Source organism: Quercus lobata, chromosome 4 (genome assembly GCF_001633185.2).
Source record: "Quercus lobata isolate SW786 chromosome 4, ValleyOak3.0 Primary Assembly, whole genome shotgun sequence".
NCBI classification, from domain to species: Eukaryota; Viridiplantae; Streptophyta; class Magnoliopsida; order Fagales; family Fagaceae; genus Quercus; species Quercus lobata.
The window spans coordinates 71277353-71339242 of NC_044907.1; the positions used below are offsets into that span (position 1 = coordinate 71277353).

Genomic DNA, 61890 nt, shown 5'->3' on the forward strand with positions numbered 1-61890 from the left:
TCTTCCTCTCTTCTTTCTTTTCCTTCGCAGGCCTTTTTAAATAGTGGACTCCTCCTCATATATATATATATATATATATATATATTTTTTTTCTTTTCCTACCGTGAACAGTGTTGTCTCTTCGAATTTCCCAATTTGGCAGTTATTTTTAAGCATAGCCGCCGCTTCATTAATTTTATCCCATTCTGATGGCTGACCCGTCGCCTTCCTTCGTGTCATTATTAATGACTTGGGTATTTAAAGAGAAGTCCCTCTGCACTTTAAACACAAACTTCTTCTTTTCCAAAAACACATTCTCTCTGTCTCCCTTTCTTCACCGTCCTTTTCTTCTCAAACACTCATACCCATCTACTCCGATCAAGCCCTCTTACCATGGCGCCGATGAAAAGTCAAGGCTTTTCCCACCATAAAGGGAAAGATGTCACTTTTGACCCTCCCGCTGTACCTGCCGTAGGCGAGGAGGCAGAGTATTCTGAGTTAGAGCATTCCGTTGGGGAAGAGACACAGCGCGACCCCGATAGTGAATGCGCCCCTCTGATCGATCCATGGTACAAAGTCCACCCTCATTTCCCAAAGATTCCCGGCGACTATGCATCGTCGCTGCCAAGTCACATGTGGCTCGCCCTTTGCCGGCGAAACCCCGATGTCTCTTGGGCCCCGTTGGCCTCCTTAATCCCCAATCTAGCCATTCGCCAAGGCATTTCACTCCCTATGCCCACCCATTTCGAATTTGGGTCGGGTACTGCTTTGGATTGGAGAGAATGGGTAGATAATGAGTTATCTAATGTGGGTTTCATGGGGTTGTTGCAATGAGCCGGTGTCCTGAAAGCTCGTTTCATCTCGCTGCCTGTCCAACTTCTGGGACCTCTACAACCTTCGCCACTTAGTCTAACGATGGTGTACCACCACCCATACCTTCTTTTTCTCCTGCGGCGAACTCAATGTTATCCTCGAAGACGTGGCCAATCAGTTACTCTTGCCTATCCTTGGTGATGCCGATCCTGCCACTCTAGAATTTTCTCTGGAAGAAGAGGCTATTGAGACCGAATTGAAGAAGAGGATGGCCGGGAATGCCAAACTGTCATACTGGGTTAGTTCTTCTTCTAAATTTTCTATAGCTGCCCGCCGCGTGGCTTTTGTTGCGTTTTGGCTTTGTAAATTTGTTTTTGGGTCCCACCCCCACTATGCCATAAAGCCCTTATACTTTTGTTTAGCCATCAAAATATCTGCCGGGGTGAGCCTGCCGTTGGCCCCTATGTTCTTGGGGCATCTATATGTCTAGTTAGACATCCTGCGGAGTGACGAGAGTCAGGCGGGATCCTGTTACATAGTTACCTCCTCCGTCCACTGTACTATTTTGCAGCAGTTGTTATTCGAGCATTGTGCCCATTATTTGGCAAAGTGTAGACCTGCTTGCTTTGCTAGAGAGAAGTACCACTCATATCCGAGGGTAATTACTGATTTCTGAGGCAGATTTGAGTCTGATTTTCTGCTGGCTTTCCGTTGGTTTGGCTTGAAGCCTATTGGTTATTTTGTTGTTGAGTCTTTTGATGAAGGTGTTGGTTTTTCTTGGAGGGCTTATAGAAATTTGGGTGCAAATTACACATGCATAGATTCTGCCATGGGTTTGTTTGTTAATACTGTTGGGACTACTACTCCCTTGGCTGGTTTTGACGAGACAGGGACCACTTATTTGGCAGCCACTAACGCCGGATGGTTGCCTTACTTAGCCGATGAAGGCATCAGGTTCATTCATTATCTTGCTAACCGAGTAAGAAGACAATTTGAGTTAGATCAGGACATTCCCGATGATATTTCCTTCCTTATGGAGTCTCTTACTTTGGTTCGTCCCTTTCTACGACATACTGCCTTTGAATTCTAGAGACAGCGTTTCAGTGCAGTTACAGTTCCTGGTTCATTGAGGGAGGGCCTTTGCACTCCTTCCATGCACGGGTATTGGCAAGTGGTGATGACTTCATTCAAGAAAGAGCTGGTGGGTAGCCGCGGTTTCTCTCTTATTCCTTCTGATGGGCTCAGTATGGTCATTTCAGTTAACCCTCGCTTGCTCCTACCTTCCAAGTCTGTGTTGGCATATGCCAGGAAACAGAACCGGTCAACCATCTTCGAATGGGATGAGGAGAAAGAGGGGTGGTATTGGCATGATGGCAATTATCCTCTAGGTTCGGAGAAGAAGGTTAAAGTGACAAACGTTTTTGCACCAAGTAAGAAAGCCCCTGCCAAGCTTAAATCTACTTGTAAATCCAAGCATGCTACTCCACTGCCACCTACAGGTGCTCCCCTTGCCAGTAGAACTCGAGGCAGCAAAAGGAAGACAACTCCTCATCTCATGCTTGCTGTTGAGTAGAGGGTAAGTTATCTTTTAAAATACCTTTTAACTTTTTTGTGGCTAACCTTGCTAACTCCTTCTTTTTTTTTTTTTTTTTTTTTTTTTTTTTTTTTTTTTTTTGTCTAAGCACAAGGAGGACTCGTTAGTCACCCGTCCCATTCTACTTGATGAGCCCGGGTCTGAGGTACATCTCTTTTCTTCTCTTCCTTTTCTTTTCTTCGCACATGCTTCCTCTGCCACATGTCTTTTTTCTGCCTCATGTAGTTAACAGTTCCTTTGGTCTTCACATCCGTATTTATATTCTTTTTTTTTTAGGAGGAGCCCAAACCTCTCTCCGTATATCGTCCTACTGCCGAGGAGATCTTTGCCTTCATGGGTGTACCCATGAAGGGCTTTTTTGATGGGGCCAATGTGGCATTTGCAACACCTATTCCTTCTACCGCTGCGCATGAGGTTCCTGCCAAAGCTCCTACCCCTCCCACCGAGCCGGTACCTAGAGAAGAGGGTACTCATACTGAGGGGGTTAGTGAGACCACACCTCTTTTCGCCGAGACACCTGCTCCTCTAGAGAGAGCCATTTCTCCTGCTGCCGTTCAGACCAAGACTACTTCCCCTGTTTTGCCACTTGTTATTTCCACCAGTGACCCCTTCGCAGCTTTGTCCCAAGCTGCAAAGGACAGTTCTTTTCTAGTTATTACTCCTTCCTCCATTCCCAATTCCGCTACACGTGGTCCTGACACAGACTTATCCTTTAAGGGGTCCGATGACATTCTTGAGAATCCTGATGATGCGCCTATCCTAAAGAAGAGGATTTCTGATTCTGACGAAGATGAGAGTGCTCTACTCGAGCCTGAGTTTATGGGTATGTGTCTTTTCTTCTTTTCTGCTAAGTTCACTTTTTTGTTTCTTCTTTTGTTTTCTTCTTATATGCATTTGCGTTGCTCGTTGCTCCCTTTTATCTGTATGCCTATCTCCCCTTTTGCAGAGACTTTTGAAGGGCTAGGAGTTGCAACAGACGTAGGGATGCCTGCTCCTGCCATACCTGTAGCGCCCATTCTTTCCGCACCTTTTGCACCTGTTTCTGCTGCACCCACTCACCTGTTTCTGCCGTACCTACAGTGCTTGTTTTTGCCGTACCCATAGCCCCTATTCCTGCTGGCCCTGGTAAGTTTCCTTTCCCCTTTCCCTTCTCCTTCATTTTTATTTGTGAGTCTTTTCTTCCTAGATCATGTCTTCTCATTTTGCCTTGTGTTTTCTTAATAGGTCCACTTCCCACTGCCCCTTTCCAGTTTGAAGTGGGCAGCAGTTCTGCCATCATCCCAGACCCTGCGAATGAAGCTGCAGCCTTCTTCGCCCGCTTTGATCAGCCTAAGGTTAATGACCTTGGCCCTGCAGACTTCTGGGCTTCTGGGCCTCCTTACGTGGATTTTCATGGCTTCCGAGTCCCCAAGGATTGTGTTTCCCACTTGGTGATGGTCTACAGCAGCCATGGTGATTTTATGCAGGGATTCCGTCTTGGCTGTTCTGCCAGGGAGCACTTCTTAAAGATGTTAAGGAGCGTGATGAACAACATTGAGCACAGCTTCGTTGACACCGTCTCCACCAAGAGGATCCTGCAGTGGAGAGCCGTGATTTAGGAGCTTATCAATGTGGGTTTCATTGTGGGGTTTGTTCTGGATCATCTTCGTGAGGTTGCCCGAGCCTTTTTACGAGGAAAGTTCAGCCAGCTGTTGATGCTATTGATACCCGAATTGAGATTCTAAAGAAAAAGGTGGCAAACTTGGAGGGCCATCGTGAGTGCCTTCTTTCTAGCATTGGTGGGCCTAACCGTTTTGGAGATCAGACTCTCACTTTCGGACTCCGTTGATGATGATGTAGTTCCATTCTTTTTTGTTTTCCTTCTTTTATTACTTCATTTAGAACACTTATATGTTTCCTATAGCACTTATTTGGCATGTGTTTGCCACAGTTTGGGTTTGTAATTATGATGCTACACTCTACTACTACTTTTACTATTGTTATGACATATAGTGCTAATACTTCGTACTTTTTCATTTCATATTCATGAAAGCACGTTACAATTTTGTCTTGTGACATAGTCACTTGAAGGGAAGGAAAGAAAAGGTAAAGGAAACATAAAAGCATTTAGCAAGACAAAAGAAAGGGACAACCACATAACTCTTTTCCTTAGGCATAATAACGTTTCAGCCACTTCCCATTGATGGGGTCCATTAAGTCTCTGCCATCCATTTGAGTCAGACGGTAATATCCACTTTGATGCGCTTCCCTTATCACAAGGGATCCTTCCCACTTCGTGCAAACTTAGATGGTCCTGCCATGCCTCGCCTGACATAGTCTGCTACCTTTAACATAAGTTATCCTTCTGCGAACACTCTCTCTTTGGTCATCCTGCCATAGGCTTCAGTCATCTTTTGTTTATATCTACGATTGTGCTCCTGGACTTTTTCTCTCTTTTCATCAAGTCCTTCTAAATCTTCGCACATTTCTGCCGCAAAGACTTCTCCTTCCTTTTCTTTTTCTTGCATCTGCATGACTCTCAGGGACGGAGTCATTATTTTTGCTGGGCTTACTAACTCAGTTTCGTAGACTAAGGAAAAAGGTGAGAAGCCTGTGGCTGACTTTGGTGAATTTCTATAAGCCCAAAGAGTGTCTGTCAGGTGCATCACCCATCCTCCCGTATACTCTTGGCTCATCTTAATGATAATATATATGAGAATTTTGTTTGTTACTTCTACTTGCCCATTCCCTTGAGGGTAATAAGGCGATGACCGATTGTGCTTGACTTGGTAGAACTCTAGCATCTTCTTTACATCACTGTTGACAAATGGTGTGACATTGTCACTGATGATCCTGTGGGGCACCCCAAACCTTACAATTATATTTTCTTTGATGAAATTTGTCACTGTTCCTCCTGAGGTCTTACGGAGTAGTACTGCCTCTACCCACTTAGTAAAATACTTTGTAACCATTAATATCCATATGTATCTACGTGATGATGGGTTAACTAGTCCCACTAAATCTAGCCCCCAAGTGTGGAAGGGTCATGGGGTGACCATGCTATGTAAATTCTGCGGATAGATGTGAATCAAGTTGGCTTGTACTTGACAACTGTGACACGTTTTCACAAATTCTGCCGTATCTCTTTTCATGGTAGGCCAGTAGTAGCCCATCTGCGGCAGGCATCTGTAGAGCTTTTTCTTCCCCTGGTGTTCCCCACATTCTCCTAAATGTACTTCTTTTATCATTTCTTTTGCTTCTTTAGGGCCCAAACACCTCAAAGGGTCCCTATCGTACCCTTTTTTGAAAATGACCATATTATGCAAAAAGTAACGTGTTGCCAACCTCTTAAGCTTGTATCTTTCACTATGCTTTTGTGGCAGGATGCCTTCTGTTAGGTACTGTATGAAAGGGCTTCTCCAGTCTTCGCTGATGAACACAGCGAAACTTTCATCTCTGTCTGCTGCAAGCTGGCAGGTCCCACACTGGGTTTGGACTTGATTTGCATCTTTACCCATACTTGGCCAGTAGAAGCTTGCACTTTGAAGTCTGCGGTAAAGGCTGACCTCCTCGCAAGATCCGCAAGTCTTGTCGTGTACTTCTTTCAATTTTCTCTGGGCCTCCTCCTACCCCACGCATCTGAACAAGACCCCACCTAGCATCCTGCGATACAACTCTTCTCTCACCAGGGCGTAGTCTTTTAGTATTTTTAATTCTGCAGCATCTTCTCCCCTCATCAAGACTTCCCTTATGGGGATCCGCCAATCCCTTTCGCATTGTTCCTCTCGGAACCTTTCCTTCAACACCTCAATGATGGATTCTTCCCTTTTGCTGACTTCTATCCTGGTGCTATCCCCTTCGAAAATTATTTGTGACCCCAGTCCGGCTAATGCGTCCACAAACCGGTTTTCATTCCTTGGAGCATGCTCTATTTCGAAAGTTGAAAATTTTTCTTCCATCCTCTGGGCCATTGCTCTATATGGGGCTAGACTGAGCTCTTTTAAGGAGAAGCTTCCCTTGGTCTGGCAGACGACTAGGTTTGAATCTCCTAATACTCTCAAATGTTTGATTCCCATTTCGAGAGCCGTGGCTAGCCCGGTTAGGTAGGCTTCGTATTCTGCCGTATTGTTTGAACATGAGAATTCTAGTTTGAACGATAGCGCCACTGCCTTGTTTTCTTCATGGTACAAAACTACTCCCACCCCTCTAAACTGTGTAGTAGAAGACCCATCAAATTTCATTACCCATTGTTCTCTGACCTCTTCTGCCATGGCTACTTCCCCTAGAACTTCATCATCCAGCGGGAATTCTTCTTCTCTTGGAAACTATGCCAATAGATCCGCTATAGCCTGACTTTTCACCGCCCTAGGTGTCCCCATTCTCAAGTCGTGCTGTGGCAATTGCAACAACCACTGTGATATTTTTCCAGAGAGGATCTATTGTTGTAACAAAGCTTTGATAGTATGGGACTTAGTCATCAACCATACTTCATAGGCTAAGAAATAATGACGCAACCTTTGCGAAGCATATACAATGGCCAGGCATGCCCTCTCCGCCCTTGGATAACGAGTTTCTGCATCTTTTAAGGCACAACTGATGTAGTACACTGGCTGCTCAACGCCACCTCCATCCTCTTGGGCGATTAATGGACCAATGACATACGAGTTGGTGGCCAAGTAAAGTAGCAATGGTTTTTTATGGATAGGGGCCTGCACCGTGGGGAGGTTTATCATTATCTGCTGTAGCCTCTTGAAGGCTGTATGCTGTGCTTCCTCCCACTCAAAACTTTGCCCCTTCTTGAACAACTTGGTGAAAGTAGAAGTGATTGATGCCAACCCAGGGATGAATCTCCGGATATATGAGACTTTTCCTAACAAACTCTTAAATTCTTTTACCGTGACTGGAGGTCTCATAGTTGCTATAGCTGTGGCTTTGGCCAGGTCCACATCTATCCCCCTGCTGTGAACCAGGAAACCCAAGAATTTCCCAGAAGACACCCCAAATGCGCACTTGAGGGGGTTCATTCTTAACTTAAAGGATCTGCATTTTTCGAATACCCTTTTCAACACGTAGAAGTGCTCTTCTCTCCTCTTTGATTTAACCATTATGTCATCTACATAGTCCTCTAGTTCCTGGTGCATCATGTCGTGAAATATGGCCGTCATTACTCGTTAATAAGTTGCGCTTGCGTTTTTTAACCCGAAGGGCATCACAGTGTAGTAGAAATTGCCCATAAGTGTTCTGAAAGTAGTTTTCTCCACATCCTTTGGTGCCATCTTGATTTGATTGTATCCGCTGAACCCATCCATGAACGAAAACATGGCGCTTCTTGCTGTAGAATCTATTAGTAAATTCATGTTTAGCAATGGGAACTCGTCCTTTGGACAGGCTTTGTTGAGATTTCTAAAATCTACACAACATCTTATCTGGCCGTTCTTCTTCTTTACTAGTACTATGTTGGATAGCTAGCAAGGATATTGAATAGGCTTGATGAATCCTGCAACTAGCAATTTTTGTACTTCTTTGACTGTCTGCCCTTCTATTTCTGCGTGAAATATCCTGGCAGGCTGGGCCACTAGCTTGGCCTCTAGGTTTACATTTAATGTATGCGCAACTAGCCCAGGGTCTAATCCTGGCATTTCACTGTAGTCCCACGCGAAAACGTGTTTGAACTCTTTCAACAGTAGTACTAGTTCTGACTTCTCCTTTTTTGTCAAACTTGCACTAATTGAGATAAGCCTTGGTTCTTGTGAACCAGACCCTAGGTCAATTTCTTCCAATTCTTCTTTTGCCACAACTTGTGCATCTTTTTTTGCCACAACTTCCCCATCATTTTCTTCCTCTTTTCCTAAATTTTCTTGAGCGACATAACACGCTAAACTCCCATGCTGCCATTCTTAGGTGGGGCCCGCTTGCATCTCACTCGTGGGCCCTACGTGCCTTCATAACTTATACACAATCCTGCCATCAAGGTCTCGAACCCTGATGCATTGGGGTGTGTTATCTAATTCTACGGCAGACGCTTCTTTTCTTTTCTTCTTTCGTGCTAGCAACTCTCTTAGATCAGGTTCTGAGTCACTTTGGACGTCTTCCCACTTAGGTACAAAGGTACCTCATGGTTTTGAAACTGAGCTTTCCCCAAATGGAGCCCATTGGTCGTAAAACATAGTTTCTACTAGGTGAACTTCTGCTTGCTCGAATGGCGAGGGGTTTGCAGCTATACATATCATCTTGCCATTCAATCTCCCTTTCAAACACTGGTGATAAGTGGACAGGACCAATCGGTGTTTGTGCAACCAGGGCCTTCCCAAAAACACATGATAGGATATTTCCGTTTTGACCACATGGAAACGAGCTAAAGAAGCTATAGGGCCTACTTTCAACCACAACTGGATGTGGCCTGTGGTGTACTCGCCCTTTCCGCCGAACCCTATTACTTCCATTGGGCATCCTTGGATCTTTCTTTCTGAAATTCCTACCACTTGCAAGGTGCTCAATGGAATGAGGTTTATGGAAGCACATGTATCTATCAAGGCCCTTTTGATGGGGATTTGGTTTATGGATGCTACCAAACAAAGAGGCCTCCTGTGATCTGGTTGTCCCACCTCTATATCCTCATTGCTAAAAATGATCTCTGTCAATTCCTGTATGAGGGCTCTGTCATCTGGGATTTCGGCTAATAAGCACTCTTCTCCTACCTCAGAGGCGATACTCGCCAAAGCCTCTGTGGCTATCTTTCTTTCCTTTGCTGTGAGTCCCAACTGGTCAAACAAATTTTTGAATTTGACACTTTGCTGTAGAGTGGTAATCGCTGCGGCAGGCAGGGCCAGGTTCTCCTCCTTGTCCTCCCCTGGGTTTGCGCATATTACTACTGCTGCTACACCCTTTCCCTTGTGATTCGGGAGTGGGTTTCTTTGGACCTCCTGCTGGGTTAACTCCAGTGTCCCTTCTTTAATCCTACGGTGCACCAATCTGTGAGCGCCCAGTATTCTGCTGTGGGATGTTGTACATAGTTGTACAGGCGGCAGAAGCGAGGGTCTCTTCTTTCTTCCTCTGTGGGTTCTTTGGAAACCTGGTTGGGTTTAAAGATTCCGTCTGCTATCCATTTTTCTAGCAGCACATCCAGTTCCTTAAGAGTACATGGTATGAGTGGGGGAGTATCATATTCCCTCCCTTCGGTTTTCCTTCTCCGCTCTCCGGTGGATACCGCCATAGCCTACGGGGCGTTTCTTTTATCTGAACTTGGTTTTACGGACTGGGTCGTCTTCCTGGCTTTCTGTAACAACTGTGCAAACTGGGAAATTTCTAGATTTTCCAGGACTGCTCTGAATTCCCGAATCATGTTAGTCATACACATTTCTACTAAGTTTCTTTCTTCACAATGGTCATAGCAATCAAGTGCTATGTCTCTGAACCTCTTGATGTATTCTATCAAATCTTCGCCATTCCTTTGCTTGGTCGCTTGCAGGGTTGCAAGCGTTACTATTTCCTCTTCGTGGAAGTACTTAGTGCAAAATACATCCACCATGTCATCCCAAGTTGGGATCGATCCTGGTTTTAAGCCGATGTACCAGGTGCATGCCTGGTCACACAATGACTTTGAAAATTCTCGAAGACATAAGTCTTCGTCTGCAGCGTAAGGGCCAAGGGTATCAATAAACTTGCTCACATGCTCAACTGCACTTCCCTTCCTGCCATCGTATTGTGTAAAGGCCCTTGGCTCATACCTCTCAGGATATGGTTTGTTGAGTACCTTTAGTGGGTAAGGAGGCCTTCGTGCGTAAAACCTCTCCTTAGGTGTTCTGGCTCTCTCTTGTTCCAGGAGAGCCGCTACTTCAGCCATAGTAATGAAACGCTATTCTGCATTCCGTGGGACACCTCCTGCTAGTGTCTCTTCTCTATCTGTCGCATGCTCTGGGTCATGCTGGCTCCCTTTCTCCCTCGTCTTGTCTGCTTTTAGTTGACGGATTTCTTCCATCATTTGTTGCTGCGAGTGCTGCAGTGATTGCAATACTTCAATAAAAATACTGACATTGTCCGTGGGAATTCTTAGCTATGGCTGAAGATCAACCCCCGTTTTGTTGGCACCTTCCGTTTGGTTAGGCTGCTGTTGGTGAGGCGTTGTTGGCCTGGACTTTGCTTACGAGGGTACGACACTCATATTTCGTGTCGTTCTGGACTTTGGTGACATTGTTTGCGAAGGATTCTGTGTTTTCACCCCTATTTGTTTCCCAACTCCCCAGTGAAGTCGCCAATTGTAAAGTGGTGGGCTGTGCTAGTGGTGTTGGGCTGCTTCCTGCTGCACTAGGCCCAAGTTTTTATGGATAAGGGAGTTGGGACTAGTCCAGTTGCAACTCAATTTGGTCTAGCTTGTGCGAAAACTATGCTTGGTTTGCTAGGAACGTGCTTGCGGCAGGCAGAGCTATTTCAGACAAGTTGTGGCAAATAGACATAATAATAAAAATAAAATATCTGGCTACTTAGTAGGAAATGACCAAATGATCCCCAAACACAATCACAGTAATAATAATCAATTTTACAGAAAGAAAAGAACAGAACAAAAGGGAGTAAATAGTAATATATATGGGTTAATCAGAAGATGAAGAAATCAACTTAAATCTGGTCTGTGGGAGCAAAACCAGAGAGGAAAGAACGTTCCTTCTCAACACAATTAATCTCTCAGGAACAGTCCTACCGTGGAGATTAACTACCCTGAGGAAAACAGACCTGAATGGTTGATGCACAGAGGCCCCTTTTGGTTTTAACAGAGAGTAGGATTTTGTGAGAGAGAGAGGAAATCAATCTACCGATGTATGCCTGCTGTTCTAATTCTCACTTTATTTTCTTTCTGGTTGTTTTCTTTCTTTCCCTCCCACTCGTTTCTTTTCTATTTTCTGATCTCTCTTTTCGAATTCCTATTTCTTAGTTATGGTTTCCGTTGTTACTCCGTTTTTTGTTCACAATAAGATCCTCTTTTTATAGTGCTTGCCGTGACCAGATTTTACTGTTTTAGCTCTTAACTTTATTTGTCTGGTCTGGGTGTACTAGCCGACCACCATTGATTCGTCCGTGTGTCACCCCCCATCACTAGACAAAGAAGGGTATTTTGTTTGTTTGTCTGCCGTGGCACCCTTTCTTGCTACGGTCTAAGTTCTTTCTCTCTCACTATCCCTTATGGCATGCACCTAGTGGTTCCAACTCAGCTTGCTTCTTTTGGGTAGTAAGTTATCTCAGCAGGACACTTCCCCGAAAGAACCTAAGCCGGAACCTCAAAAATAGATTTTTCCCCTCTCCCCACCACCTAACCATGCCCTCTGAATCTCTGACCCCCGACCTCACCATGCCCTGTATTGGCTAGGTACAGGCTGGGGGTGCCTGGGCCTTGCGTGTGCCTTCCTTCCATATGTGTCCAAAATCTACCTGCTGATCATTCGTCTACCGTGGTCTAGAGGCTTGCTTGCATAGCCTGCCGTCCGTTTTCTTTGACTTTTTATGTGAGTTGCTTTTTCGATTTCCCACTCCTTTGAGGAGTTGGGTTTTATTTGATACTGGGTTTTACATTTCTTTAAGCCCATTTCTTGATTATCCTCATTTCCTGCCGTATTACTCTGTCACTCTTGCTGCAATAACTCAATCCTGCTGGGCCTTTTTGGGTCAGCCGTTTACTCTTTCTCCCAGTGGCTTGGTATGGCCATTGGTTTTCCTACTTATGGGCTCCTCTGTCCCTTTGAGCATCCTTGGCTCACTTGTTTTCTTTGGGCTTCCTTGGCCCTTTTACTAACTTTGCATTCCCATGGGCTTTTACTAACTTCATTGGGCTTCCCTGACCCAATTACCTTATTCTCATCCTTGGGGTTCATGGGCCTGCCATTAACCCCTTACTTTCTTTGTTTGCATTACTTTGAATCTACGGTGACCCTTTCTCACTTTTCTACATCATATACTGCCCATGGGTATGCTATTTCTCTTTTTCCGGGCTTCTTTAAGCCCACTTGCCTCTTCAAGGCCCATTTGTTTATTTCATGGGCCTGTTATCCATTATTTCTGCCGCTTGAACCTAATGGTTTTGCCATCTGTTTGCCAATTCTTTGTTGCCCTTGTCGTTGGGCTTTCTTCTTCCTACTTGGATTCTCACAAATGACCCTCAACAATAACTAAATGGGATGTCTCACTTACATTCCAAAATCCCCCCAAATTTTCAATAGCCAATGCAAACAAATTTGATGGAAGCATAGATCCAAAATAAAAATTTGAATAAATACATTAATTAGCTTGGTAAAGTTGAAGGGGCTAGACCGAGAGCAAGCTCATCATGCCTTCTCCTATCTAACACTTTGGTAGGTATCACACAAAAAAAAGTATCACACTGAGGATTTTGGAGACCATCAAGCAAAAAGTCCAACGAGACCTCTTCTGAATTTCTCATGAGATGGAGGGAAAAAGCCTCAAGAATAATCTCCATTAATAGTTAATACTCATTCAGCGGACTAATTTAATGAATTCATTCGGCAATTCCCTTACAACTCTTTACATAACTAATTATAAATTTTCACAACTACACTCTAAATTTTAATCAATTTTCCTCCCACTAACTAATCCCCTCTTGCTTCAGTGGTTAATATGAAAATGATTAATCGTACAAATAAATCGCATAATCCACAAAATCAGTCTAATTGTTTCAAAAAATTGAAGTTATGGAGATGTAGATGGTCGAGTAAGATCCGACAGGCCAAAAAAGTTGTCCTAATTTAGGATGGGAAATTTTAGATTGAACATATGCTTTAATATTCCTTCAATATAATACCTGTAAGATGCTTAATACCTTCTCAGAAACGCGCACACACACACACACACACACATATATATATATATAAACTCTTGAATCAATCTCTATGATTTGAAGATATTTATTACCTAATTCGTAGGATATGTACTTTGAAGTTTAAACCCTCCTAAACCTATTAAGTGACCAATCACTAATTCACTATCGAAGAACCCAATATGCGATGACAACTCTATTTTCTTTAAACGGTGTACTCACCCAAGGTCGATCCTAAGTTGGACATAACATTTAGCATCATAAAATCATAATTCATAACTTACTCTATATTCTTTGAACTACCAGTTCATAACTTGTACATCCTCCACATAATCTTCCATTCAATCCCTTGTAAACATATCTATCTTCCATTCAATCCCTTGTAACCCATATCTATAGATTAATGTCCACCAAGATAATCCAAAAGTAGTTTTGAATTGCGCAGAAAAAGTTAGATTAAAACCGAAAACGTTCCACAAATGTATATAAGCATCAAATAGTTTGCTATTTGGGAAAAACCAGCATATAATCCACAACTCATGAATTGATTCTTCATTGCATGATTAATCATTCCTTCTATTAAGTTCAGTAAATCATGAAGCTATCTAAATGATGGTTGCATCATAATCTATTACTAATTTACTCAATCAGCAGGAACTTAATTTATATTAAGAGATCATATCATTTTAACATCATATTCAAACTTGGATTGCCAGTCATGCACAAGTATATCTTCAATACTGTAAAATTATGCCAACTTAGGTCTCAAGACTTTTTCAAGCAGTTGGGTCCCTTAAACCCTACCTTGCTATACCCCTACAATTGTTACACACCCACAAAATTGGGGGGAAATTAGGTTGTCTGGTCTTCTAATGATGTTCTCTCACACTAAAAGAGACTAGGGCACCCAACTTATACAATCAAGGCTGAATAAATAAATCAAAGCTCAGGCCCAAGTACTAGTTATAGCTACAAGAAGAAATAATAAAGATTATGCCCTTAACAAAAATCAGCTTAATCTGCAAATCATAGCCTCCAAGAGCCAAGTAGCCTCCAAGAGCTATGCAGAAACATCCTGAGCCTCAACTATCCCACAGAAACCGATGAATATGGATACTTTCTGAAAATTTGACAACAAAATCTCACTTGCACAGGACTTATGCTTTGGTATGAGGTCATCTCTTTCGACATATTGTCATGCCATCTCCAATAGGTACCTAAAGCTCCAAAAAGTTTAAGGTTATAGATCAATTCAGAAGAGTCTCACAGAATTTGTCAAAACATAGGCAAAAATTACCATCCCCTACCATACTGATGCTTACGCGTTTGTCCTCCAGCAGACGTTTGTTGAAATTTCTAATGCTAACAGTCTTCACGTCATTTATCTTCTCAAGATATATTAAAAAAAAAAAAGAATCAATTTCATTTCAAATGGACAAAACATACAAATAAAGTCATTGATTTACCATTGGGTCACAAACTTTTCCATGCCAAAGGACATTATCAATCACGATGAGACCCCCAACCTTCACCTGCAAACTAAATCCTCACCAACTGCTTGCAGGATAATGAATGGGCAAATTTGTTCAAATAATCAAAAGGAACAGGAAAATGGATTTAGAACAGATTAATTGAACATGATATTTACTCTTACCAGTTGAAGTAGCAATTCAAAGTACTCTTGATTCTTCCTCTTCTCCGCATCAACAAATGCAAAATCATAGCTGATTAAAAAAAGGAAATAGGTGTAAATGTTGATTTATTATTTTTGTCCCTCATAAATTGGAGAAAAAGTCAGAAACTTCTGCACACGAGGAAAAGTTCAATTTAGGGCGCAAAGCAATAAGGTAGTAGCACTTCAAATGCAAGGATGAAAATGTTCACATTATTTGGACTCAATCCTTAGCACAAATTGCTGTATTGCGTACATGTAACACATGTAGAAGAGTTGAGAAATGAGAACTACTATTCGTTTGAACTAGAACCCCTATAATCAAAATAAACATTAACAAAAAGCTGTGTGTGAAAAATGTATAATTGTGCACTGCTACTTCATTTACCTGCAAGCTTCGCCATTCAGAATCAGTGATTTTAGGACATCAGCGGCAAGTCCATATTTTACATCCACCTGATGCAAACCAATTGTTTCAGAAGTCATTAAAAGGAGCAGGAGTATAAGAAATATTAATGAGAGAAACATCGGATACATATGCAGTCCACAAATCTAAGAGGCAAAACAATGAGGAACTATCCTAGTACACGGAGTGCACACACAAGAACAGCAAAGGAAACAAAGGGAGAAAAACTTAAACTTCTGAAAATAAGTCATCTAAAAGTCCATGAAGTAGTCATGGAGAAATTATAGGAATTGAAAGTCCAGTTGTATAACATCTTGAGAAAAAGAAACTTGAGATGTGGTAAGGGTAACTTCTTTCCCTCAAAAGTACAAAGATTCCACTCTTTCCAAAGACAACACATGAGGCATGAAAGAGCTGTTGTCCAAAGTTTCCCACTCCCATGATTGCCTAACTTCCCCTTCCAAGAAGCCAACATAGCAATTATTGAATTGGGCATTAGCCAAGTAACACCAAATAGACATAATGATAAGTCCCACAACTCCTTAGTAATAATACAATGAAGAAGAAGATGATCCATGGACTCCCCATTTAATTTATACATACAGCACCAATCCACAATTATAACTTCACTTTTTATCCAATTATCCGTTGTCAATATTTACCTTAGTGCTTCAGTTCATGTGAAGAAAGCAACTCTAGGTGGAGCTCTAACTTTTGAAATGCTCCTCAAGGAACAGGGGTAACTCTTGCAACCCCTAATATTAGCAGTCCATAATAACTTCTGACGTGAAATCCATGCTTGAGTGCTGAGGGCCACACCAATGTACCAGTTCCTGCTTGGTCAATTTGAACTGTATAGAGGTCATCTTAAAAATATTCCAAAATTTCATCCACCTAATCTTGGGCTTCTCTAATAAAATTGGATTCCAATGCAACTCACCATTAACCCACTCCATTGCTACAAGGGCATCTCTTCTCTAGCAAACTTGTACAACTCAGGGCATTTATCCTTGAAAGTTCCATTGCTAGTCCAATGATCATTGCAAAAATGTATTACTTCTTAAGAAGTATTATGAGCTTTTGCAGTGTATATGATGTGGGTTTAGTAGGCATCCATTAGCACAAGGTAGTACGCTTAGCAGATGTATAAACTTTTGAGACAAACTAAATAAGCTAAGTCCTTATAATTGCAAGAACCAAGCACTTACAGATGCTAATACTAGCAAAGATAAAAGAGATAAAAATACTACCTTGTGCAAAACACCAGCTCGTTCATAATACTTCTTTGCAACCTCAAGAGCCTTAGCATCTCTTTCGCAGGCAACCAAACGACCTGATTCTGGTAGGACTAATGCAACAGCCAATGATGAGTATCCCTGAATAAATTAAAAGAAACATATATATAATCCTAAGAAGATGGTAAGTTGCTACTTCATTAAATTCACAATAAAATAAACTTTTTACTGCATGGTAAGAGGTGAACCACACAGTAGAACAAGAAAGAAAATGTGAAATTCAAAGCCAGAATACAATAAAATTGTCAAATCACTTGAACCCGATTTGATTATTGAATCCAGATTTATTTAAACTGTCATTACTATGATTAACGTGTAAACCAAGAGAATTTGTGTTAAGATGTTTAACCACTTTAGGTGTAAATCAAAAGAATGTTACTTAGATTTTTACCTAACCAAGGTGTAAATCAAGAAAAATTTATTTAGATTTAACCAGCCAAGGTTTAAATTAAGAAAATATTTATGTTTTGATTTTTAACCAACTGCACTGTAAATCATGAGAATTGGTTATAAAAGCAAAATTCTTCTCAAGGCCCTAATTAGTCCCATTGACATAAGTAATAGCAAGGCAAGGAGATATTTGGCCCCTCTCACAGTAAACCAGTATGGCCTCCTCCAAGAGCCTACCCAACACGTTCTCAACAAGCCATCCGTTAGGTAAGATAAATTTTGAACTATTTTGGTGTTTTACAGCACAAAGATGATGTCTTGCCTTTTTTTTTTTTTTTCAATGTCATGGAGGTTGGGCATGTGAGGCAAGTGCCTTGACTGCCTTCCACCAAAAGCGACATAAGTCAGCCTCTCTAAAAAAAATTGGGGGAAAGATTGCCTACCATGAACTCTCCTAGACCTAGAAAAGTAGGAGTTTTGTGCACCGGGTAAGACCCATGTGATGTCATAATTTTTTTAGAATGGATTTTATGGGTAGGAACTTTGAATTGTGACCTTGATCTTGAAAATTACTTTATAAAATTTTTGCGTAAAAAGTGTTTGTGAAAATTCCTAGCTGAAAGTTTCCTTTGAAGTTTAGGTCTTTTGCTCGTCTCATCCTTTACCAATTTGTCTGCACTTGCCATAGGGAGTTAACCCTTTCATTGCTCATGCCCCGGAGATGGGCAGCAAGGGCCAATTTGATTCCCCTCCCTTGCCATCCTAGGTCCATTTAGGTAGGCCAAATACAACCTTTGGGTCTCACCCCACATACATTCTCTTCTTTTTCTAATACACTCATTTTCATCACTCGATAAACGTAGAACCAATTCATATCATCAAATCAACTTGCTATCATAGTGTTAGTTTGAATATGTTAAGTAGTTACTGGAGAATAGCATAGTGTAACATTGCAGTTACGCAGAGGTCAAATTGAAGAAGTAACTTCAGTATTAAGTGCAAAAGCCCCTGATCATCTTTGCTCATTGAAAGAGCTCCATACTTTTCCTCTAATTTCTAGGTTAAAGAAGGGCTTTAATGTGTGATACGAATATACATGCTAATTGAGGTTTTGGATAAGAATAGAGAATAATTTCAACCTTCTATTTCACCACACATATGCCGCATGTCAGCATATGCAACTCTGTTTCAAATTCTTGAGTGCATAAAGTGCAGATATTTCATTTCATTACTTGACATTGGAGTACCTTGATAGGTACAAGTAACAAAGTAGGCGAGAGAAATCAGAAATCAAAGGAGCTGATCTTCTGGTGCTTACTTTTTCACAAGATGAGGATGAGATATGCCAACAAAAACTTGCATAATCAGAAGAAAAACAACAAGTTGTCTGTTCAACTAAAGCAGTTAATCTTTTTTATAAGCTTTTTTTAGCTCTTTTATATATATATATATATATATATATATATATATATATTTATATATAAAAGTTAAATTTCAGTGAAAAATACATACAGTGTAAACACCAACTTCAATACACCGCTCCACCATAAGAATCTGCACAAGCATTGCAAGTAGCTGTGCCTGATCAGGAGACACCTATTAAGAGTACAATACACTGTCAACTTTCATGTACACACACATTAAGGAATGAAAACCATGACTTCAGACATTCCATACAACATTAGACTGATAAAAATTAGTTTATGCTATGAATTTGATGCCCTAAAGATCTAATCCATATATATAAATATTTATTTTACAAGTATAAATGATACGTCTATGCGTGTGTGTGTATTTATGGTGAATCACTATTGTTAAAATATTGGTTAAATGATTAAATTCACCATTTCCTATCAGCTTTAGCTTTTGGAACAATAAGTATTTATCATGGTACAAAGCAGGCCATCCTGCGTTCAAACCCCATCATATTTTTTAAATAATTAAATTCACAATTTCCTATCAGCTCAAGCTTATGGGGCAACATTTAATTTATCATTTAAGTTTCCTTGAACTAGATATTTGTAAATAATAATCAGGGATTGAGATAATGATGAAACACAACATAAATCACACCAAACTAGAGAAGGTACATCACATTCTACAATACATATGCAGTAGTTCAACATTCATCACATCCCGTAACATAGGCACATTATTGAGGCATTAGGATAAGGTACTCTTGAACAACAAATCTTCATATTGAGTATTACCATATCAGACAAGTTTTTGGAAATAAACTTGTTCTATAACAAATGGAGACTAATAATTTCCTGTCAAATTATAACAGTTGGAGAACCGTTGACTTTTTTGATCTTGATCGAGAAGACTGTGCGGGGGCCATTATTAACCCACTTGTGATTTTTTCTTTTTTTGGATAGGCATTAAGCCAATTATGAATGTTAAACCATTAACATAAAAATGTGTTTAAGAAACTTTCACATGCGCACACACACAAAAAGGAAAAGAAACTTGAAGGAAGATCTTGAAATATCAAAAAAATAGCAGTGCAAGTTATTAAAAGTAATAATCTTTGAAAGAATCACTTGGACATATGCAACACATATAATACACACAAGAAGCATAAGCACACATGCACGCGCACACACACACACACAAATGTGCCTTCTGTGCAGAAAATTGAGCAGTTGACAGGAAGTTAATGAACACAAAATCAGGCTGCTGCCCACGCCAATGAAATTAAAAAATGAAGCAATAAGAAAAGCCAGAAGCTTCTACATGCGCACAATGTACAAATAAAACATACAGAGGAAGGAAGAAATAATAAATACCTGCATCTGACTACCACGCAAAGAGGCAGTCTCTTCTCGAAGTTGCCTTAGAATCTGAAAAATAAAACATCATTCAGAATCACAAAAGGTAAACATCAAATAACTAATCAATAAATGGTTATCTACATATTTAAAATATATAATACACTATCTCTTAGTAGTAAATTTTATTGGAAAAAATAGGAAATAAGTTCACTACCTCTGGTTCTCGAACATTGCCAAGGATGTATTCATAAAGACTTGGAGTAATACTAACAACCTGCTTATTTCCATATTTTTCATCGTCGACAACAACAAATGGATTGGTGGAGCAACGTTTTATGATCCATTTCGACTTCCTGCTGCATGTCCTTATGCCAATGCGGCTGCTACTGCACCTCTCAAAGGGGGCTTTGCCTGCCAAAGAAGAAGTAGCAACAGTAGTAGTTGCAGACACTGAATTGAAGTTTAGCATTAGTCTCGGAGATCTCCATGGTAAGTCTAATCTAGACCAACAACGATGATGAAGAGTCAAGCTGCTGCAGGTTGCCATTCATGTACTAAAGACAAGGCAAGATAGCAAGCTAACAACAGAAAAAAGAAATGGTCAGAATCAATAGTTTGCATTAAATAAAACGATAAACTTAATTTACACCTAAGTTAATCATAGAGAAATGATATGTTCACGACATTTTCACAACAAATCCTAAGTGATAGATTGTTACTGGCTGTTACAAGGTGGGTTAAAAAGTAACTTAAATGATGGTTTCAAATTAAAACCGGTAAAAACTTACCATTTAAGATTTGTTCTTTTAAGTGCTGTGAAAATGTTGTGGATATAACACTTCATTATAAGAACTAAGCATTACATGAAGTATAAATATTAAAAATAAACTCACAAAATCTAGAAAATGCATATTATACCATTGTCCTAAAGCATGGACATAAGAAAATAACGAAATGGGTACAAAAAGGAAAGAAAGAAAGAAAAAACATGGAGAGGGTCTTTGTCATTGGGCTTTTTGGATAGAATACCTGTGAAGAACTGGGCTTTCTGCAGTTTATTGCTTCAGTCTTCTTTTCCTCTTAGGAAATTATACAAACACCTTAGCGGCACTAGGATAATGAAGAAAAAGAGCGTTAAAACAGTGAAATTTTATTAATAGTACAAATGAAGAAGAAGAAGCGGTTAGTTTATATGTTACAAAGCGAAGACGAAAGAGCTTAAAAACTAAATTATGAAGATGGCAGGAATAGTTGGTATTTGGTAAGCGACCACAATGCAAAGATATCGGTTTCAATTGAAGTCTATGGACACTGAACTTAAAATTTCACACATGACACACCCTCCCGTGAAGACTTGCCACCTCACGTTTACAAATTCGCTAGTAAAAAAGTAATATATATATATATATATATATATATATTTTTTTTTTTGAGAAAAGAGTAAAAAAAGTAATATTAATAGTCCAAATGATAATAAGGAAAATTTTGTAACATTAATAGTTTGTAAAAATGTTATAAAATAATTTGTAAATGTAGAATTGAAAAAAAAAATCACAGCTAATTATGTGTCAAGTTATTACATTTTTCTATAGAAAAAAATTATTACTTAGAGTATTCGCATTAATTCGTGCAAAAATTTATGTCTATTTTAGCGTAAGAACCTATTTTTTCTATTTTACGTACTTACTTTTCAAAATACCTCAAATTAGATTATCTATTTTATACTATAATTCATTAAAATATCAAATTTTCTTGATTTTTTTAATTGTTTATCTTTTTTCACACACAACAATCATCATCTATTTTTTTTTTTTATCATTTTTTATCCTTGGGGTACGTAAAGAAAGAATAAAAAATCAAATGCAAAAGATAAATAATGTAGATATAAATTTACATGTAGCAAAGTTGTAAAGTTACACAATTATATACTCATTGACGGAAGTTATTTTGAGGCAAAAATGTATAAATTTTACACTTTTTTTTTTTTATTATATACCCTCTGATGTAAGTGCTCTTATTAGTGACAAGACCATTTCCTGCAAATGTGCAGATACATTACAAATTCATTTGAAATAATTTTTATTTTTTTTAAGACGTATTTATAATACTCAGTTTTCTTAATTCATATTATATATATATATATATATATATATATATTGTCATATGATTGGTTTCCGGGTATTGAATGGAATTGTTTTACTAATCCAAATTTATGAGGTTGGAATGGTCAAGATTTTTGACATTATTAGAAGACCTACATATTATAATATTTGTAGAATTTGTTTATTAAATTGATTAAATGATTTTTAAATTTGAAATTTATAAATTTAAATTCAAAGCATAAAATACTTTTACATCTTAGAATTACAAAAATTCAAGCAACTGAACACTTTCTCAACTACTCTATCTTGACAACCAAATACTGAGATCCAAATTTGAAACACTCATTTCATTATTTCAACGAAAAGAAATCATTTGTAAGTACCAGTATATAAAGAATGTGATAAAATAAACAAAAAATGGCTAAAAGCATTTTCATTTATCAATATTAATTTTCTTTAGCTAGGATTCCACAAAACAAACAAACAAAACAAAACAAACAATCTACAAAAAATACTCTAAAATGATCATTGACTTTTACTTTTATCATCTTAGTTCATATTGATATTACACTAAATAGTAGTAAAAAAAACTACAAAGAAACTTATAAATTATGAATTCTAAAACATAATAAAAAAATATTAATCTCATCAATAATCAATTAGAAGGTTTCTTTCTATTTTTCTTTAGTTCTAAAACAAATTATATTTATGGCTTTCCCACACCAAATATCCAAAGACTCAAAGCCAATCACAACTTATACAAAACCCATAATGTCTAACCTCAACATCAAAACCATAAGCTGTTGTCATTCAATAAAAAAGTGCAAGCCCCTCTTCCTTGGCAAAGCCAACTCATACGGGTTAAGATCATATAGGTTGACAAAGTTAGAGTTAGGTAGGTGTCATTGAAAGGTTGAAGATAAATGACACAATTCTTGGTCGAGGTGTATTTGAAGTGCAAGAGATTTTTCTTGAAACATTGAACAAAAGGAATAAAGAATCTTTATTCTTTAATTGGAAGTCTTGAAATATTGACCAAAGAAATAAAAAGTGTCTTCTTCTTCTTTCTTTTTTTTATTTTTTTATTTTTTTATATTTTTTTTATTTTTATTTTTATTTTTATTTTTTTGTTCTTATCTTGTAACTTTAGAATATTTCAATTATCTTTTCAATGAGAGCATCACATGACAGAATCTTGCGCCCTGAGGTGTGTTTTATATATATATATATATATATATATATGATTGATTTGAAAAAAAAAAAAAAAAAAAAAAAAAAAAACGATTTTAGTGGTAAACCCATATAAGAACTAATAAAAGTGTGTTAACTCAATTGCTGTAAAAAATAAAGACAACTATTTTCTATTGTGCACGCCTAATCTCCGCTTGATTGGCCGGGCTTAGAATGGGCTAACAATTTACCTGTATTAGTGGGCTTAGTGTTTACTACTAAAGGTTGTTTCTGGCCGAGTGACCTGGTGGCACCCCTTATCCCTCACAAATTCTCTTTTTTCCCTCCCTAAGTAACACTCCCACCCTGTGTTGCTCTTTCCCCTAGCTATCCCAGCTTACTCTCTCTCTTTCTCCTTCCTCCCCAGATTTTCCAACCCCCTTTCCTTACACAATTCTTCTATCTATAGCTTGAGGTTTGTAGGGGTTTCATGATTTCATTTTGATCTCACTTATGTGGGGTGGGGTCCGATGTGATTATTCCTGACATAGAATCTATCTCGTTGGAAATGGTGGTAGTGGCCTTGGAACTGATTTCCGCCTCCAAAAGATTGCCCGACAACGATACTCCCCAAGGCAATACCAAGCCACAGGGGAGGTATGTTGTTCTGGGCATATGCAATCTCGAACAGACAATGAATGACCAGATATGGGCTTATCAATCACGCACTCAATACGGATATGGATTCATTATGAGGATTGGGCCCAGCTCCAATTCTTGAGAATGTTTGGGCCAACGCCCATTGGGCTCGAGGCCATACCCCGTACATCTATTATATTAATATTAGTTGTAAAAGCTTTTGTACATGTAACATTCTCTCACCATAACGGAAAAGCTAAAAGAGTGTTTATGAATTTCTTCTCTCAAGTTTTCCATGTGATGGTTTTGGAAATACTCACAGCATATGCAAATTTTTCCACAACAAACTCTGCAGCTACTAAGTCATTAATTTGTTATTAATTCTCATTTAAGCCAATTAGTGACACTATTTTATTATCTACTTATTGTTTATCATTTATACTTCGCCACCTCAATAATTATGGAAATTTTGTTGTGACTCTAGACTAGTCTGTTTGGGAATAACTTGTTTAGCTGAAACTAAATTTTTTTACTAAAAATACAATATAAAAAACTAAAAGGTAATTGAAATAATACAAAAGATAACTGAAATAATACAGTGAAACTTATAAATAGTACAAAAAAGTGTAATGAGAACCATGAATAGTAGGAAAAAAATAAGTTGAATAGTAGTAAAAATGAGTTAAATAGTAAAAAAGTCGGTTTTTTAAACCAATGCCAAACGCAATCTTATTGTTAGTTTCTCGCTCCAATTTCAGGCTCAATGAATCTAACTTTGTTTTCCCCAGGCTCCTTGTACCTAAAGGTAAAGCTTGGACTCAATGCTATAGTGTCCTAGATATAAGTCAAGTCACATAAAAAGCTTGGATCTAATGCTCCCTTGCATTGGATTACATTGGACCCAAGTCAAGCATCATGAGGACCCTAACCTTGACATAAAGCTTAGGAGTTGGGTCCAATGCATAGGACCTGATGACTTGCCACAATGACCACAATGATGACATCTGTATATTTTTAGCCACATGTCACTGTCTAATGCTAGCATTAGACTCAAGCCAATTCTAATGCCCACGGAAAGCTTCTTGAACTATGATAACAAATTTGCATTGCTGGCACTCTTGCTGAAGTGGCATGAGCCAACTCAGCACGAATTCGTGACCTGGATCACTGTAACACTTAAAATTGTGACTCAAACCCACGAGTTCAGAGAGTGTAGTTTTCTTTTATGAATAGATTTCAGAATCAGAGTATATTTTAAACACTGTTATTCTAGTTGCAAGGTTGGGGGTCAAAATCATACCAAAATTTGAGACAGTGTAGCGTGTAGCCTGGAAGGCGATCAAGATTCAAGAACGAAGAGTTTTGACAGAGTAAAAGGTTTCGGAAGCAACAATGAGTGAAGGTCCAAAGCTCTACGCCAACAAGCCCAAAAAGGGTAAAACTAAAAAACAATTCTTTGCTGTCAAAAAACAATCATTTCTACTTCCGTTTTTTTGTTTTCAGTATTTTGGGTTTCGGTGTTTGACTTTTGATTGATTGTTTGTGCTCTTTTACTTTACAAACAAACAGCACAACTGAAAAAATTTCAAGACGGACATCAGAAAGCCAAGGAGTTCTCAACACCATCATCATCATCAACAATGGGAACTCAGTCTTCTTCACCACCTCAGCCACCACCACCAAAAGAGTCATTTGCTCGCCGTTACAAGTTCGTCTGGCCTATGCTTTTGGCTGTCAATCTTGCCGTTGGAGGTTCCTTTCTTTCTCTTATTCCTCAATCCTCAGTGTATGTGTGTATGTGAGTGTGAGTATTTATTTGTTTACAAAGTGATTGAATTTATAAAATGGTGTAATGGGTTTTAAGATTTCAGCTGAAAAGAACAATTTTTAAGCTCATTCAGTGATTAAATATTGAAAATGGTGTAATGGGTTTTAAGATTTTAGCTTAAAGGAATTATTTTTAAGCTCATTTAGTGCGTTTCTTGATGTTTTTGTTGATGGGTATTCTACTGGTAGACACTCAAAATAGGGGTATGGTTAATATAGTAGATTATTAAAGGGGAATTAAACATTTTATGGCTTCTCAGAATGGTTTTGATCTCACTTGTCAAAAAAAAAAAAAAAAAAAAAAAAACTACAGATTGCTTGAATGTTTGGGAGTTGGCTGGTTTGTATACAATAAAATGCAAATATGAAACCTTGGAGGTTGTATTGATGCATAGTTTATTTAGTGTAATATTTTATGCTTTGATTCTATTATGTAGTTTATGGGTGCTTAATCAAGGCCGGGCATGCTAATATAATGTAGCTAAAGATTAGTTTTCCCTTAAGCACGTCAATTCAATAAGAAGGAATACCATATGATCCAAATTCTTGACTACAAGCTACTAAACTCCTGCTTAAAACACTTCTTTACTTGCTTGTTTGAGAGGTGGGGGTGTTAGACTGAGTGCCAGTTCATCTCGTAACAAACGAGCAGACTTGGGATGGAGAAAAAAATCAATGTTAATTCTGAGAAACTTGAGGGTTTCAATATGAAAGGATAGATTCCTAGGTGGCTTCAAGCCTCGAATTTTCTCAGACCTTAACATCATCTTTCTTCTACCAAAGTGTGCACTTTCAGTATAAAATGAACTGGCATCTCTATCATTACTTTTGTCTGTTTTTCTCTCTAGCATCATAATGGAAGAGTTAAGTAGCATTCAATTATTTTGATTATGATATGTTGGAATAGAAGTGAGAGAGGGCATTACCCATGGTATCATACCAAACTAATACCGTGGGCTCTCAGTGGTAGTTCAATTATTGTTCTTAATGGAAATACATCATAAAAGAGAAAATAGTCCTATTCATTCTTGGAAGATTAACCCTCTTTTCTGCACACTCTAGACAATTTAAAAGATGAGAAAATTTTAAAGTTTATTATTTTTTGTGTTTGGTTTGTTTAGCATGAGAGAAAAGAAAAGAAACTGTAAAGAAATTATGTCAGCAATTTCTTCTTAGCTCACCAAGATTTTCCATTCCGAGTTTGGTGAGATTTAGAGAGAAATTTATACATAAGGAAGAAATGGTAGTACAATTTGTATATGTGTTCAATGTAATTTTCGACCCTTTTTATTTTCTCCTCTTTTCTTTACTTTATTTCCTCTTTTAAAATGTGAACTAAATAGAGGGTGAAACGGTTCTGGAAGGATAAGTTTAGAATGACAATTTAAAAAACACATAAAACATATTTACATATATTGTTGTTAACAAGCCAATGAGATACTGCTCAAGTGTTCAATTGGCACTTCCTCTTCCCATAATAATGGGATGGAGGGTGAGGTCATGAGTTGAAGACCCACTGGGTGCATGTGTAACTTACCAATAAAGAAAATGTTGTCAACAAGACAAGTGGATGGTAGTTTAGTAAATATTTGGATCTTTATGGGTTAAAGAAAAAGTGAGGACTGAGCCTGTTTAGTAATAGGATTCTTAGCCTTGCTTTATCATATTGTTTTCTCCTTTATGGCGTGTTTATGGTGCCAACAATGCATTATAACTTCAAGTGTTCTTTTTTGAGCTTTTGCATATCTATATGATTCTATATGAGATTTATCAATATTTATCAAATCTTTTCCTATCTAGCGAAACGCTATTGGAGCAAATGACAAAGAAAGTGGGAGTCAATTTTTTTTAATCCTAATTTTAAACCTTCAGACCTCTCTTTGATTTAAAACCACAAGTTCCTAAGTCTTTCTCTGCACTCAGCTTCTGCCGAAAAAATTAATTTGTTTGAGCTCTTTACTTTTGTTGTTCATTATTAATAAAATGGGGGTCTATAGTATGGTTGAAAAAGATGGGCTTATAGCTGAGGCTTTTAGCAGTTTATTGTGAAATAAATTAATTAAATTTAGTGTTTGGGGTAAGATTGAAAGAATTTAGGAGTTTCAGGAATAGCGGGGAGTTCGAGTGCGAAAGTGTTGAAATTAGGTTGAATTCGACCAGTAGAGTTCTGAATTTCATGTATATGTGACACTCAACTTGCCATGTGCGCTGCTGGGTCTGCTATGTTGGAATTTGGCTGTTGAAGAGCTGGATTTTCGTAGCCATACTGCCAAAGCCAATGAGTTTTAAGTTTTAAAATTGGAAATAGAGTCTGCAAATTCATATCTTTATGAACCGAGTGAGTCTAGAAATGAATTCCTTTAATGACTGAGATCTAACCATAATGAGTCAAGAAACATCCAACCAAGTCATGAGCCAATATCTTGGCTTAACGCACCTAGCTTGTACAAACAATTCCATGACCTTTAATTCGGTCCTCAAAACCATCTGGTAGCCATGACCTTTAATTCAGTCCTCAAAACCATCTGGTAGCTCAAAAGTATCCCCATCCACCAAAATATTTTAATTTCTTAGAGCCCAAAAGAATAGCAACCCGGATAGTTCTAACCCAAGAGCCAACTTTTCCTTGTTCTCTTGACTTGGTCTCACTTTAGTTCCAGGTGCTACATAAACCACGGACCTATCTTGTTTGTCTAACCACTCAACAATTGTATCCTGAGTGTCATCTTTGTTGTCTGCCCAAACTTGTATTGTGGGTGGCAATAAGCCAACCGGAACTGCAGGTTTTTGGTGGAGCTCTTTTAGGAGGTTCAACCACTGAGATTTGAGCTCCATGCAACTGCAGAAAATAAGCATTCAGTCCCTGAGATCAGTGGCCCAAAATAGTCTCAATGGAGATATCTCTGAACATTTCAAAAAATTTCTTGCCCTTGTAGAGTCAAAGCATCGCCTTGGTAGGAAAGGTTACCCACTTGGAAAGGACAATCAAGTCCTCTCACTTAGTTGCTGGTTTGTAATTGGCCATTATCTCTGGTATAGATGAACCAAAGAAAGAAATGGAACATTCATTGAGATGCCTATTTTAGCAGCAATTGGCGGTAACTAGTGAGGAAATAAATCGTAGATAATACTTATCAAAAAATAAATAAATCGTAGATAATCCAATCAGGAGTAGAAATTTCAAGGAACCAAGCCATAGCTTCTTGGAGACCCTTTCAAGGTGCGAGATTTTGAGTTGTGTGATGTCAATGGTAGCATTTTCGTTGTCAGAGAGATTATTGACATGTTTCATTTTGGCAGTTAAAGTACTGAATTTCATGTCACTCAATTCTATGCTTTAATTGCAGAATTGTGCAGCTAAATTTCTGGAAAATGTGCAACTGTTCACCAAATTCAGTGGCTAAAGTTCACCAAAATTGGTGCTTAACTACCAGTTCCCGCTTGAGTGAATTTGGTTCATATAACTACCAGAAGTGTGGCATTTTCCCTCCCCTCACTTGGTTCATATAACTACCAGAAGTGTGGCATTTTCCCTCCCCTCACGTAATAATTGAGTGCCAATTGAGCACATAATTTGGCACTTACAGTGCCAAATGCAGTTTCATTTTGACACTTCCAAGGCTGAATTTCACACTATTCCATAAATCTCTTATTTTTCTTGACATAGCCCCAAATTCTTAGTTTATTTTATTTTTTACAATAAATTTCCAAATGCCTCTACAATTGCTGTTCGCAATCCCCTCCTCCACTGAAGGGGTAAAAAGCTGGGGAAAAAAGAAGAAGAAAGAAAGCAAAGGAAAAGTATCAAAAGTCTGGCTAAATTTATTTTGTTGTGGTTAACTAGTACGTGTAGCTTATTGAATCTACTTCATAATATATATTTCTTGGTTGGAGTTGTTTTGTATCTGCACTGGACACTCTGCTTCTCCAGATGACAGACTATGGGTGGATATCCTTGATCTATATCTAAGGCAGCCTTTTCTGCATGCCAAATTAAGGACCATAAGCCATTGTGTTGAGGCTACAATATAAGGACACTGCAAAAGTTGCAACATATGCCTGTAACTGTAAGATATTATTAGACTTGTGAATATATGGGAGACATGTTCCACATTGGCATGTCCAACAAAGCTTGAGAGGAATGTATCTTCATTCTCTGCTTGCTCTGATACTTGTATTTTCTTCTTTGTTGCAATAATTTAATAATGTGAGTGACTGCCCCTGTAGACTTGTGAACCATGTGTAGCCGTGTCCCATAGAAAAATATATGGTAACTAGGAAAAAATTGGAGACCTTTACACACCCAATCTTCCTACTATGGTATTCTTAACATGATATCAATATTTGAAACTTTACATTTTTGATATGCTACTTGCCAATGAATCTTCCTCACCTGTTTGAACTTGCCACAATGGGCATATCCATGTCTCCTTGATATTGATGCTCTTGGTTATAGTAATGTTATTATCATGCTTGTGTTTTATGCATTGAAGCAAGTTGATATTTGGAAGATGAGTAGTTAGCCTACTTTCTTGAAAGCAGCATTCCTAATCCTAATAAAGGAGTGAGGATTCTTAGAAAGGAAATGTATTCTTAACACGTCATAGTCCTATGTGGCCTGAGAGGTATTCTATCTAGTTTCTAGTTTTTTGGTTCAACTTGGTCTTTTATTTTTTCCTTCTCTGTTTCTCAGAAGTTTTTATATATACATTGTTAGTTTAAGCTTATGCAATACTGTCTTGAAACTTTTGATTCGGTTGCTTGACAACATTCTCTCTGGGGCTCTTAATGTGTTTCTTATGAGATTAAGGTTTCTGTGAATTTTATAGCTTACCTCTTTATGAGGACAAAGAAGAAAGATGCAGATATAGAGGAAGAAGTTGCAACTCCACAATCAACCACATCTGCTACAGCTACTCTTGTTGAAAAGCCCTCACCCTTGCCACCCATCACACAGGTTGTGAAGTTGCGAGAACCAATTCCGGAGGATCAGCAGCGTGAACTTTTCAAGTGGATGTTGGAAGAGAAAAGGAAGGTCAAACCAAAAGATCCTGTTGAAAAGAAGCGCCTTGATGATGAGAAAGCCATTCTCAAACAGTTTATTCGAGCAAAATCTATACCAAGTGTCTAATTATTTAACACTTGTTCACAAACATAGAGACTACCAGAAATTATTTTTCGCCCTTTCAGTTTTAACTGTCATGAAGTTTACTTTATCCTTATGTTGAATGTCAATAGGTTTCCCGATTGTTTGTCTAGAATGATGTAAGTAAGGACTTCACCTAATTTGGTTGAATTTGTTTTTATTGATAATTCAATAGTTGGGAGAGGAAATTTGAACCCTAGACACTTTTGTTGGAAACACTAAGAAATGCTAGTTGAGCTATAAGGCTCTTGGTTGGTTGAAGTTCATTAAAATCTTCGTTGTTCAATACAGCTAGTATGTGGAAGGAACATAATAGTATGTTTGAAAAATGTGGAGAGATCTCTTGATCATTTAAAATCCTTGTTGCATCGCTACTTAACTAATCTTGAGCTTGGGGTCTCACGCATTGCATTTCCATTTTAGAGTTCCAATACTCTCTTAATAGAACTCAACTTGATGCTCCTGTACTTTTTTATAATTCTGTGTTCATTATCATGAAAATAAAGTTAATAAAATTTCATGACTTGTTAAAACAATTGAAAAAGAAAAAACCCTAGAGTAATTATTTTTCTTTGAGAGAATTAGGTATCATATGTTGTGCTTATGTCATGTGACTCATCACAAGTGTCATACCATACGTGTTTTCGTCATGTAATTGTTAGTATATTATAATTGCAAAGATTTCTCATTAGTTATTTAAACTATTTTGATCACCTAACATCATTCTTGGTTGTGATGAAATATTGATTTCACTCTGTATACTCCTATCTGGGAATGTCAATTTTTATTAGCTATTTTATTTCTCACTCTCTATAATGATCCTTTTTTTTTGATAGGTTGTAGGGCTTTACCCCTGGGGGAGCCCTTCCAGAAATTCTCGAAGGCCTGGGCTGAACCCAGGCCTAAGAGGGGGTTTGGAAATAGCTTTCAACCAACAATAGTCGCGTCTCGGTTAGAACCTCACGGATTGCGTCATTGCCCCAAGCGCATAGATAGCTATAATGATCCTATCTCATGGACATTGATAATATATCTATAATGATCCTATCTCATGGACATTGATAATATGAATGAAAGCCAGTTCAGTTGAATAATAGACCATCTCATAATATTTATTTTTTAACACAACAAATCAAGGAAGAATGACCCCAGGCCTCAAATACGTTGAGTTCATTGCTTTACATTATCATTTAAAAAAAAAAAAAAAATGTTTTGAGGCTAATTTTAGCTACTCACTAATTCTCCCTAAACTATAAGGGGCTGGACTCTGGAGTGAGTTACTAGGGTAAGTTTACTACAATTTTATGTATCCTCGTGAATATAACCTAAAGAGAGTGTAAATTAAAAAGGGTTAATTTCCTAAAATAACACTAAGGAAGTTAAGCAAAATTCTTGTGAAAATTTTCAATGAAAAAATTTGTCTCGAAAAAATTCTTAAAATTCTCTTATTATATTTTATTTTATAGATAGAATATAAACCTATGAGCTCTATAATACCTTTTCTTTATCGTGAGAGCAAAACAAAATGAGGGAATACTTACTATTGTATTACAAGAACAGCCACAACGTTTAGAAATCACAAACACCTAGGGGCTTTGGTTTTTTTGGACTTCTTGTCCTGCCAACTAATAGCTATCTTATTACACACTTCATACATATTTCTCTTTAAAATTATGCTTTTAAAACACGATTTCAGTTCATGTGGCTGTATGTGGAGTGAGTGTATAATAAAGAGTGTGACTATCATTATTCATCTATTAAATTTAAGACAAAACTTAGGTACAGTACCTTAGGTGTTGTTCCTTAAGTTCCCATCTTAGAATTTAGTCACGTGGCTACTTAACTAAAAAATACGTTTTCATTCCATAAAAAAAAAATTCTATATGGCAGAATCTTAAGAAAAGAACCTAAGGAACAACGCTTAAGTACTGTACTTAAGTCTTGTCCTAAATTTAAACACTGTGTGTACGGTAAGTGTATAATAAAGAGTGTGACTCTCATTACTCATCCATTACATTTAAACCCATCCATTTGCCACCACTCCTCACCTCACACCTCATTCTCTTTAGACTTCCAATTGACATAGATAGAGGGAAAATCATCCTTGTCTCTTCCTTATCCACACACATACAATTCTAGTTTATTTCTTTACTTTAAATTTATGTATATAACATATTTCTGTCATTTGTATCAAAACCGGATTATTGATAGTGAAAGAGGTAAGCTGTGAAACACACATGGGGTTTGTGGATGAGACGCATCCAATCTCCTTGATCAGATTTGGGTTCAAATGCTCACCTCCAAATGCTCATCCACTTTGAAACAGTGATGCCCTCTCTGTCCCTTAAATGGCCTATATGGTATATTATTACTATGTGAACCCCACCCCATTTGTCTTCATGCTATCCCACATTTATAAGCTCTTGTTATTTTGCACTTCATTCTGTTTCTCTTATTTTTTCATATTTAGTTATTTATCTACAACACCTCTCAGTTGGTTCCCCTGCATGCACTCCATTGCATAGTTTTGGAAACCAAGGTCTTCTTTTCTCAACTCTCTACTTAAATTACATTATATCCATGCAACAGTTTTTTGCACCTTTCTTTCATGTGGGTGTTGGCTAAAACTGCTTGAGAACATATCTTTATGCATACGAGTGGGATTTTCAAATCCCAGCTTTTGTTACTTCTTTCTGTATTTTAAGAAGTTTATATATATGAGCATGTGAGTTTTGTTTTCCTTGCCATTTATGTGAATTCAGTTTCTTTCTTACATTTACACTCCTTTTGGTTGCTCAGAATTCTGAGGAAGATATGATAAAATATTAAATTCTAATATCTCTCTCTCTCTCTCTCTCTCTCTCTCTCCGCGTTATCTTTGCTTCCAAAGTATAACAAACCTACCTTAACCAAGCCATTCCTTTGGATATAAATTGAACAAAAAAAAGTTTTTGATAATGGAGATATTCCCTTGTTTGCTGGAGCTGTATGCACACTTTGAGCAAAGTTTAAGCTTATTTGACTCTACTCTACCTCTATTGATGAAAAGATGAGGGAGAGTTTTTTGAGATGGTTTCATATCATCATATTCATAGGTCATCTATTAATTCATGAGTGAGAGAGTGGGTTAATTCAAGTCGAGGAAACAAAGATAAGGTAGAAGAAGACCAAAAATAACATTAATGGAAGTAATAAAAAAAGACATCAATTAAGGAAGTAAATTTTTGATAGAATAGAACGGCGGAAAAGGATATGCTGACTCCAACTAGTTTATTGAGGATCCATAGCTGCTCCCAAAATTTTGAGATTTAGGCTTAATTGTAGTTATATGGATTTGATTTATAAATTGAGCTTGAATAATTTATTCTTAGTTTAAAAGCCACTCTTTGCTTGTGTTATTGTTCACATGTGTAGATGATGATCTGATTCCTCATGTCTTTGATGTAAAATACAGATTTTCTGAAGGGAAACTTTAACAGAAACCAAAGATGGAAATAACCAACGTCAGTGAGTATGAGGCCATTGCAAAGCAAAAATTGCCCAAGATGGTGTTTGACTACTATGCATCAGGAGCAGAGGACCAATGGACTCTGGCAGAAAACAGAAATGCTTTCTCAAGAATTCTGTGAGATTTTCATCTTTGTGTTCAATGTTCAAATAAAGTATATGAAACTTAATTTTGTTCTCCCTTTTCTCCCTATTTATTTTGTGTATTTTATTCATTAGGAATGTATCTATTTTGGAATTCTTTGAAATAACTGTTATTATTAAATATAGGTTTCGACCACGTATTCTTATTGATGTAAGCAAGATAGACATGACTACTACTGTTTTGGGCTTCAAAATATCTATGCCAATAATGATTGCCCCAACAGCCATGCAGAAAATGGCTCATCCTGAGGGTATGCAAGTGATTCTCCTTAAGCTACTCCCGGTTCTTTTTTAAACTTGTTCAGTTAACATTTATAACCAGTTAACTGTTGATCCTAATTAATTTTAGTTAGTTATTGTAACTTGTTTTCCAAAGCTGTTATAACTTGTTTTCTAGTATTGATTAATTGATTTTATTTGTTTCCAGAGCTGTTATAACTTGTTTTGTAGTGTTGATTAATTGATTTTTTTTGTCAGCTGTTTGTACTTAAATCAACTGATTTATGAGACATATGCTCTGATCCAATTCTAAGCAGATATCTTCTCCAAAAAAAAAAAAAAAACCATAAGCAGATAGAGAGAGAGAGAGAGAGAGAGAGAGAAGAAATATGACATTTCTTCAAGCAGATTATTATTTAAGGCAGATTATTTGATTGACTGCAAAATTTAGGATCCATTTGGATACAGCTTGTTTTTGCTGAAACTGAAAACTGAAAACACTGTAACAAAATAAATTTTAAGTGTGTGAATAGTACCATGGGTCCCATTTTTTTATATATATTTTTAATGAATAAAGTGGGTGTGATCCCATGAACAGTGCATGAACAGTGATGAACAGTATATGAACAGTAAAACTTGTCTCTAATGGCTGAAAAGCATGAAAAAAAAAAAAAGAAAAAAAAAAGCAAAACGCAAACGCTAGAGGCAATAATAATTCCTATCCAAACACTCACTTAGTTGCATGTTATTTTAGTCAAGTTGATACTTGGACGGGATTACTTGTTCATTAGTATTAATCTAACACCATTTGAAGAATGCATGGTAGTGTCTAATAACATAAATTTGCTCTCATGCAGGGGAGTATGCAACAGCAAGAGCTGCATCAGCCGCTGGAACAATTATGGTACTACTTTTCGCTTTTATCCATGTTTTTTAAGTAGTCACACTATTCTATTGACTTTGAACTTCACAAGTGTCACAGATTATCTCTTCAATTATGCTGAGTTGCAAATCGGATTAGGAATCAGAAAGGGAAAAGTGCATGTCTAAAGAGACAATGTATCAATTATAGGGGAGTTAATAGTGTTTGCGTACTTGGTCCTGCGTGATCACATGCCCTCTTAATGGATCTAGACATTATTCACTTTATGTGGTTGAAATATTTTTTTCTGTGCGGAGTTTAGTTACTTGTTACTTTTATCAATATTAGGCTAGATGTTTCAAGAAAAAGAAACTAAAGTAAGAAGGGTTAGATGTTCACTTAATTGGCCTGACTTGAATGGGAGATATGCACGGAAGGAAAAAGCGTATTATGTTAACCCCAAAGGAAATTAAATGGCTCAGAAATCTTAGTGGAGGCCTTTGATATTTCAAGCAATTGTCAGGGAAAGTTAAACTGACATATATGTCTCACGTTAAAATTCTTTCCCATTCTTTCTCGGAGGGTCAGATGCACTTTTAGATTCCTACTTTTATTAATTGGCACATTTTCCAATACAGATATATAACCACCACAACTAAGATGTCATGTTTTTATCACAGCAATGTAAACAACTTTGGCAGTGTATAGAAACTGATTCACATAATAATGAGATCACACTGAAAGGACTGGATGAGCATCAGCTTAATAATGAATACAGAAAAGATGGATTATTTAGATTTGTTAGCTTTATTGGTTTTAATTTCAGTGTGTGCTTTGCTTTGTTTAATCATTCAGTCAATCATTTCAGACTTTATCCTCATGGGCAACTTCTAGTGTTGAGGAGGTTGCTTCAACTGGACCTGGAATCCGCTTTTTCCAGCTCTATGTAAGCTTAATGTACTTATTGCATTTCTGTTTGTTGGTTTCTGAATTGAAATACATTTTAAGTCTGTCTTTATGCTTTATGTGATTAAAGATTGTGCTTGTCATAATGTTCAGGTCTACAAGGACAGGCATGTTGTTGCTCAACTTGTGAGAAGAGCTGAAAGAGCTGGGTTCAAGGCTATTGCCCTTACAGTTGATACCCCAAGACTGGGTCGCAGAGAAGCTGACATCAAGAATAGGTCACATCAAATTTGTTATAGAAACTCCTTTGCTCAATAATCTGCCATTTCTTGCTAGAAGGCTGATCATATCAGCTTGTCAAGTAGCTGAAGTTTAGCATGTAAAAGATTCACTTACACTCTTAAGAGCACATCTAAAATCCAATTGGTTCTCTTTCACAGGTTTACTTTACCACCATTTTTGACATTGAAGAACTTTGAAGGTTTGGACCTTGGCAAGATGGACAAAGTGAGTGACAAGGGGACTGTATTTCTCACTCCCTCCTTTGGTTGCAAAATTGAATAAACCTACAGCATCCACTAATGATGTTTTTGTCTTGTTAATGTCTTCTGTTTTTTTTTATTTTTAATTTTTAATTGTGGTTCCTTGCAGAGTAATGACTCTGGACTTGCTTCATATGTTGCTGGTCAAATAGATCGTTCTCTGAGCTGGAAGGTATGTCAGATGAACCAAGTAGTTTAGGTACATTAATTCAAAGGTCTTCAATCTGTTACAATGGTTGCAATTAGGCATTTGTACTGTTTGATATGTGGAGTTATTTAGAGTTAATGAAAATTTGGACATAGAATTTGCTATTACTCGTTGGAAAAAGAGTTGGCCAATTTATAGACTGGTGAAAAAGTTAAAAGTTTTCAAATCCCCACATACTCAACTGAAAAAAAAAAAAAAAATAGAAAAGGACTTATATAAGGCATAGAAGAATAGACAGATCAGTGGGATAAACAGATATCACAGTACTAATCCAAGCACAAGCTAGTGGGGGAGGGGTTTAGTTTTGATGGTTGCCTTGAAGGATGCTGTCCATATAAATAATCTCTTGTGGGATTTGGACAGGATGTGAAGTGGCTTCAGACAATCACCAAACTGCCAATTCTAGTTAAGGGTGTACTCACTGCTGAGGATGGTAAGGACAATATTAACACCTGAAAATTTCTCACTATATGGCGAAATTAGTAAGAATTCTTGAATAATAATTCTATGGTTATCATGCAGCAAGGCTAGCAGTACAAGCTGGAGCTGCTGGGATTATTGTATCCAATCATGGAGCTCGCCAACTTGATTATGTCCCTGCCACCATCCTGGCCCTTGAAGAGGTACATCAATTGATGATTCCTGCTTATGGTGTATATCTATTAATTTGAAACAACTATTTACATTTCATTGGGGTACTCACTACTCAGTTTCCCAATATTCTGATAACATTTCTCTGTCCTATAATTTAGGTCGTTAAAGCTGCACAAGGACGAGTGCCTGTGTTCTTGGACGGTGGTGTACGTCGTGGAACAGATGTATTCAAGGCATTGGCACTGGGAGCTTCTGGCATATTTGTAAGCACAATGCCATTTAATTCTTACTCTAATATTGCTATATATTGTATTTCTAAAAAAGACAATTCTTTCTTGTTACCATATTCATGCCAGCACAAAAGTACTAATTTATTCTTTTCCTTTCAAATTAATGCATTTTCTTAAACCACTTTAGACACATCACATACAGTTGGATATGACTAAGACTCTGAACTCTTGGCTGTATAACAGATTGGACGCCCTGTGGTGTTCTCATTGGCTGCAGAAGGAGAGGCTGGTGTGAGAAAAGTACTCCAGATGCTGCGTGAGGAGTTTGAGCTAACTATGGCATTAAGTGGTTGCCGTTCGCTCAATGAAATCACCCGTAATCACATTGTGACTGATTGGGACCTTCCTCACCCACGCCCATTGCCCAGGCTATAGAAAAATGCCTCAGAACATCAGCAGCTGCCTATATAATGCAGTGTTCTTTAAATGGTTATATTCTGTGTTAAGCAGCCTGCCATTTTCTTTGAAGAACTCATTTTAGTTTTGATGAGTCTGCAAATATTTTGGAAGTTCTAAACTTCCTGTTATGATGATGAATAATGTGTCTTTATTAATAGTGCTTCCTTTCAATGTATATTCTTTATACACATATATACATAGTTTTATCTTCACCGTAGTAACATGCCATGAAATTCAAAAGATCTTTGGGGCAACTAGCTACATAGAGAACAAGGAGAGGATGGATTTCAAATTTCTTGAGGTTTTAGAATCAAAATGGCATGTTACCAGATGGGATTTAGGAATTATACATGTTGCATCATTTTCACGAACATTTTGGGTTGTTCACAGTTTGGGAATCAATTGGTTATTTGACATCTCAAGAAACTGTCACAATGGCCAATTCCTCTTCCCCTATAGGCACAAGACCATGATTACTTCTCCACTTGAATCACAAATTTGCTAGAAAAGAAAAACTGAAACGTTGAAGTTATTTACTTCAGAGGCTTTCTGTCAGTCAGTAAAAGAAAACAGATGTTTTTTTAAGGATTCAGAGGCTCTCACCTTGAATGGTCTTCATAATCTGCATGCAAAGAAAAGGGTTGTCTTAACATATCAGCCAACATATATATAATCTCTGAGAAAACAACTTATGATTTGCATCAATTAATGACTTACAACATGTAGAAGGTTCTCACATGTTACAAAAACAAAAACAAAACCAACATCTGATTCTGTTGCAGAAAGTTCATGAAGAACAAATAATACAAAATATGAAACTGAGAAACACCCACATGAAAACAATGTTGTAATTATGTGTTTAAGGAAGCATAAATAAACCCCGCACATGCGTGCGTGCGCACACAAACACACACACACACACACACACACATATATATATATATATATATTCTTTTTCTTGCTTGACATGGTATGGAAATCATCAGGGCTAAAACAATCTACAAACTGGTTGTTGTTCATGGCATATCATAAACTATATGAGACAAAACCAGGAAGGCATATGATAGACCATGAACACAATCAGATTGTAGTGTTTTATCAAATTAAAATCCTCCTCCAGTTAGCTGACTTTCTCTCTTCACAGAAAAAATTTCCTACAAACTGATCGTTGTTCATGTTAGAGTACCAAGAGTGGACCTATCCAGAATTGATGCTCTGCCATGAACACGATCAGATTATAGCAATTTGTGTTACAACTGAGACATGGTACGCCTGAGGTATAAAAAATATCCTATTTATAGACATCTTCTTAGCTGTACAGAACAGATATGGAATAGCCTTGAAAACTGAGATTTTATCATACGCGTGAATGCAATCATTATCGAGAGAATCATGGGCTCATTAAGCACAATAAATGTGATGTGTGAGTGTGTGATAACGTTTTTTGAATTACAAGTTACAACTATATTGATGTTTCCTTGTTATTATTATATTAAGGTAATTTCTCTTAATCCACTAATGTAGTTTATTTATTTTATCAAAAAAATGTTATTAATTTTCTTTATGAGGACGCGTTAGGTTTGTTTGTTTGTTTTTTTTTGACAAAAGGTTAGAATGATTTTGACTAGACCTTAATGAATAATATATTGAGAAATTTTATACCTTTTTTTTACTTTGGGAATAAGAAGGAAATTTAAATCTTCATATGTGCCACGTGAATGTATAGGGGGTTTATTTTTATTTTATTTTATTTTTAAGATTTGATCAAATTTTAATTTATAGCACCGACTTCATGATAATTATTCTTTATTATTAGACTAAGAGATCAATTGACTTTTGGTGTAAGTAAGATTCGAATGCAGATATTTTCTTCAAGGGCAAGAAACTTTACAAGCTCTATTGGTAAACTATGCATTTTTTTTATTATCTTTTATTGCATGTATGTATATATATATTTTTTAAAAGAAAAAAAAAATTCATTTACAGTACAAAATAAAAATATTTCCAAAAAATGTTTTCTATAATCAATTTTTTTTTTTTTTTTTTTTTGGAGAATCTATAATCAAATTTATGGAGAATCTATAATCAAATTTATGAATACATGTTAGACGTTCCCCGTATTACACTTATAAAAATAAATAATAAAAAAACTTCAACTGGACGAAATTTCAATACCTTTATTATAATAGTTTATTTTGTTAAAGGTTTGTTATTATTATATGCAACAAAGAAAGTGTAAGTACTAGAATTTTGATGGCCCAAGCCCAATGAGAATAGTGAGGCATTTACCTTCAAATTAAGCTCAAAACAATAGAATTTGTATAGAGAGTGGGAATAAGATTCTGATGTAAGTTTAAGTTTAGGTCTAAGGCCGAAGATCCAAGTAAGAATGAAAAAGATTGATTCGTAGAGTAATTAATATTAATGCTATTCTCGGGTCAATCCGAGGATGAGTTCTTATACAAGGATTTTATGTAAGTCCTAAACTGTGTCCCTTACTATTGTTCCAGTTCTTATCTTCTTCACCACTATTGTATTGGCTAACCACTCAGGATAAAAGATTTCCTTGATTGCCCTAGCACGCTTAACTTTATTCACTTCCTCCTTTACTGCTTCCGCATGTTCTTTTGAGGAGCGCCAGGGTGGTTGTCTTCTAGGCATAGCATCAGAATTTACATTCAGTCGATGACATATAAACTTGGGGTCAATTCCTGGTGCATCATAAGTACTCCAGGCGAACACATCCAAATTGTTTTCCAAAAATCTTATCAGGCTCTCTCCATAGGGGGTAATTAAGCCCCCATCAGAAAGTATCTCTCCTTATCCTAACCAATTAAAATCTTTTCCAGCTCCTCGGATAATTGTCCCTATAACTCGGTCCCAATTTCAACTTTGGGACCATTTAGTTACTATGGAACATGCATCTTCTCAGATGGGGCTTGATCCATGGAGTGATGCCTAATAGCAGCCACCAAACATTGTCTAGCCATTGCTTGATTTCCAACCAATTCTCTTACTCGTCCTTGCGTAGGATACTTGACCTTCAAGTGTAAGGTAGACGACACTGCCCCCATAGCTTGAAGCCAAGGCCTCGCTAGAATAGCGGTATAAGGAGAATAGGCTTCTACCACGATGAAGTTAACTTGCACCTCTTCGTCCCCAACTTGCACAAGTAGTCTAATCATCCCACGGGGGATTACCGTTCTTCCATAAAAGCCAACTAATGGCGAATCATATTTCTCTAAATCCTCGAGCCTAAGATTTAACCCTTTATATAAATCTGGGTACATAATCTCTGCCCCACTACCTTGGTCCACAAGGACCCTCTTCACGTCATATCCCCCGATCTGAAGGGTTACCACCAAGGCGTCATCATGGGGTTGGAATGTCCCCTCCTTATCTTCCTTTGAGAAACCCAAAGTTGGCACTACCACCACTTTAGCCCTCTTAAACACTTGAACCTTATCCCCCAGGTTTGGGTTTGAAGCCATGGACATGACTCTTGAGTAGGAGCCAACGTCACATCTGGGTGTGGCAAAAATTACGTTAATTGTGCCCAGGGTTGGCTAAGGAGTTCCATCTCTCTGATACCTAGCCCCTAGTTGTCCTAACTGTCCCATAGGTTGGTGCAAGAATTGCTTCAATTTCCCTGCCTTCACCAATTGATCCAGATGGTCAAGCAAAGTTTTGCAATCCTCTGTTATATGTCCTCTCTCCTGATGGTAATGGCAATAAAGGATTTGGTTTCTTTTGGATGGGTCTCCACCCATTTTATTAGGCCACTTAAAGTACGACCTTTTTTTTTTTTTTTTTTTTTAAATAAATCTTTTCTAAGATTTGATAAACTGGCTCCTTAAACATCAAGTTAACCATCTGAGCGCCTGTTCCTGGTGCTTGATTGGGAAAATCCCTTCTATGCCGATTATTATCATATCCCCCTACCCGAGGATCCCTTTTTTCAGGGAAGGCTTTGGCTTTGCCTTTTCCTTTGGTTTGATCATCCTCTACCCGTTTATGCTTATCAATGCGGTCCATAAGTTGGCACATATTACGTGCAGGTTTCATCATCAGTGACTTCCTCAAATTATGCCCTGTTGGAAGCCCCACCTTAAAAGTCCTTATAGCCACATCTTCAAAATCCACATCTATCTTATTGAATGTTTCCTAATATATGTCTAAGTAGGTCTTAAAAGTTTCCCCCTCCTTCATCGCCACAGACAACAAAGAATCTAAGGGTTTAGGAACTTTATTACACGTTACAAATCTAGCCCCAAATGCTTGAGTTAACTCCTCAAAAGACCTTATTGACCCCTCCTCCAATGCATCGAACCATCGCATAGCCACAGGCCCGAGGCTAGATGGGAAAACTTTGCACATAAGAGCCTCATTCCTAAAATGAACAGCCATCCTCTGATTGAAATGACTCACATGCTCTACAAGATCAGTCCTTCCATTGTAAATGGTAAACGTAGGCTATGTAAAGCAGTGGGGAAGCTTGGCTCTGTCTATTCTCCTTTCAAAGGGTGACTTTGAAATTTGGCGAAGTGCCTGGCTCATTGCATCATTCCCCATGCTTCGATGAGATGAGCCTTCTCCACGCTTGTACCTATGTCTCTCCAGTTTATCCAAATGTGAGGAGGTGGAAAAGGATTCACTAGAAGGAGTCCTAGATTTGTGGCAATAGGATCGATCCCTACTTTCCCCGGATGATTCACTTGATGGAGGTAGGGAATTTCTCCTATCACATTCCCTTCGACGCAACTTTTTACACAGATGATCAATCTCGTGCTTCAACTTACGCATTTCCTGCTCGTGTGAAACTGGCTCTGAGTCTTTGAATGACCCCTTTTAGTATGCTCTGTATGTTGTGTTTCTACCATAACACTGGGTGTGGGATTATAATCCCTATCCCTTCTTCGTTCCAAATTAACAAAGTGATCCTCCCTCTGAGAATCAACAGATTCCTCCCTGTTTTGCTCTAGGTTAGCCATGACTTAATAACACCACAAGAAAAATTCCCATAGATAGCTCCAATTGTAAGTACTAGAATTTTGATGGCCCAAGCCCCACTGAGAATAGTGAGGCCTTTACCTTTAAATAAACCCAAAACAATAGAATTTGTATAGAGAGTGGGAATAAGATTCTGATGTAAGTTTGATTAAGTTTAGATCTAAGGCCGAAGATCCAAGTAAGAATGAAAAAGATTGATTCGTAGAGTAATTAATATTAATGCTATCCTTGGGTCAATCCGAGGATGAGTTCTTATACAAGGATTTTATGCAAGTCCTAAACTGTGTCCCTTACTACTGTTCCAGTTCTTATCTTCTTAATCTCATACATTTCAAGGCTTTCCTTAGGACACTTGTCCCCTAAAAGTTCTGCTGAAGGTGGTAAAAGGGGCTACTTAGCTGTGAATTTATTGTTCAGGTGTCATTTTCTCATTAATGCAGCTGATAAAGTTGTTGCTATGCATTCAATACGGAGGTAGTAGGTAAGTTTTTATAGGAAACTTCTTCCAGCTGCCTTAGCCCTCTCCCAGAAGACTACTTCTCCCACTTGGGCGCTCACTGTAGGGCATTGTACACCTTTCTCATCCTTTCCTCGGGTAAACCAACTTCTCGGGTCAAAGGTGCTTTACAAATGGATTGACGAAGGACATATTGGTCCTTATCCTCCTTGGTCCTCGAACCCCCATAGAAAGTATAAAAATCAATATTTTTAATTCTAATTTTAAATTTTAGGCTAAAATGCAAAATTTATTCTCTATGTTTCATTAAAATTTATTTCAGTCTTCCAGCTTTATTTTTGTTTGTTTTAGTCATTTTTAAGTATCAACTTTATTCAATTAAGGTATCTCCATCAAATTTTGTTAAATGTTGTGGTTAATGGAAAATTGAAAAAAAAAATTTCTTCGAATTAAATTAAAAAAAATCCAATTATTGATTGAAAAATATTTTCAAGAATTTTTTTTTTTTATAAAATAGTTGATAGAAGTTGATGGAAATTACTTAATTGAATAAACTTAAAACTTAGAAGATTGAAATGAACGAAAGCAAACTTACAGATTGAATGAATAATGGTAAAACTTAGATGGTGAATTTTGGCATTTTAGCCTAAATTTTATTTAAAATCAATATTTCCATATTTTTATTTTTTATATACTTTATCGCCATATACAATATATATATATATATATATAAAAGAGTTAAAATGAATTTTTTTTAATTATAATAATAGGAGATAATAAATACTTGTTGTTGTTTTGTATTTTTGCTAAGTAAATGAATGAAAGAAATTTTTTGAACATCATATCCTCCCTTCACCTATTACATATTTTACTTGAAAATAAATGCAAAAATTGAAAAATAAAATACTAAATATATTAAATGCTGCATGAGTTGATTTTTATAACTTCTTATAAAAATATATTTTTTTCCTTTCTAAAAAATATTAAAATGACATAAGTGTGCTACTAAGGTAGCATTTGGATTGTGTTTTGCGTTTTGCATTTTGCCTTTTTTTATTTTTTTTCATTTTTCAGCAAAATAAGCAGTATCAAAACACACTCTAAGTTAACAAATACAGTTGTTCTTTTAATCCCAATTTTACGTATTTCCAAGCTTGTAATATATCTTTTTATTTTTTATTTTATTTTTTTCAGAAAGTTTTAACATATGACATTTAAGACTCCAATCGGTTTTTAATGTAGGTAAAAATTGAACCTCAGATTTTTTATTCAACCATTAGAGATTTTACCAGATCTCATAATCTATATATAATAATAATAATAATAATAATAATAATAGGTAAAACTAAGAGAAAATCCAATTAGATTTCAAATTGGAATTCAATTAGAGTCTAATTTTACGTGTCTCAACTAATCTAAGTTTTTTAATTTTAGTGCCAAGTGAGTTAATTTAATGTAAAAATTGGATTGCAGTTTGAGTTAAGTTTTGCGACATGTGTCCCATTTAATCTAAGTTTTTTTATTTTTATGTCAAATGAATTAATTTAGTGTAAATAAATGAGGAGTCCAATATAAGTAAATCATAAAAAACATAATTTTTGAATGATTTTATATTTATGAGCATTTTTTTTAGAGCTAAAAAAAATTCAAGTTTATAAGTCATATATATATATTAATAAGTAAAGCTGAGAGAAAATTCAATTAGATTTCAAATTGGAATTCAATTAGAGTCTAATTTTGCACCATGTATTCCATTTAATCAAAATTTTTAAATTTTGCACCAAGTTAGTTAATTTAGTATAAAAATTGGATTTCAATTAGAACTTAATTTTACGTCACATGTCCTATCTAATCAATTTTTTTTTAATTTTTGTGTCAAATGAGTAAATTTAGTGTAGAAAACAAGGAGTCCAATTTAAATAAATCATAAAAAACATAATCATATTTAACTATATATAAAATTAGAGGAAGAGAAAGTTTGAATGATTTTATATTTATGAGCCATTTTTTTGTATGACTAAAAACAATTCAAATTTTATAAGTCATTATATATATATATATATATATATTAATAGGTAAAAATTAGAGAAAATCCAATTAGAATTTACAATTGATGTTCAATTTTGCACCATGTGTCCTAAAATATTTATATTTAGAGAGAGTCTTATTTCTTAATTTTGGAATCAAATGTGGGACCATATCATAACATAAATATCCATTTGAGTGAGTTATTGTGCATAAAAATCGATGACCCTAGAATTAATGAACATAAAAATATTTAAAAAATGGACAACTTACATTTTCTGCCCCTTTTTTTTTTAGAATACTAAGTATTTTTAACATATACATAGGGAGAGGGGAGAAGGTTTCTTAAAGAAATTTATAGTGATGTATATTCAAAATGACTTAATTCTTGGATACACATCACAGACTTATTTATATTTTCTGCCTAATAACATTCTTATAAAACTTTTTAAAGAGTTAAAAAAAACTATAAAAATGACTATCAATAATATTTAAATTATATATGTAAAAATTATACTATATATCTATTAAGTATATCCATGCATATGCATGAGATTACAAGCTAGTATATCTATATGTATGTCTATTTGTGTCTTTCTCTTTCATTTGATTTTTTCCTATATGAGCCTACAAGGAAAGCCACCGATTTATAGACCACATCGTGTTGGAGTATTTTTATAATTTGTATTGTAATTTATTTTAAATATTGATTAAACGCCTATTTAAGCGAAAATATGAAATCAACTTTACTATCATTGATGACATATCCGTTTCAAACTTAGAATTGAAATTCAAATCTAAGTAATAATAGTTATTAATATGCATCAGTTTTATTTCTATTTTCATAACCTTTATTCTATTATTAAATTGTTTTGACCACAAACTTTAAAGGCTTGCTGAAGCTTTTCAAATCATAAAATTGATTGTTATACATTTTACATTATACATTATACATTATACATTTTGCCTAGCATCCTGTTGTCAAAAACGTTATTCTTAGACAGAATCGTTTTGGCTAAAAGCCTAAAAGGTCTAAATACAGGCTGTGTTTTGAATTGCATTAATTTGTGGTACGAAATAAATGAAAATTGCTCTTTCTCACCCTATATGATCAAGTGAGGCGACACGTCATTTATAAAATTTCTGGTATGGTAAAGTTTGTGGCGGAGTTGAGGCGTGGGCTCACTCTTTTGAGGCGACACATCGTTTATAAAATTTCTGGTAGGTTAAATTAACAACATAACATACTTCTCTCATGATACAACAGTTCAGTCATCTTTTTGATATTCCTTAAAAACTTACACCGCTTATAGGATAAGAAGCTCTTAAAATAGTACTTTCCAAACCTAGAATATATATAGTATATAGAAATAATAATATATCTAAATATATTTTAACAAAAAATGTTTGAGGAGGGAGTAAAACCGCTGTTAGAGCGTAAAGTCTACTGGAACGTTTTTCACACAATGCTCACTTGATCATATGTTAATATAGGGTGAGAAAGAGCCATTTTTTCATTTATTTCATATTACAAATTAGTGATATTCAAGACACAGTTGTATAACCAATCATGTATTTAGACATTTTTACCAAAAAGATTCAGTCAACAATAACGTTTTTGACAACCGGATGCTAGGCAATATGTATAATGTATTTATGAAAGAATTTTAAAAAAGTTTGTCATTAGAACTTAAAGTAGTAACTTAAAACAATCAAGTTTATGATTTGAAAAGATTCAGCACTACAAGCCTTTGCATTCGTGGTTAATAGAAAGAAGACTGATGCATATTAAAAACTATTATCACTCAGACCTGAATTTCGACTCTAAGTTTGAAACGGATATGTCATCTGTGATAGTAAAGTTGATTTCATAATTTCACTTAAATAGGTATTTAATCAATATTTAAAATAAAAAATAGCAATGATGTTTAAATTATATGGCACTTTCTAGCGCTTCTAATAAAAATATTAAGGTCATCACATTAAAAAAATATATATATATTCAAGTTCAAATACAGATCGTTCTTAATGATATTGATGTCTTCTTTCTTAAAAAAAAAAAAAAAAAAAAAAACAAAAAAGTTCAAATAAAGTCTATATTTTGTCTGATATATATTAGTATATCCTTTATATATTACAACTATATTCGTTAGACCAAAAAGGATACTATGAGCCTATGAGGAAAGCTAACAATTTTTGTGTGTTTCCAACTAAGATATCTAAGTTCAAATCTCCCTCCTCACTTAATGTATAAAAAAATATACTAACCAGTAACCAATGAAGCACATTATCCAAGAACATAAAATAATATCAAAATTAAAATTATAACGTAATTTTTAAATAAAAACCAATTTTATACTCCAAATAAATTGCTAATAATCCTCATTTAGTAAAAATTGGTAGCTATTGCTAATGACCTTAAGGCCAAATGATATTTTTGATATTTCCAATGGAGCCTAGGGTTCAAACCCCCATGTTACTTAAAGTGTGTGTGTATATATAAATGGTAACTATTTATAAGAAGGGGAAGAAATAGTGAAAGAGAAGATACAATTACAAAAGAAAGAAGTAATTACTTTGAAGAGAAATAATAGGTAGGTAAAGAAGATGTGCAAGATAAAGAGGAAATTATTCAAACGAATATGTCTAGGAGAGATTAATAAGAAAAGGAGAGATTCAAATACTCACTAAAATATGGAAAGAAATAAATTCAATACATATTCCATACAATAAATTCCTATGATAGAAACAATAAAAATAACAAGCCTTATTGTTATTTTTTTACCCAATAAAATTTCTTTTGTAGAATTATTTTTAAAAAAGTCTAAAAGATACTTAAGAATCCTATTCAACCTACAAAAGAATTTATTTATTTATTTTTCAATTTTAACTTAAAAAATTCCCATAGGAAAAGAGGGGTGAGTTTAATAGAAGAAAAAGATTTTGGACGAGATTTAAAATGATGAAAAAAAAAAAGGCTTCTCAATGGTTATATTATGTTTTATCAAAACAAATGGTGATATTCTGTGTTCAGAAGCCTGCCTTTTCTTTGGAGAACTCATTTTAGTTTGATGCCTCTGCGTTCTAAACTTTCTGTAATGATAATCTTTATTAATACTGCTTCCTTTCAATGTATATTCTTTATACACACAAATACATAGCTTCTACTTCACCATAGTGACCAATTATGCTATTTAGGAAAGGCATTTAGGACATGAAATTGAAATGAAGGGCTCCTATCTGCTATCTTTAGGAGAGGATTGCTCTCAAAGTTCTTAAGGCTTCAGAATCATAATGAGATTTAGGAATTATACATGTGGCATCATTTTCTTGAATATTTTGGGTTGTTCACACAATTTGGGATCAATTGATTTATTTAACATAATCAAGAAACTGTCACAACGGCTAATTCCCCTTCCCCTATAGGCACAACTTCACAAGACCATAAACTGAAGCATCTGAATTATTTACTACATATTTTTTATGGTTATCTGTCAATTAGTAAAAGCAAACAGAATTCTTTCTCAGATAATGTGTCAAAATGTCAAAAAGTGTAGGGGTTCCCAATGGAAATCCAATATTTAGCAGATAAAATACAACATATAAGCCACCATATATATAATCTCTAAAAAATTGACTTATCACATGCATCAACTAAATGATTTACAATATGTATGTAGAAGCATCTCACATGTTGCAACAAGGGAAACCAGAATCTGTTTCTGTTGCAAAAACAACTATTTTCTATGAACAACACATAATATAAAATATGAAAAGTGAGAGACACCCACATGGAAAACATTGTTGAAATATGTGTTTTAAGGAAGCATAAATAAACCCCACACACACACAGTGGTAAGGCAATCTTCTAAGCTAAAACAATCAACAATCTGGTTGTTGTTCATGGTATATCATAAACCATATGGGACAATACCAGGAAGGCATAAGATAGACCATGAACACAATCGGATTGTAGTGTTTTACAAAATTAATCTCCTCCTCTAGAAAGCTAGAGATGTCTCTCTTCATCTCTTCACAGCAAAAAATTCCTACAAACTGATCGTTGTTCATGATAGAATAGCAAGAGAGGACCTATATATCCAGAATTGATACTCTACCATGAACACGATCAGATTATAGTAATTTGTCTTACAACTTAGACATGGTACGTTTGAGGCTTAGAAAATGTCCTATTTATAGGCATCTTCCATGTAGTAAAAACAGATGTGGTAAAGCCATGAAAAGGAGTTTTTTTTTTTTTTTTTTTTTTTTTGAGATGATGAAAAGGAGATTTTAACATACGCGTGAATCAATGATATCATTATCGAGAAAATTATGGGTCTCATGAAGAACAATAAATGTGATGTTTGACAACTTTTTTTTGAATTTTATTTTTGTTGTTTTATTGTTATTATTATTTAAGGTATTCATATTCCTGTCAATTCACAAATGCACTTTATTTCTTTATTAAAAAAACTGTAATATATTTTCTTTTTGAGGATGAGTTACTTTTTTATTATTTAGTTTTTAATTATTATTATTATTTTTTTAGTGAAGTGCTACATCCACAATTTGATAAATTGTTACTAGATATAATTTGAATTTATCGCTAAAATTATTATTTTGCCCATTAGTAACTGCCAATAACAAAGGGTTATTTAGAATTTTTTTTGGGAAAATTACGTATTTGGTCTCTATCCTATTTACCATATTTCAGTTTGATCTCTAATATTTCAATTGTGTCAATTTGGTTTCTAACATTTCAATACCGTGTCAATTTAGTCACTACCATTATCTTTTGGATGAAAATTGATGACATGTCTAATGACTAAAATAAAAAATTAGTTTTCATTGATGTGGCAATAAACTAAAATTTTGTTTTGGCCATTTGCTATGTTAGCAATTTTCATCCAAAATTTAACAGTAAGGACTAAATTGACATGACATTGAAAAGGTTAGTGACCAAATTAAAATGTATAGAGATTAAATATGTAGTTTACCTAAATTTTATTTTTTAATCAAGACTGTTAGGAGACTTTTTTTCCCCTATTAAAACTATCAGGAGACCTTAATGAATATTAAGGAATTTTATATTTTTCCTTACTTTTGGGAATATGGGGTGGTAAAGAGACCTATTACATTTATAATATTTTTGCAACACTTTTATAACAAATCTTAAGTGATAGGTTGTTACTAGTCCTAGCTTGTATTCACAATTGAAATTACTTTTTTTTCCCCACCAATAACAACTTGTCACATAGTATTTATTGTGAAAGTATTATAAAATGTTGTAAATATAGTAATTCTCATTGCTAAAATATGTGTATTATAAAAATAATTTTTATTAATCTTATATTACACGGTATATGCTAGTTGTTCTAAAACTGGACTTAAATTGTATTCATGGACTTAAATTGTATCCATATTATAGTCGAGAAATTCTACCGTACCCCCCCCCCTTTTTTAGGTACGGTACCCACTAGTAGGCAACTTACTATATCGGGTTACCATTTTCTCACATTTGATGGTACCATTCTCACATTGTGTAGTACTAACATCACATATGACTATACTTTTATCATATTTCGTGGTTCCCTTATTTTTTCTCACATTTGATTGTACTATCCTCACATTGTGCGGTACCAACATCACATGTGACTGTACTTTTATCATATTTAATGATTCTTTTTTTTTTCTCTCACATTTGATTGTACCATCCTCACATTGTGCAGTACCAATTTCACATGTGACTGTACTTTTGTCACATTTGGTATTTCCCTTATTTTTTTTTCACATTTGATGATACTATCCTTATATTCTGCAGTACTAACATCACATGTGACTGAACTTTTGTCACATTTGGTGGTTCCATTTTTTTTTCACACTTGATGATTCTATCCTCACATTGTGCAGTACCAACATCACATGTGACTGAACTTTTGTCACATTCAGTGGTTCCCTTACTCTTTTTTTTTTGGTTGGATGCTAGTGTTGATCTTGTTGCTTAATGGGAGGCTGGAGGCTGGGTTGATGATGGTGGTTGCTTGATGATGGTGGCTGTGGGGGTTGTGTTGAGAGATGACAGTGTTAAAAGAAAAGGATAATTACAGCAAACCCACCTGTGGTATGGTCTGTTTTTACTTTGCCTACCCGTGATTTAAAATTTTACACTTTCCCTACCTAAAGTTAGTTCCGTTAGCCTTCTGTAACCCACCTCTCCGTTTGCTAATAGAAAAACACATTTTTAGGCAAAAACAAATATAACAAGAATAAAAAAGTTAGGGTTTTAAATTCCGATGAAAACTCCTTGTCCCAGTGGATCACCTAAGCATTGAAAATTATTGATCAAAAGCAGGGGATATAAACCAGCACTATCCTATGAGCATTCCTTTAAGTGAGAGACTTCCTGCTGATCGTTTGGTTTGGGCCTATATGCCAAAGGGAAATTTCACGATTAGAAGCGTATATAAGGTGGCTTTGGCGTTGAGTAGTAACAATAATTCTGAAGGCTCCTCTACTGAGCAAAAGTCCAAAAGCTTTTGGAACTCTTTGGCGCCTGAATATTCCAAACAAGGTCAAGTCGTTTGCGTGGAAAGCTAGCAAAAATATATTGCCAACAAAGGCTAATCTATGCCGAAGATATGTCATAGTTGATTCGGTTTGTGAGGCGTGTGGAGTCGAGTCAGAGAGCAGTAGCCATGCCCTTTGGGATTGCAAAAAAGCTCAAGAAGTATAGAGGATCTTGGGTCATTCATTTGATGCCCACGATTTGGTTTTTCCAGAATTCTTAGAATTCCTGTGGCACCTAAAGTTTGGAAAATGTAAGGGATGATGTCTTGGAGTTTGTGATAATGGTGGCATGGTGTATTTGGTATAATCGGAGTGCATTGCATCTGGAGAAGGAGCGATAAGCTTGTGAGGCAATTTTACACAAGGCGAAAATCTTGTTGGAGGAATTCCAGATGGCCAATTTCTGTATGGCTCAACCTCGACCTCAATACAATGTTCATTGGGAAGCTCCAGAGCCCCCTTGGAATCTATACCTCACACTTCAGTTGTTGGCTTATCTCTATCTCACTCTCTCTTTATTGATAATGTTGTTGGTTATTTTGAGATGTTGGTCTTCTTGTAAAATTTGGTTCAAAATTTTGAGTTGTTGTGAAACTGTTGACATTGTTATAGATTAAAAATAATTTCATTGAGCCATTTGATTGGTGTGTTGTTCCTCTACTTTGTTCTCATTGAAGTTCATGTAGAATTTAAAACCCTAGCTTTTTTATTCTTGTTATATTTGTTTTTGCCTAAAAATGTGTTTTTCTAACAGCAAATGGAGAGGTGGGTTACGGAAGGCTAACGAGACTAACCTCAGGTGGGCAAAGTGTAAAGTTTTAAACCACGAGTAGGCAAAGTGGAAATGGGCTATACCACAGGTGGGTTTTTCGGTAATTATCCCTAAAACAAAATGATTATTTTATTGAATAAATGTGTAGAATAGATAAACTGATGTGGGAATTTTGTAAAAGTGAGTGTGTAAAATAGAAAAAAGTAGGTTTTTTCTTGCAAAATAGATGTAAATTTTACACTAATTGATGTGGTTGCTCTTAGAGTGAAATTAGAAATATTACAAATTTTATGTACAAGTTTTTACAAAACTTATTGCAATCCTGTCCTAATTTAAAGGATTGGGCTAGGACTACATGTTCTTGAACTTGAAAATTTTAACAAGCTTCAATTTTTCTTTGTATTTAGTTGGGTCAACTGGAAATTCCACCTAGGATTTGACATACGAGCTAGTCCAATAATTTCTCTAGCATCAATTTATGACCTTAAGAAGCAAAAATATCACCAAGTTTTATATAGAGGATTCATATTTGACTTGTTTGTGCCATACATGGATCCAACAGAGGAATGGTACTACCAAACCTTTTTTGATAGTGGTGAATATGGGTCTGGTCAATCTGCAGTGTCACTTAAGCCCTTAGCCGATTGCCCTGCCAATGCAGTATTTTTAGATGCATATTATGCTTCGAGCGATGGTACACCAGTGAAGATATCTAATGCCGTCTGCATATTTGAAAATCATGCTGGAAATATAATGTGGCGTCACACTGAATTGGGTATTCCCGGGGAAGTTGTAAGTAATATTATTGTGATTTTTGTTGTATTGTTTGAACAAGTAGTAGTTTTAGTTGACAATTTTATGGTATTGCAGATTAGGGAAGTTAGGCTAGATGTGAGCCTAGTGGTGAGGATGGTCGCAACTGTGGGCAACTATGATTACATTATTGATTGGGAATTCAAGCCAAGTGGCTCCATCAAATTGGGGGTATCTTATCAACTTGAGAAATATTTTTCCATCAACACAACAAACACCAATAAATCTCATAACAAATTTTACAATTATATATTGAGCTAGCAAATTTTGATTAGTATATCACTTTCACTTAGGACTATCACTAACATAATTTATATTGTACATCAATTACAATCTGTTACTACAACAAGTCAACAATTGTGAAATTTATTATGACTTCAGACTTACTGTCATTTTTTCATCAAACCTAAAAATTTTGAACTAAATGAGGTGTTAGTCTACATAGCAAGTTCCTATGAATTAATAGTATGTCTTCCTATTTATTTATGTCTCTTACTTTGAGTCTTTCTCAAACTATCTTAACAGACTGGACTAACAGGAATTCTAGAGATGAAGGGTGTGATATATACTTACACAGATCAAATAAAAGAGAATGTGCATGGCACATTGTTAGCAAAAAACACTATTGGTGTGTACCATGATCACTTCTTAACGTACTATCTTGACCTTGACGTGGATCTGAAGACAATTCCTTTGTCAAAAACAATTTGGAAACAATCAAACTAATAAACCATAGCTCACCAAGGAAAAGCTATTGGACAATAGTGAGTGAAATTGCTAAAACTGAATCTGATGCTCGAATTCAGTTTGGCTTGAAACTAGCTGAGCTAGTAGTTGTGAATCCTAATAAGAAAACCAAAGTTGGGAACAATGTTGGTTATCGTCTAATTCCAGGACCAGCGACACGCCCTCTCTTGTTGTACAATGATTATCCACAAATTCGAGGAGCCTTTACTAATAAAGATGTGTGGGTTACTCTGTATAACAAGTCTGAAAAATGGGCAGGAGGACTATATGTTGATCAAAGTCAAGGAGACGATACCTTAGCAGTTTGGAGCCTCAGGTAGTAGATAATGAATACAAATCCTCTATTCTACTTTTAAACTTTGCTAGCTAGAAATTTACAAGAAAATAATTGTTGATTATGGTACTTGTGACTAATGTTTTCAAATGCACTTTTTTTTTTTTTTTTTGTATGTCTTTTTTTTTTAAAATTTTTTTTAATACAAATGCAGGAATAGGAAAATTGAAAACAAGGATATAGTATTATGGTACACCACTGGATTTCATCATGTGCCTTGCCAGGAAGATTTTCCAGTGATGCCAACCTTGAGTGGTGGGTTTGAACTTCGGCCTACCAATTTCTTTGATAGTAATCCAGTCCTTAAAACAAGACCTCCAAATCTTGTACACTGGCCTAACTGCACCAACAAACCATGAGATTTTACATCATAGTGTAGTAAATCAGATTCAATAATGATATCCTTTGTCATTGATTATCATAAAATGGATAATGAATCCAAATAAAAGATGAAGCTTTAGATACCATTTGGGGTTGAGTTTTTTTGCGTACAAGTTAATATGAGGGAGTATTGAAATATTAAAATAGGACCTAAAGTTTTTAAAGTAGATGGAAGATGATCTTGTTGGTTTCGTTAATTTGAGATTGACTTCCATTAGTGTTGAGAAGAGGAGAGAGAAAAAAATGACATATAACTTAAAAATGGTCGTTACAGACCTTAACATCCTCTTCTTTTCTCTTATTATAATTGATCATGAAATTATCAAATTATGATTTAAATGTTGTTATCAATGGTTAATTTAATGTCCAAGTTACATTAAAGTACATCTCTAGCTTCCCATAAATCACACAACTTAGAACCCAATTAGAAAGAATTAGATCATCCTTTTCACTCTCCTCTACAACCTGGTTCAATTCAATGTGCCTTCTTCCACAAATTATCTCAAGTAACCAAATATATTGTACTATGGTAATCAAGTACAAAAAATAAGTAGTGCTAGGGTAAATAAAAATTTAATAAAAGAAAAAAAAAAGAAGGAAGGTAGAAATGAGAAACTCCTAACCATTTACTCACACTATTGAGCTACAACTAGTGGGGATCATTACGATAACAACTTCTTGAGAGCATTGCTCCTTAGATACTACAGACTGAGCACAAAATATATCTATCTATAAACTATAATATGCCATTCTTGAAGCCCTAAGAGGAGAAATTTGGAGCATACGGTGTCCATTATCCATCCTATCAGATTAGCTGGATTTTTAAAATTTTTAATTTTTTATCTTGAGCTTGACTAAAGCATTTGTCATAGCAAATCTAGGACACATCTATGTATGGAATGCGGGAGATGGAGAAATAGGAGAGGTAAGTAGAGAAGAAGACGATTAGAATATATTAAAATATAATATATTCAAACATATGGGTAATGTTATTAAAATATACTTCTTGCGCCTCTCCTTACTTCCTCTCATTTTCCTTCATCCAAACATATGGGTAAAGTCATCATTTAAATATCTTTTTAGGTAGGTAGGACAATCTCTACTTGCAATTTAGGGGGCAAAGAAGTATCCAATTCTAAAGGTTTTTTTTTTCCTTGAAATTTGTTAAGACCGCAACACTAACCACTACTTCTAAAACCAATTTATGTTAAGAAGAGACACACTTTAGTTTTTGCAGGATGCAAAGTCCAGTCTCTATACTTGTTGCAAGTGAGCATAAGAGGTTTTTCAATGCATTGTCCCACAGGTTGGGCTGTCAAGCACCAATATGCTATACTTGCACATTACAGCGACCCCATAGGGTGACCACTAAGTACTATCTCCCCATAAGGCCAACAAAATTATTTTAACTATTTCTCAAAAAAAAAAAATTTAAACTAGAAAAAAGGGAAAAGAAAATGTCGAAATTGGGTCCTGCGCGCTTTGACTGTCCCATAGTAACCAAAAAAGGAAGAACTTATTATTGGGTCCTACGTTTCCCTTTGATAGTTTGAACCAAGACCTCTAAATGTTGTACAGGGGCATAACTACACAACCTAACGATGTGATTTTACATTATAGTGTAGTAAACTAGAGGAGTTCAATAATGTCATTGATTATCATAATATACGTGCACATTGAATCTATGGGTAATTCTATGGTACCAAAAAAAAGGGGTACGATATCCACTAGTAGGTAACCTGCTATACCTGGTTACTTTTTTCTTACATTTGACGGTTCCATCTTCATATTGTACAGTTCCAACATTACATGTGACAATTTTTTTCTCACATTTGGTGGTTCCCTTACTTTTTTCTCACATTTGACGGTTCCATCCTCACATTGTGCAGTTCCAACATCACATATAATAGTTCTTTTCTCACATTTGGTGGTTCTTTTTTTTTTTTTCCTCACATTTGACAGTTTGGGTGGTTCCCTTGCTTTTTTCTCACACTTAATGGTTCCATCCTCACATTGTGCAGTTCCAACATCACATGTGATAGTTCTTTTCTCACATTTGGTGGTTCCTTAACTTTTTTTCTCAAATTTGACGGTTCCATCCTCACATTGTGCAGTTCCAACATCACATGTGACAGTTTTTTTGTCACATTGGGTGGTTCCCTTACTTTTTTCTCACACTTGACGGTTCCATCCTCATATTTTGTAGTTTCAATATCAAATGTGACAGTTCTTTTCTCACATTTGGTGGTTTCCTTATTTTTTTCCTCACATTTGACGGTTTCATCCTCACATTGTGCAGTTCCAACATCACATGTGATAGTTCTTTTGTCACATTTGGTGATTCCCTTACTTTTTTTTCACATTTGACGATTCTATCCTCACATTGTGTAGTTCCAACATCACATATGACAGTTCTTTTGTCATCTTGGGTGGTTCCCTTATTTTTTTTCTCACATTTGACTATTTCATCCTCACATTGTGCAGTTCCATCCTCGCATTGTGCAGTTCCAACATCACATTTAACAATTCTTTTCTCACATTTGGTGGTTCCCTTATTTTTTTTCTCACATTTGAGATTCCATTATCACATTGTGCAATTCCAATATCACATTTGACAATTCTTTTGTCACATATAGTGGTTCCTTTATTTATTTATTTTTTTCTCAAATTTGATAGTTCCATTGTTATATTAAGCAATACCAACATTGCATCTACTCTATTTTTGTCACATGTGACAGTTCATTTGTCACATTGGGTGGTTCCTTTACTTTTTTCTCACATTTGACAGTTCCATCCTCATATTGAGCAGTTCCAACATCACATGTGATAGTTCTTTTCCCACATTTGGTGGTTCCCTTACTTTTTTCTCACATTTGACGGTTCTATCATTACATTATGCAGTTCTAACATCACATGTGACAGTTGTTTTGTCACATTTGGTGGTTCCCTTACTTTTTTCTCATATTTGACGATTCCATCCCCACATTGTGTAGTTCCAACATCATATTTGACAGTTTTTTTGTCACATTCGGTGTTCCGTTATTTGTTTCTAACATTTGATGGTTTTATTCTCACATTATGCAGTTTCAACATCACATTTGATAGTTATTTTGTTACATTTAGTGATTCCTTTATCTGTTTCTCAAATTTGATGGTTCCATTATCACATTGTGCAGTTCCAATATCAAATTTGACAGTTCTTCTGTCACATATAGTGGTTCCTTTATTTTTTCTCAAGTTTGATGATTCCATTGTCACAATAAGCAGTACTGATAGGCCTAATAAATACCATTGTCCAGACGAGCCCATCAAGTACCATCGTCCACCCAGACCCAGCATGGACAATGGTAGAAGCGCCATAAAGAGGAACATTCAATACCTCGAATGGTCACTAATCAACCAAGAAGACCGTTGGAGACCTATCAAAGCCTACATTGAATGAGCCCAGAGGCGTTACAAAAGAGGCACTTATGCCACCATAAATAGGGTACAACAACTAGAAGAAAAGATGATATATATAAGATACACTTTAGAGCTAAAGAAGGTACATACACACACACACACACACACACACCCACACACACACTGAGATACTGATACTTTGATTATTTACGCTAGCTCTCATAAGCCCTCTCTGCCAATTCCATTCACTGACTTTACCATCCGAGATTCCTTGGCCGACACCACATCGATGACCACCCAGAGAGAATTCTATTCTTAACCTTGCAAGTACAAAGACAAAGCCCGTGCTGACCTATCTGGACGAACCTAATTGACTGACGATCTCGGCATCATCATGTACCAACATCGCATCTGACTCTATTTTTGTCACATTTAGTGGTCCCTATTTTTTATTCTAAAATTTGACGGTTCCATTATTACATTGGATAGTACCAACATTACTTTTGACCGTACTTTTGTCATGTTTGGTGGTACCCTATTTTTTTCCTTACAATTGACAGTTCAATCATCATAGTAAACAGTACCAATATCACATCTAACTATAATTTTACATTTGGGCATTGAAGTTACTTTTTTATTTACTAATAACCGCTCATCACAATAGTAATTTTTTAAAAGTTATTAAAAAATTTAGATCTAAAATCTAAAACCAAAAAAAAAAAAAAAAAAAAAGCATCTCAAGAAATTAGCCCAACCACAATAATTACTCTTGTTCACAAAAAAAATCAACTGGAATTAACTTGGTTTCTTCCACAAATATTTGAATATACCAATTAACTTCCTACGTATTTCCCTTGGTAGCTTCCATCACATTTAGGGGCATACCTCCCTATAAAATAACATAGTTGAGGTCACTTTCTTAATGTTTATTTTTTTATTATTTATATATACTATAAAACCGAAGGTGTATAACCTTATGTGCTCTCTAATTGTTCTTATGCAACATCTGCAACTTAATCATAGTTGTGTGTTTATTGTGGTGTCTAAGGTTGGAAATAGGGTGACTATACAATTATCAAGTTATGCAAAAAATCCAATACAAAGATTGTTGACAATTTTAAAATTTTCAGTAAACACTTGAATTGAAACTACAAATCCAGTATGAAATAATCATCAATCAAGGCTACTACACTAGGTTTTATATTTTTTAGGCATTTTCATTAGATCCACGTGTGCGGAAGTGTCAAATGACTATGTCTGACATGGGTATAACCACCCCAACTAAAGTGTCTATGCAATTTTGTTTCATAAAATTATTATTACATTTAGACCCATCTAAAACAAAATAAACATCCCAAAAAAATTCTACAATAACAAAAATTACCAATAGAAAAGCTAAATATAATTAAGCACAATTGACCAATTTTACCAAAAATGAACAACCCAATCCTTTTTACAAAAATTATCAAAATAATTTTGTCATTGAGAGTTTAGCATTTCGACCATAATGATAAGTGTGAGCCTCATTTGAGTCAGCAGAGCCTCCACTAGCTAAGTCTAAGAGAGCCCTAATAGCAATGAAATGTTTTCGTTGTTGAAGACTTATCAGTGCCCAAACCACTTATCTCTCTCTCTCTCTCTCTCTCTCAAGGTTTCGCAAAATTTATACAAACTCCTCATTCTAAAGCCTTTTGGTATTTGTTCCTGTAAAATATTGGAACGTGTAATTTGAACATAATTGGCTGTTAAAAGGTCAATTTTCATCTCTATACTTTGTTCATTCATATGGGTGGCTGATAGTAGCCCTCACTAACTCCTTAATGTAAGTAAGACCTATTTACTAGGATTTGAGACTAAACCATATAATTTATGGCATTGTCTTCTCTCTCTCTCTCTCTCTCTCTCTCTCTCTCTATATATATATATATATATATAATCGTTTTAGAAGCAATTGCGATACTCTCTATTTCTTGTATTTCTTGATGAAGTTGTTTTATAAATTACAAGGATTCCGACATGTGATAGTGTGATAGCTTTAAAAGACTCAAAATGGTTGGCTTGGTAACACTTGGATTCTTGTAATGGTCAAGGCATAACTCCTTCTAAAACGACATAGTTGAGGTCACTTTCTTGATATTTGCAAGAATCTAATTATAGTGAGCAAAAGAAACCCAGATTCTTGGTGCATTATAAAATGTCACTTTTCCCATTAATAAAGTGTTTTTTAACCCTTAAGTTTTTTTAATAACCATCTTAGTGGATGTGGTGTCGCCTTTTGGAGTTAGTGGCTTGCCTTAGGAAAAGACACGGTCTGGTGTGAGTTGAATCTTTGAAGAGATGAGGATGGCTTGAGATTGTAGGGGCCATAAAGTAAGGCTAGGTTGAATGAGGAATATCTAATGGTTTAGGTGGGGAGATGATTCTCTAGTCTCGGCGGGTATATATTTACAACATAGATAGGCTTGTATTATACATTGATGGTTTAGTCTTTTTTGGTTTGATATCAAACTAAGCACCCAGGTTATCATAGCTATACAAAAATTACAGTAGTAGAGCTACTTATAAGAAAACTTTTTCAATGGATAATGCCATGGTTCTCCTCTCTTTGATGCGTGGATTGATTTGCAAACCTTAAGACGTGATTGTGCTTTGTGGTTTCAGCTAACTCTACTCTACTATCCCGTAATCCGAAAGGACCATTAGACAACAGATTAGTGTTCACATTCTAGTGAAGGAACCAGATCCAAGCACTCTTTAGAAACTTTTAGAGAGCTTATGATCCATCATTACAAATTTTTGCTAACTAATCCATTGTTAAATTGTATTATTTATATAAGATTGATGCAGTTGGATTAGTCTAAAAATTGGTTTTTGGTTCAACTTGTAGATTTAAAGAGAAGTATTCAGTTTTTATAAGCTTGTTGATAGGTCAGTAATCTTATCTTGGCTAGTTTTATTTGCTTCAAAAACAAAGTTCTATTTATTAAATACTCTTTTGTATTTCATTAAAAAAAATTTATTTAGCTAATTTTGCAACATAGATTTAAAGAAAAGAAATATAATTTCTTCCTTATTGAAATATTATAGTTGTATTAAACCCAAT

The 61890-nt window shown here is 35.9% G+C and overlaps 4 protein-coding genes, 1 non-coding gene and 2 pseudogenes across 13 annotated transcripts; 3 read left to right on the forward strand and 4 right to left on the reverse strand.

Annotated features, from left to right (window-relative positions):
* Nucleotides 1-5991: 5991 nt before the first annotated feature.
* LOC115985733 lies at nucleotides 5992-6636 on the reverse strand. Its single transcript, XM_031108641.1, has one exon. It carries the CDS (start codon nucleotides 6634-6636, stop codon nucleotides 5992-5994), a length of 645 nt encoding a protein of 214 aa, XP_030964501.1.
* Nucleotides 6637-13865: 7229 nt separating this feature from the next.
* Nucleotides 13866-21087, reverse strand: LOC115987411 (probable caffeoyl-CoA O-methyltransferase At4g26220). Of its 6 annotated transcripts, none has more exons than XM_031110948.1 (11): nucleotides 21062-21080; nucleotides 20751-20831; nucleotides 19936-20299; nucleotides 19737-19790; nucleotides 18460-18543; nucleotides 16513-16638; nucleotides 15245-15312; nucleotides 14839-14908; nucleotides 14651-14716; nucleotides 14482-14569; nucleotides 13866-14401 (listed from the first exon to the last, which is right to left on the reverse strand). In XM_031110948.1, exons 3-11 carry the CDS (start codon nucleotides 20266-20268, stop codon nucleotides 14271-14273), a joined length of 1020 nt encoding a protein of 339 aa, XP_030966808.1. In that variant the 5' UTR covers nucleotides 20269-20299; nucleotides 20751-20831; nucleotides 21062-21080; the 3' UTR covers nucleotides 13866-14270. The 6 variants fall into 6 exon arrangements, 5 of the variants coding, with proteins under 5 accessions (XP_030966808.1, XP_030966807.1, XP_030966809.1 ...); XM_031110947.1 differs by having other exon boundaries at nucleotides 21039-21066; XM_031110949.1 differs by having other exon boundaries at nucleotides 14492-14569; nucleotides 20751-21087.
* Nucleotides 21088-24835: 3748 nt separating this feature from the next.
* On the forward strand, nucleotides 24836-30866 carry LOC115987923. The gene is made up of 3 exons (XM_031111535.1): nucleotides 24836-25067; nucleotides 25202-25384; nucleotides 30289-30866. The coding sequence occupies exons 1-3, from the start codon at nucleotides 25025-25027 to the stop codon at nucleotides 30588-30590; spliced, it is 528 nt and encodes a 175-aa protein (XP_030967395.1). The 5' UTR covers nucleotides 24836-25024; the 3' UTR covers nucleotides 30591-30866.
* A 582-nt stretch (nucleotides 30867-31448) lies between these two features.
* On the reverse strand, nucleotides 31449-31599 carry LOC115988212. The gene has a single exon (XR_004091387.1). It is a non-coding gene; the product is annotated as a U4 spliceosomal RNA (small nuclear RNA).
* Nucleotides 31600-32997: 1398 nt separating this feature from the next.
* On the forward strand, nucleotides 32998-38493 carry LOC115986465 (peroxisomal (S)-2-hydroxy-acid oxidase). 4 transcript variants are annotated; one of them, XM_031109495.1, is made up of 12 exons: nucleotides 32998-33144; nucleotides 34060-34230; nucleotides 34383-34507; nucleotides 35333-35379; nucleotides 36206-36283; nucleotides 36397-36521; nucleotides 36684-36750; nucleotides 36895-36957; nucleotides 37357-37426; nucleotides 37516-37616; nucleotides 37746-37850; nucleotides 38061-38489. In XM_031109495.1, the coding sequence occupies exons 2-12, from the start codon at nucleotides 34094-34096 to the stop codon at nucleotides 38250-38252; spliced, it is 1110 nt and encodes a 369-aa protein (XP_030965355.1). In that variant the 5' UTR covers nucleotides 32998-33144; nucleotides 34060-34093; the 3' UTR covers nucleotides 38253-38489. The 4 variants fall into 4 exon arrangements, with proteins under 4 accessions (XP_030965355.1, XP_030965356.1, XP_030965357.1 ...); XM_031109496.1 differs by having other exon boundaries at nucleotides 33108-33330; nucleotides 38061-38252; XM_031109497.1 differs by lacking the exon at nucleotides 32998-33144 and having other exon boundaries at nucleotides 34119-34249; nucleotides 38061-38493.
* A 2692-nt stretch (nucleotides 38494-41185) lies between these two features.
* LOC115985734 lies at nucleotides 41186-42833 on the reverse strand (annotated as a pseudogene).
* A 10242-nt stretch (nucleotides 42834-53075) lies between these two features.
* On the forward strand, nucleotides 53076-55363 carry LOC115985735 (annotated as a pseudogene).
* Nucleotides 55364-61890: the final 6527 nt, after the last annotated feature.

Excerpts from the sequence above, each read along its gene's own strand:
- LOC115986465 (XM_031109495.1), top strand. The coding sequence starts at position 34,094 with ATGGAAATAACCAACGTCAGTGAGTATGAGGCCATTGCAAAGCAAAAA. Across the intron at positions 36,522-36,683 it reads GAAGCTGACATCAAGAATAG|GTTTACTTTACCACCATTTT; the intron begins GTCACATCAAAT and ends TCTCTTTCACAG. Across the intron at positions 37,617-37,745 it reads CCATCCTGGCCCTTGAAGAG|GTCGTTAAAGCTGCACAAGG; the intron begins GTACATCAATTG and ends CCTATAATTTAG.
- LOC115987411 (XM_031110946.1), bottom strand. The coding sequence starts at position 20,268 with ATGGCAACCTGCAGCAGCTTGACTCTTCATCATCGTTGTTGGTCTAGA. Across the intron at positions 19,791-19,935 it reads GCAATGTTCGAGAACCAGAG|ATTCTAAGGCAACTTCGAGA; the intron begins GTAGTGAACTTA and ends TTTATTTTTCAG. Across the intron at positions 14,402-14,481 it reads CATCAGTATGGTAGGGGATG|GTACCTATTGGAGATGGCAT; the intron begins GTAATTTTTGCC and ends TTGGAGCTTTAG.
- LOC115987923 (XM_031111535.1), top strand. The coding sequence starts at position 25,025 with ATGAGTGAAGGTCCAAAGCTCTACGCCAACAAGCCCAAAAAGG. Across the intron at positions 25,068-25,201 it reads CGCCAACAAGCCCAAAAAGG|CACAACTGAAAAAATTTCAA; the intron begins GTAAAACTAAAA and ends ACAAACAAACAG. Across the intron at positions 25,385-30,288 it reads TGTCAATCTTGCCGTTGGAG|CTTACCTCTTTATGAGGACA; the intron begins GTTCCTTTCTTT and ends TGAATTTTATAG.
- LOC115985733 (XM_031108641.1), bottom strand. The coding sequence starts at position 6,636 with ATGGCAGAAGAGGTCAGAGAACAATGGGTAATGAAATTTGATGGGTCT.